Genomic DNA, 72,089 nt, shown 5'->3' with positions numbered 1-72,089 from the left:
TCCAGGGCTTCTTGTTCCTTCCTACTGCTATCTCCAGGAGGTTTGTCAGCCTCTGATAGATGAAAAACATTCCCAAGAGCAAACTAGAAGGCTTAGCACTTGCACTCCCCACCCCTTGTAGAATGAGATGAGCTTTGGCAACTGATCGCTTGAGGATGGATCCCTGAGAGCAGGTGTGCCTGGGAAGTCTAAGACAGTTTTCCTACAATGGGCTCCTTGTTGGTGTGTGAATCCAGACTGGATATGATTAATTGACTCTTTTATCTTTTTTTTTTTTAACTTGTCACTGACTTGCAGCTAATAATTGACTCTTTTAAAATTAGGCTTTCCTCTTATCATGTGACTTCTTCAAAGTTACTTAACATTAGAATTTCTATTTCCCTGTTTGTAAAAAGGAACTTACAGTAGAATGTTAGTGCTAAAGGGAATTTCTAAGGCAACTTAATATGACTCCTTGCATTTTATAGAGAGAAGATTCAGAGAGGTTGAGGGACTTATTCAAGGTCCAAAGAGCTTGTAAGTGGTAGGGCCAGGAATAAAACTTGAATATTTAGTTAATTTTGCAATTGACATAATTGAGGCAGAAATTGGAGAATTACTGAAATTTTTGCTAGAAGGCCAAAAATTTAAGTGCCATTGATATTTTATTTTTGATATTATTTCTCTGACAATCTAGTTAGTGAATAAAAAACACAAAGTGGTCGGGCACAGTGGCTCATGCCTGTAATCCTAGCACTTTGAGAGGCTGAGGCAGGCGGATAGCTTGAGCTCAGGAGTTCGAGACAAGCCTGGGCAACATGGTGAAACCCCATCTTTACCAAAAATACAGAAACTTAGCTGAACATGGTGGCATATGCCTGTGGTCCCAGCTGCTTGGGAGGCTGAGGTGGGAGGATCGTTTGAGCCTGGATCGTTGAGCCGAGATCACATGCTTGTACTCTAGCCTGGGTGACAGATCCAGACCCTGTCTCAAAAAACAAAACAAAACAAAACACAAAAACCCCACAAAGTATAATTCTCTAGTGTTTTATCTAATGAAAGTATAATAGAAGCTTTGCTGTTAAACATAAGATATAGATTAAAGTGCCTGTGAATACGTATTTTTCTTTTTGTTCTTTTTTCCATACATATTCTGCTTATGTAATATTTTTCATAATTACTTTGGATCATAATAATTTTTTGAGATTAAGTCTTACTATTTTGCCGAGGCTAGCCTCAAACTCTTGGGCTGAAGCAATCCTCTCGCAGCCTCCTGAGTACTTAGGACTGCAGGTGGGCACACCAGGCCATCAGGATCATAATAGTTTTACGTGATGTTTTAATGAATCTTGATTCTGTTTTAAAATAATGACTTATGGTATATGAATTATCTATCAATTTAAAAATAATTCTTGTTTTCTGTCACTCATTAAATGTATAATCCACTTGCAGGAACCTTCATTCTAAGTTAAATATAATTTCAGATATACAGAAACATTGCAGGAACCTTACAATGAATTTCTAGATAGTCTTCACATTATAACATTATATACATTTCTTTATAAAGTCTATCTAATTGTAGAAAATCTAACCTATAGATTTTGCATAGGTTAGACTATATATATATGTCTTTTTTTCTGAGCAATTTAAGAGTAAGTTGCAGACATAATGCCCTTCTAACTTTAATTATTTTTATTTTTATTTTTTGAGACGGAGTCTGGCTCTGTCGCCCAGGCTGGAGTGCAGAGGCACGATCTCGGCTCACTGCAAGCTCCGCCTCCCGGGTTCACGCCATTCTCCTGCCTCAGCCTCCCAAGTAGCTGGGACTACAGGCGCCCGCCACCTCGTCCGGCTAGTTTTTTTGTATTTTTTAGTAGAGACGGGATTTCACCGTGTCAGCCAGGATGGTCTCAATCTCCTGACCTCGTGATCCGCCCATCTCGGCCTCCCAAAGTGCTGGGATTACAGGCTTGAGCCACCGCGCCCGGCCCTAACTTTAATTCTTAACTGGAAAAAGTACACCACACCCAGTTAACTATAGAGTAATCTAAGTATCGGTCTTTTCAGCAACACTCACTCACATAATACTCATTGTTGATAGCATCATTTTCACATTGTAGCATCTTCTAACTTGAACAATGGTAGATAAAGTCTAGCTATAAGAGTAATTGATGTAGTCAGCCGAGCGGCGTGGTGGCTCACGGCTGTAATCCCAGCACTGTGGGAGGCCAAGGCGGGTGAATCATGAGGTCAGGAGTTCGAGACCATCCTGGCCAACATGGTGAAACCCCATCTCCACTAAAGATACAAAAAATTAGCCAGGCATGGTGACGTGCGCCTGTAATCTCAGCTACTGAGGCAGGAGAATGGCTTGAACCCAGGAGGTAGAGGTTGCAGTGAGCCAAGATCACGCCACTGCACTCCAGCCTGGGCGACAGGGCGAGACTCCATCTCAAAGAAACAAAAACAAAAACAAAAAACAAAACAAAACAAAACAAAACAAAACAAAAAGAGTAATTGATGTAGTCTTTTAGCTCAATACTTACTAAAGAGTAAGCGTTTTAGCTGAGCACAGTTGACGTGCCTGTAATCCCAACTACTCAGAAGTTCGAGGTAAGAGGATTGCTTGAGCCCAGGAATTTGAGAGCATCCTGGGCAACATAGGGAGACCCCTGTCTCTACAAAAAAAATTGTTTTAAATTAAGTGTGCATGGTGGTGCTCGCTTGTGGTCCCAGTCACTTGGGAAGCTAAGGCAAGAGGATCACTTGAGCCCAGGAGGTTGAGGCTGCAACTGCATTCTAGTCTGGGCAAGAGAGTAAGATCCTCTCTCTAAAAAAATTTGTTTATATTTGTTTTCTCAGGTGTTACACAGCTGTTATTTGTTTTTTTAAAGGAAGGCAGTGCTTGCTTCAGTACCACAGTATCCTATAGTAATTCGTCACATAATTTTCCATATGGAAGTCACTCTGTTAGCTTGGGAGCACAAACAGGCATCATTGGTGGCTTTTCATAAGCCCCTGATAACTTTGTATTGTTTTATTTCTTTTGTTTTTTGTTTGTTTGTTTTTGTTTTTGTTTTTGAGACAAGTCTCGCTCTTGTTGCCCAGGCTGGAGTGCAATGGTGTGATCTCGGCTTACCGCAACATCCGCCGCTTGGGTTCAAGCGATTCTCCTGCCTTAGCTTCCTGAGTAGCTGGGACTACAGGCGTCTGCCACCATGCCGAGCTAATTTTTGTATCTTTTTTTACTAGAGTTGGGGTTTCACCATGTTAGCCAGGCTGGTTTCAAACTCCTGACCTCAAGTGATCTGCCTGCCTCGGCCTCCCAAAGTGCTGGCATTATCAGGCATGAGCCACCGTGCCCAGCCAGCCCCTGATAACTTTGGATACACTTAAGGAAGAAGAAATTTTGTTTTACCTGCATTACCGTAAACTAACAGGATCCATTTGTCTTTCACGAACATTGTGTTCCACGAAACACTGCCCACTATCTGATAAGCAATATGAGAGTACAGAACCAGTCTTCTTATTATGTCCTTTGATGTCAAGCATAAAACAATACGCATTGCAGGAGTTTGATAGATATTTGATGAGTTGGAGCAAAATCCAGTTTGCAGATAAAGATTCAAAACAGGGGCGAAAAAGAATTGACTTGGGGGAAAAAAGCAACTTCAGTTCTTCTAATATTCCTACCATTAAAACCACATATATTTCTATTCAAAAGTATATTACCAAATCCAGTGGGGTATTATTTAAAGTTGAAACTTGGAAAAAATAAAATATACAAAGAAAAAGTAATTTTATATTTCTTATATATTGTTGTGTTTGATAGTATTGATGTTCTCCTGGGAGAAATAATAAAAGTTCTTTTTTAACTGACATGAAAAGAAAGTTTTGGCTGGGTGCGGTGGCCCATGCCTGTAATCCCAGCACTTTGGGAGGCTGAGGTGGGCAGATCACGAGCTCAGGAGTTCAAGACCAGCCTGGCCAACATGGTAAAACCCTGTCTCTACTAAAAATACAAAAATTAGCCGGATGTGGTGGCACACACCTGTAATTCCATCTACTTAGGCAGAGGCAGGAGAATCGCTTGAACCCGAGAGGAGGAGGTTGCAGTGAGCCGAGATCACGTCACTGTACTCTAGCCTGGCAACAGAGCGAGACTCCATCGAAAGAAAGAGAGAGAGAGAGAGAGAGAGAGAGAGAGAGAGAGACAGAGACAGACAGACAGAAAGAAAGAAAGAAAGAAAGAAAGAAAGAAAGAAAGAAAGAAAGAAAGTTAGTTTTATACTACTAATGGGGATGTGGAGATGAGGAGCAGAAATTTCATGGAGTACTCACTTATGTCAGCACTAACTTTCTGTCATAGATGTCACATCCTGGATTAGTCATGAAACAGGAAGTTTAAGAGATGTCTAAAATGACAAGTTGTAATATAAAAGTTAAAAATAAGTGCCTCTCTCACTTTTTTCTTTCTTTTTTTTTTTTTTTGAGATGGAGTCTCACTGAGTCGCTCAGGCTGGAGTGAAGTGGTGGGATCTCAGCTCACTGCAACCTCCGCCTCCTGGGTTCAAGCAATTCTCCTGCCTCAGCCTCTCAAGTAGTTGGGATTACAGGCATCCGCCACCACGCCTGGCTAATTTTTTGTATTTTTAGTACAGGCAGGGTTTTGCCATGTTGGCCAGGCTGGTCTCAAACTCCTGGCCTCAAGCGATCCTCCCACTTCAGCCTCCCAAAGTGCTGGAATTACAGGCGTGAGCCACCACATCTGTTCTATAGGTACCTTTCCTATTAAAGAAATGAATGAAAGAAAAAAAGCCTTATGACCTTAAGCAAATTCCTTAACAGACCTCAGCTGCCCATTTATAAAATGAGAAAATTGGATTCGATAATACTAAGGTCCTTTCCACACATCGTAATGTTTTTGTCAGAAACAAAAAGGTCTCATGTGACAGGAACTGACTGAAACTAGCTACAGGCCAGGCGTGGTGGGTCATGCCTGTAATCTCAGCACTTTGGGAGACCAAGGTGCCTTTGCAGATAGTGGGTACTCAAGCAAACCCCATCTCTCCTAAATACAAAAATTAGCTGGGCTTGGTGGCCCATGCCTGTAAATCCCAGCTACTCAGGAGGTTGAGGCAGGAGAATTGCTTGAACCCGGGAGGCAGAGGTTGCAGTGAGCCGAGATTGCGCCACTGCACTCCAGCCTGACAAACAAGAGTGAAACTCCGTCTCAAACAACAACAACAACAACAACAACAACAACAACTAGCTACAATGAAAATAATGATAAGGATGGGTAGAATAAAACATACCTTAATTCATTCAGTAATGCAAAGCTCAGGTACTCTGTTATTCACCTGCTGTCTCCACAATTATTACATTTGTCAGAATATGCTGTTAAAGGGATTTGTTGTGTTCTAGACTACACAACGCTGTGGCAGTCAGGAAACCTTAATGCTACTCTTGGAGTTCCAGATCTCTGAGCTTCCTTCATTCTGCAAGTTACTAGTCAGCTATTTACATGTTGGTATTCTTTACTATATTGTAATCTCTAGGAGGGCAGGGATCACATCCTATGCATGTCTCTACCGCATTCTACCTTGCCTAATACTTGGCAGACAGTGGGTACTCAATAAATGTCATTTGATGATATCTTTAGTAAATAATTGTGAAACCTGGTTTTTAAATAGCATTTCACATTAAATAATATAACACTTATATAATGTCCATCACCTAAAATATTTGCTTTTCCTCATGCTCATCAAATATTTGATCCTTTCTTCAGGGGTCAGATGAGGTTCATCCTTCTGTATGAAGTACTAATTGACTGTTACAGCACTTAATTATGGCGTTTTCTTATTTATTGTACCATTCAGGTGGCTTAGCATTTTGGGTGAGGTCTCTGTCACCACACTAGATTTTTATTTATTTACTTCTTATTTATTTTATCAGAGACAGTGTCTCCCTATGTTGCCCAGGCTGGACTAGAACTCCTGGGCTCAAGCAATCCTACCACCTCGGCACATTAGATTTTTAGTTCAGCACAGGAAGAAGCATGTCATTTCTCCTTGCATCCTGTAAGCATGGTGCCTTCATAACGAAGTTGCTAAATGAATATTTGATGATGATCCTGATGATCGATAATAAGTGATTTACTGCTGAAGGTTTACCAGTTGCTTTTATCAACCCCCCCAAAATACTTCAGATACAAATTTTCTAAAAGGAATGCATTTTGGGAGTGACAGCTTTGCTCTCACCTCGGGACAGGCTCCCGCAGCCTGTCTCAGACCATACCCAGGCACAGCCTTTTCTGTATTTTATTGCCTTCATTTTCCTGGAAGCCAGAGGATTTGGAGGATGATCAAATGGAAGGAAGGAACGAAGGGAAGGAGGGAGGGAAGGAGGAAATGAAAATATATTTCTGTGCATTGTGAATATAACGTACAGATGTAATAAAATAATAGGCAGATTTTGAAGACATTATAATCTACTGGGATAATCTGAATACACACAACTGAAAATATATCAAAATATATAAATGGTGAAACCCCGTCTCTACTAAAAATACAAAAATTAGCTGGACATGGTAGTGGGCACCTGTAGTCCTAGCTACTCAGGAGGCTGAGGCAGAATAGCTTGAAGTCAGGAGCAGAGGTTTCAGTGAGCCAAGATCACACCATTGCACTCCAGCTTGGGCAACAAGAACAAAACTCCATCTCAAAAAAAAGAAAGAAAGAAAGAAAAAAGAAAAAAACTGGTTGAGTAAATAGGAGGAGGAGCTAAATTGATAAGGAGATTTAGGGCTTAGTGTAAATAAATTATAGTTTCTATGAGGAGCTACTAAAAGCAGTTTAAGGTTTATGAAAAAGGACTTACTATTCAAACAGTGTTTGAGGAAGATTATTCTTGCCATAATAATGACATTTATTGAACACTTCTTACATGCCTTATATGTAAATGCCTTACATATTAGCCCATTTAATCTTACAACTACCCCATGAGGAAGACACTGTCATCGCTGTTGTACAGGCAAGGAAACTGAGGCACAGACCCTGGGTAACTTGCTTCCCCAAGGCCCCATTGCTTCTAAATAGCAGACCTGGAATATGAACTCAGGCTGTCTGAGTCTAAACCTGGTGTCTCTTCTAACCATCACGTGACATGGCTTGTCTTTCCACAGAGCTATGTATCTGTGTGGGAGACAGATAGGAGATTCATCAGGAGGTAGTAGTGGTCTAAGGCATGTATTGATTAGACTGAGTTGGGACTGTGATCACAGAAAAAGCAAGGAAGGGATGAAGCTGAGCAAATTCACATGAGAGAATTAGACTTGCTAGATATATTTGGAAATGGAGGTAAGGAATAGGGAGATAAGGATATTATTTAATTCCAAAAAGATTTATTATTTTTTTGTGACAGCGTCTTGCTCTGTCACCTTGGCTGGAGTACAGTGGCGTGATCACAGCTCACTGCAGCCTCAAACGATCCTCCCTCCTCAGCCTCCCAAGTAGCTGGGAAGACAGGTGCGCACCACCATGTCTGGCTATTTTTTAAATTTTTTGCAGAGATGGGATCTGACTATGTTGCCCAGGCTGGCCTCCAACTCCTGGACTCAAGCAATCTGCCTGCCTCAGCCTTCCAAACTGCTGGAATTACAGGCGTGAGCCACTGCTCCCAGCCCCGCAAAAGATGTATTGAACATTTACTACGTGCCAGGAACTGTGTTAGGTACTGTATTTGGTTAAGAAACAGTGAACCAGATAGACAGAGTCCCTGCATTCATGGAGCAAGATTGTGTTATTAGTGGAAAACAGGCTCTATATGCATAGAAAACACAACAAACTGGAAACACTGGTTGTTTAGGAGAACTAGATGGAAGCCAAAACATAGAAGAGAAACCTGTTGAATTTTACAGTTCTATTAGAATTTGTCTAAAGGTTTTCCCCTCCTGGACAGGGAGGGAACAAAGGAAACATTGAATTTTAACACATGAATATGTTAACTATTTTAAAAATAGGGTTTTTTGATATAATAAGATCTCATGGTATAAAAAAATGTATCTTTTTTTGTTTGCTTTTTTGAGATAGTATCACTCTGTCACCCAGGCTGGAGTGCAATGGCATGATCTTGGCTCGCTGCAACCTCTGCCTCCCAGGTTCAAGAGATTCTCATGCCTCAGCCTCCTGAGTAGCTGGGATTACAGGCCTGCACCACCACACCCAGCTAATTTTTGTATTTTTAGTACAGACGGGGTTTCATCATGTTGGCCAGGCTGGTCTTGAACTCCTGGGCTCAGGTGATCTGCCCCCACCAGCCTCCCAAAGTGCTGGGATCACAAGCGTGGGCCACTGCACCTGGCCTATAGTTTTTTGTTTTTTTAAAAAACTGAGATACTGCCAGGCAAAGTGGCTCACGCCTGTAATCCCAGCACTTTGGGAGGCCGAGGCAGGTGGATCACGAGGTCAGGAATTTGAGACCAGCCTGACCAACATGGAGAAACCCCATCTTTACTAAAAATACAAAAATTAGCCAGGCGTGGTGGCTCATGTGTATAATCCCAGCTACTCTGGAGGCTGAAGCAGGAGAATCACTGGAACCCAGGAGGCAAAGGTTACCATGAGCTGATATTGCGCTATTGCACTCCATCCTGGGCAACAAGAGTGAAACTCCGTCTCAAAAAAAAAGAAACAACTGAGATACTAAGACTACATGCTGTGTACTAACACACATATAGACACACACGCCTGTATACGCATAGAGTTTCTGACAATTCATACAAGAAACTGGCAAAACTGGACACTTTGGGGAAGGGAATTGGGTGGGAATAGAGGTGGGAGAGAGACTTTACCCTTTTGTACCATGTGTGTTTTTATGAATTCAATTATTGAATATACTTTGTACAAGTATTACTTAATAAAAGCAAATGAGTTTTAAAAATAGCTATCAAAAACCTAGGCATTAATAGAGGTTTTATTGAGAAAGAATCCCACAAGTTTGAAATATTTTACATACCAGTGTGCTTTTCTTTAAGTTATAACTTTTACCAAAATTAACATTCAAAGGAAAATGATATGTATGTGCATGTGTGGTAGAAGGAAACCAATTAAAACTTTGGTGTTTGTGAAAATAAGAGAAAGTATTTTGGCATTTGGCTAATGTGGGAAAAACTCCTCGGCTATCAAAATTCTCTAAATAAGTTTTCAAAAAACGCCTAAGGCAGTTTCACTTCTTACAATAGACACTCTGTTGAAACAGGCTCAGGTGGCCAACCTCCACCCATAGGCTGCAGGGGTTTTGTGCTTTCTTGTAGAACTAACTAATCCTGACATGACAGTTTGTACTGTGTTTTACATCGGAATTGATCCCCTGGTTCCAAACAAAATTTGGATGATGAAACCTATTATTGTTTCACGAAATGAGGGCCAATTTGGTTGAACCACGATTCAAAAATTTAGTTTTATTTCTGGAGATATTTTAACTTTCAGGATTTTTTTTTTTTTTTTTTTTTTTTTGAGACAGAGTCTCACTCTGTTGCCGCGGCTGGAGTGCAGTGGCGCGATCTTGGCTCACTGCAACCTCTGTCACATGGATTCAAGCGATTCTCCTGCCTCAGCCTCCCGAGTAGCTGGGATTACAGGTGCCTGCCACCGTGCCAGGCTAATTTTTATTTTCTATTTTTTCGATAATGTCAAGTTTAATCTGCCAAATATACAAGTTGAATTTGTGGAGCATGTTTTGCCTGGGTGCTGCATGGTAAACAGAGGTTTCTTTCTTTCTTTCTTTCTTTCTTTTTTTTTGAGACAGAGTCTTGCTCTGTTGCCCAGGCTGGAGAACAGAGGTTTCTTGAAATGATCAATGGGTAGGGTTAAAAATAGGCACTGGCCCTGGCCAGGTGGGTAGGAACCAGGTGGGGAAGGGCAGAGAGGCGAGGCCTTGGTCAGACAGGACTGACCAGGGGCAAGCCATGACCCTCGAGGACCCAGGGGCACAGGCTCCCAGATGACAGCCCCTCTCTGAATGAGCACCCAGGCAACATAGTCCAGGGCTGGGTGTAGCAAACCCATGAGCAGCTGCCTCCTGGCACGACCACGCCCTTACGTGCTATCTACCAGACAAATGAAAGCTCTTCTTACCTGATCTCCCAGACATCCCCCAGCTGGGGCTCTGAATTCTAAAAACAGCAAAAACATTCAAATGGTTCCATATGAAATGCTGTCCTGCATCTTTCTGTCTCAAAGATAGCAGCTACCCCTCCCCCATCCCCCCCCACATCCCCCAAACAATTTCTGTGCCAAGATGAAGAGGAGGCCCCAGGCTGTGGGGGGCTTCTGGCCGTGAGGGGCTGTTGCAGTGGCACCAGGGCACAGGGTGGACAAGACACAGCAGAGGTCCCGGCAGCACAGCCCAGGTCCCTGGCATTTCCTCCTGCGGGTCACAGTTGCTTATTCAGGGAGAGAGACTGCATTGGTTTTCCTGACAATGTGGCATTGTCTTTTGCTTTCCTTTCCTCTTCCTTCTTCTGGGCAGCGTCCTCCTGCTGTTTCCGGATGATGGCCAGCCGGGCCAGGTCGGCCTTGGTTGCTCTGTCTTCCTGGCCAAGTGCATTTTCATGTAACGCTCTTTTGCCTTCTGCTTCTCAATCTCCTGTTGTTCTCTCCTTGAAAGCTCCTTTGGCCCGTCCAGATCCAGTTGTGTGAGCTTTTTGGTTGTCTATGCCACCCAGTTGGGATTCTTATTATCGATGAGCCCTTCCACACCTTTGTGCCTTTGCTGGTAGTCATCTTCATCGCCACTGTCATCTGAGTCTAGAGATTTCTTCTCCTTTTGGGGTCACCTGCAGCTCCATCTCCACCTTCTTTTTGCTCCTCTTCTTCCCTGGCCTTCTGCTTCTCAGCCTGCAGCTGCACGTCGATCTCCTCAGGGCTCATATACTGCCTTGCCCGGCCTTTGTGGCCTCCCTTTCTCCCTCCTTTAGGTATCGTGGCTCCGGTGTGGCAGCTGCGCCTCAAACTGACACCTGAACCGGAATTTTTGTATTTTTAGTAGAGACAGGGTTTCACCATCTTGGTCAGGCTGGTCTTCAACTCCTGACCTCGTGATCCACTCACCTCGGCCTTCCAAAGTGTTGGGATTACAGGTGTGAGCCACTGCGCCCGGCCAGGATTTTAAAAATTTTTTTCAGACAGGGTCTTGCTCTGTTACCCTCACTGCAGCCTTGAACTCCTGGGCTAAATGGATCCTCCCCACTCAACCTCCCAAGTAGCTGGGACTACAAACATGTGCCACCACTAACCCGGCTAATTTTTAATTGTTTTTGTAGAGATGGGGTCTGCCTATGTTGCCCAGACTGATCTCAAACTCCTGAGCTCAAGCTATCCTCTGACCTCAGCCTCCCAAAGTGCTGGGATTGTGAACCACTGCATGCAGCCACTTTTGGAATATATATATATTCCAAATATATGCATACATATATGCATACTGAGACCAGCTCGATCGTGGAGACCCTAACCCAGTGGCATTAGAGGAATTAAAGACACATATACAGAAATATAGAGTGTGGAGTGGGATCAGGGAGCTGACAGCCTTCAGAGCTGACAGCCCTGAACAGAGTTTGACCCACATATTTATTGACAGCAAGCCAATGATAAGCATTCTTTCTATAGGTTATAGATTAACTAAAAGTACTCCTTACAGGAAACAAAGGGATGGGCCGAAACAAAGCGATGAGCTCTGGCTAGTTATCTGCAGCAGGAACAGGTCCTTAAGGCACAGATCGTTCATGCTATTGTTTGTGGTTTAGGAACACCTTTAAGTGGTTTTCTGCCCTGGATGGGCCAGGTGTTCCTTCCCTCATTCCAGTAAACCCACAACCTTCAGCGTGGGCATCATGGCCAACACGAACATGTCACAGTGCTGCAGAGATTTTGTTTATGGCCAGTTTTGGGGCCAGTTTATGGCCAGATTTGGGGGCTTGTTCCCAACATGTCCCCCTTTTTTAGTTTTACAAAGCGATAAAAGTAGTCACAGTGAGCTACTTCTCACAGGAACTGGGATCTGCATCTGCAGACTATACAAAGACAAACAACACAGATTAAAAGCACAACCATCATTGAAATCACAGAGCATCCAAAAGTGTCTTTATCTTTTTTTTTTTTTCTTGAGATGGAGTCTCGCTCTGTCGTGCAGGCTGGAGTGCAGTGGCACGATCTCAGCTCACTGCAAGCTCCGCCTCCTGGGTTCATGCCATTCTCCTGCCTTAGCCTTCTGAGTAGCTTGGACTACAGGTGCTGGCCACCACACCTGGCTAATATTTTGTATTTTTAGTAGAGATGGGGTTCACCCTGTTAGCCAAGATGGTCTCGATCTCCTGACCTCATGATCTGCCCTCCTCGGCCTCCCAAAGTATTGGGATTACAGGCGTGAGCCACTGCGCCCAGCATCTTTATCTATTTTAATGGGTTACTAGCTGCTAATCTGTCTGCAGCTCCTTCAAGCACTCCAGTTCCTGGCATTAAGGTCAGGTGTGCCTGAGATGCTTTAAATATTCATTCTTTTGATTTTGCAATATCCAAAGACAAGTTTGTAGAGTGTCCTTCTAGATGCTTTTTTATTCTTTTCCAAATTTTGATCTTATTAAGAGCCATTAATAGTTTCCACAAATTCTTACGTTTAGCTCCTACAGCGGGCCATATCATTTGAGGCGGAGGTGCCACTATACCGCCATGTTTCCAGATAATAGGAACTCTTGCCATCTTTCTTACCATTTCTACCATTTGACCATTTTGTTCAGACCAGCTGAACATAGTGTGGCAGGGGCACGCAGACTGAGAGGTGCAATTCAAGCTAAATATCCCCTTAGGGGACCAATCAATAATGATTCCATGGGAATCATTTCACAGCACCTCTTCCTGTTCTGCAGTGCAATCTTCCCAAACAAGTATGTTCATTATTTCTGTCCAGGTTCTATTCTGTTGGCAAATAGGTTTTTGATGGTGGTATACCTCAATTATAGGAGCAGATTTATTATGGTAAATACTGAGATCAGAAAGCATGTGTAACTGTGTCATAGAGTGATTACATCCAGGCATTATTGCCAGCCAAGATTGATAAATATATACCCAGTAAGTATAATTGTTCTCTGTGTCAGCCCTTGTTGAAGGAATACTCATGGCAATGGTGATCACTGCCATTATAGCTATCATTAAATTATTCATTGTGACTGGTTGTCCTGCTTTCCTCTGGTATTCTTCCACCATCTGTGACAGCTTCTTGATCTGGCTGTGTTCAACAGGTGTTGCTCATGACATTTGGGGTCCTCCTCAGCATCAGTCTCAACATGGCTGCAACCAGGGAGTCCTCGGTATCCTCTCGGAATCCCTTCCTCAGCGTCTGGCTAATGATAAGGTTTCAGGTGTCTTGATGGTATCCAAATCAACTGTTGATTCAGTCCTGGAGAAACACAAGCATAACCTCTACCCCAAGTTATTATTTTACCTATTTTACAACTTTTTGTTATCATATCTCTCCACCAAACCAGTTGTTCTGCTTCTGTCTTTGCAGCTGGTTTCTGTAGATGCTGTTCAGCTGCTGAGAGCATCTGGCCTTTAGGCAGCCTCAAAAAATTTAAAGTCAATAATGCAAGATTCAATTGCATACGGGGTATCCCATAGTCCCTGTTTCCCCCCCACCTCTGCTTTTGCAACTGCTGTTTCAGGGAGAGATTCATTCTTTCCACTATGGCTTGTCCTTGAGAATTGTATGGGATTCCAGTAATATGTTTAATATTCCATATAGAGGAAAAATGTAGCTAGAGCTTAGCTGGTATAGCCTGGGGCATTATCTGTTTTAATAGAAGCTGGAATGTCCATCACCACAAAACACTGCAATAGGTGACGTTTAACACAGGCAGAAGACTCTCCTGAGTGGCATGTAGCCCAGACAAAGTAAGAAAAGGTGTCCACACATACATGTACGTAAGCTAGTCTCCCAAACGAGGGAACATGTGTGACATCCATTTGCCAAAGAGAATTAGGTTCCAATCCTCAAGGATTAACTCCTCCTGTAAAAGATGAGGAAGGCACCATTTGGCAAGTTGGTCATCACTGGATAATGGCTTTTGCTTCTTTCCAGGTAATGCTGTATCTGTGTTTGAGACCAGAGGCATTAACATGGGTTAAATTGTGAAAGTGTCTAGCATTAGATATTGCAGTAGCAAGTAGGTGATCAGCCATTTGATTCCCTTCAGTCAAAAGTCCTGGAAGAGGTGTATGAGCCCTAATGTGAGTGATGTAAAAAGGGTGCATTCAGCTCCTAACTGCTGTTTGCAATTGGGTAAATAAAGTCATCTGTTGTTCATCTATATGAAATCATAACTGAGCATTTTCTTTTTCTTTTTTTTTAGCATTTTCAATTAATTGTGTGGAATGAACCACTCATGAAGAATCAGAAATCACATTAGCAGGCATATCAAAAGCAGTCAATATCTCAATTACAGCTACAAGCTCTGCTTTTCAAAAAACTGAAGTATAGGGTGTCTGAAAAATTTTACCTTTCAAGCCAGAATAAGAAGTTTTACCATTACTAGACCCATCTGTAAAAACATTTTCAAGGCCGGGCGCGGTGGCTCAAGCCTGTAATCCCAGCACTTTGGAGGCCGAGACGGGCGGATCACGAGGTCAGGAGATCGAGACCATCCTGGCTAATACGGTGAAACCCCGTCTCTACTAAAAAATACAAAAAAAAAACTAGCCGGGCGACGAGGCGGGCGCCTGTAGTCCAGCTACTCGGGAGGCTGAGACAGGAGAATGGCGTGAACCCGGAGGCGGAGCTTGCAGTGAGCTGAGAGCCGGCCACTGCACTCCAGCCTGGTGGCAGAGCAGACTCCGTCTCAAAAAAAAAACATTTTCAATTGGTTTAAATGTAGTTATTTTAGGGAGAATCCAATTAGTTGATTTCAAAAATGGAAATAATTTTGTTTTAGGGAAATGACTGAGAATACCTACAAAGTCAGCTAAATGGGTTTGCCAAGTAAGACTATTTATAAAAGCTTGCTGTATTTGTGCCTTCGTGAGAGGAACAATAATTTTTCCAGGATCATATCCATGTAATTTAGTAATCCGAGTTCTCCCATTTCCTATCATAGTAGTGATTTGATCCAAGTAAGGAGTTACAGTCTGTGAATTAGTGTGTGGAAGAAAAAGCCACTCTACAAGATCTTCCTCTTGAACAGTAACACCAATAGGTGAATGCTGAGTTGGAAAAATTAGCAAATCTAGAGTCTTCTCTGGATCTATTCTATTTATTTGAGCCTTATGGACTTGCTTTTCGATTAGCTGCAGCTCTGCCTCAACTTCTTTTGTTAATTGCCAAGGGCTAGTGAAACTAGGATCTCCTCTAAGGATAGAAAATAGATTACTCATGGCATAGGTAAGAATGCCTAGAGCAGATCGTATCCAATTAGCATCCCCTAGTAATTTTTTAAAGTCATTAAATGTTTTCAGTTGATCCCTATGTATGGTTACGTTCTGTGACACAATGGTAGTGTCATTTACTAAGGCCCCCAAGTAGGGGTAAGTAGTTGTAGTCTGAATTTTATCAGGAGCTATAATTAAACCAGTGCAAGAAATCAAATTTTGCAAGTGATTATAACTTTGGAGTAATATTTCTTGAGTGGGACAGCAAAAAGTATATTGTCCATATAATGAATAATGTAACACTGCGAAAATTTTTATGAGTAGGTTCAATTGCTTGCCCTACATAAGTCTGGCAAATTGTTGGACTGTTTAACATGCCTTGTGGCAACACTTTGCAATGAAAATGCTTAGCAGGCTGCAGGTTGTTTACTGCAGGAATTGTAAATGCAAACCGTTCACAGTCTTGCTCAGCTAAGGGGATAGTAAAGAGACAGTCTTAAATCTATGACTATTAAAGGCCAATTTTTTGGAATCATAGCAGGAGAAGGCAGTCCTGGCTGCAGTGTCCCCATAGGTTGTATAACTGAATTAATGGCTCTTAAGTCAGTTAACATTCTCCATTTTTCTTAATTTTCTTAAATTTCTTAAATTTTCTTAAATTTTATTAAATTTTCTTAAAAATTATCATAATTAAGATTTTTTCTTAATTATGAAAACTGGAGAATTCCAAGGGGAAAATGTTGGAGCTATTAACTAAGCCCTCTAAAGTCTGCAGTTTCTCTTTACTTAACAGCCATCGTTCTATCCAAATTGGCTTATCTGTTAACCATTTTAAAGGTGTAGGTTCTGGAGGCTTAACAATGGCTGCCATTAAAAATGATATCTTCAACCTTGGCGGGAACTTTTTCTTTCCACTTGAAGTGGTTCCTTCAAACCTTGCAAATTTTTTCCTAGTCCCATACCATGGACATATCCCATTCTTGCATCATATGTTGACTTTGAGGGCTGTATAATGCTCTGGAATTAAAACTTGTTCTCCCAATTGTTGTAATAAATCTATCCCCCATAAATTTATAGACACAGAAGTTATAATTGGCCAGTTTTGGGACCAGTTTATGGCCAGATTTTGGGGCCTCTTCCATATATATATATATATTTTTTTTGAGATGGAGTTGTGCTCTTGTTACCCAGGCTGGAGTGCAGTGGCACAATCTCAGCTCATTGGAACCTCTGCCTCCCGAGTTCAAGCCATTCTCCTGCTTCAGCCTCCCAAGTAGCTGAAATTATAGGCACCCACCACCACGCCTGGCTAATTTTTGTATTTTTAGTAGAGATGGGGTTTCACCATGTTGGCCAGGCTGATCTTGAACTCCTGACCTCAGCCTCCCAAAGTGCAGGGATTACAGGCGTGAGCCATCATGCCTGGCCCAGAATTTTTAAAAACAGCATTATTGAGGTATAACTGACACACAATAAATCACACATATGAAAAAGTGTACAACTTAATAAATTTTATATGTGTACAGCCATCACCACAATCAAGATAATAAACATGTCCATCACCTCCAAAAATTTTCTTCTGCCTTTTTTTCTTTTTTCTTTTCTTTCTTTCTTTCTTTTTTTTTTTTTTTTAATAGAAATGGATTCTTGCTCTATTGCCCAGGCTGGTCTGAAACTTCTGGCTGCACGTGATCCTCCTGGCCTCCCAAAGTGTAGGAATTACAAGTGTGAGCTTCCAAGTCCAGTGGCATACAGGAATCCATGTGATAAAATTGTATAGAACTAAAACACTCAAGAATATAAGATCAAGGCTTGGCACAGTGGCTCACGCCTGTAATCCCAGCACTTTGGGAAGCTAAGGTGGGCAGATCACCTGAGGTCAGGAGTTCGAGACCAGCCTGACCAACATGGAGAAACCCCATCTCTACTAAGAATACAAAATTAGCCAGGCGTGGTGACACATGCCTGTAATCCCAGCTACTTGGGAGGCTGAGACAGGAGAATCGCTTAAATGTGGGAGGTGGAGGTTGCAGTGAGCCGAGATCACACCATTGTACTCCAGCCTGGGCAACAAGAGCGAAACTCCGTCTCAAAAAAAAGAAGAATATAAGATCAAAGGGCCGGATGTGGTGGGCATGGTAGTGGCTCACACCTGTAATCCCAGCACTTTGGAAGGCCGAGATGGGTGGATCATTTGATGTCAGGAGTTAGAGACCATCCTGGCCCACATGGTGAAACCCTGCCTCTACTAAAAATACAAAAAAAATTAGCCAGGTGTAGTGGCAGGTGCCTGTAATCCCAGCTACTTGGGAGGCTGAGGCAGGAGAATGGCTTGAACCCAGGAGGCACAGTGTGCAGTGAGCTGAGATCTCACCACTGCACTCCAGCCTGGGCGACAGAGTGAGACTCTGTCTCAAAAAACAAAAAGAGTATATGATCAGTAGATTGTATCAAGATCAATATCCTGGTTGCGATGTTGTACTCTAGTTTTGTAAGATGTTACCATTGTGGGAAACTGGGTAAATTGTACAGAGTTCTCTGTATTATTATTATTATTATTATTATTTTGAAACAGAGTTTCGTGCTTGTTGCCCAGGCTGGAGTGAAAGGGCGCGATCTTGGCTCAAGGCAACCACCGCCTCCCGCGTTCAAGCAATTCTCCTGCCTCAGCCTCCTGAGTAGCTGAGTTTACAGACATGTGCCTCCATGCCTAGCCAATTTGTGTGTGTGTGTGTGTGTGTGTGTGTGTGAGAGAGAGATGGAGTTTTGCCCTTGTTGCCCAGGCTGGAGTGCAATGGCCCGCCTCCCGGGTTCAAGCAATTCTCCTGCCTCAGCCTCCCGAGTAGCTGGGATTACGGGCATGCACCATCACACCTGGCTAATTTTGCATTTTTAGTAGAGACTGGGTTTCACAATGTTGGTCAGGCTGGTCTTGAACTCCTCACCTCAGGTGATTCGCCCACCTCGGCCTCCCAAAGTGCTGGGATTACAGGTGTGATATTATTATTATTTTGAGACAGGATGTCAGTCGGTCACGCAGGCTAGAGTGCAGTGGTACAGTCACAGCTCCTGAACCCTTGACGTCCTCTTCATATGATAAAGCCATTCTGTATCTTTTTTTTTTTTTTTTGTAGAGCTGGGGTTTCACCATGTTGCCCAGGCTGGTCTCAAACTCCTGGACTCAGGCTATCTGCCTACCTTGGCCTTCCAAAGTGCCTGGGATTACAGGCATGAGCCACCGTGCCTGTGAGACCCCATTTGTAAAAAAAAAAAAAAAAAGACACAGAATGGCTTTGTCATCTTAAGTGTCTCATGTTGCCCTCTTTTAATGTCATCCACCTGCCTCCCACACCGTTTATGTGAGTCTATTTCTTTTTCTCGCTGAGTAGTATTCCATTGTGTGGATTATACCAAGACTTGTTTATTCTTTACCTATTGTTGACAGACTATGGGTTGTTTCCAGAGTTCAACTATTACAAATAAAGCTGCTATAAACATTCATGTGCAAGTCTCTGTATGAACATCTACTTTCATTTCTCTTGGGTAAATATCTAGGACTGGATTGGCTGATTCATATGATACATGTATTTTTAATGTTTTTTTTTTTTCTTTTTTCTTGAGACGGAGTCTCACATTGTCACCCAGGCTAGAGTCCAGCGGCATGATCTTGCCTCACTGCAACCTCCGCCTCCCGTGTTCAAGCTATTCTCCTGCCTCAGCCTCCTGAGTAGCTGGGGTTAGAGGCGCCCACCACCATGCCCAGCTAATTTTTATATTTTTTTTTATTAGAGACGGGGTTTCACCATGTTGGCCAGGCTGGTCTTGAACTCTGACCTCAAGTGATCCGCCCTCTTCAGCCTCCCAAAGTGCTGAGATTACAGGCATGAGCCACCGTGCCCAGCCGTATTTTTAACTTTTTAAGAAACTGACAAACTCAAAGTGGTTTGTACCTACCAGCAGCGTATGAGAGGTCCAGTTCCAGTATATATTCTCTCCAACACGCCAGCCTTTTCTAAAAACATAGTTCCATTGAGATATAATTCACATACCATACAATTTGCACATTTAAAATAAAAAATTGGCTGGGCACGGTGGCTCATGCCGGTAATCCTAGCACTTTGGGAGGCTGAGGCGGGTGGATTGCCTGAGCTCAGGAGTTCAAGAGCAGCCTGGGCAACATGGTAAACAACCCCATCCCTACTGAAATAAAAAAAAATTAGCCAGGTTTGGTGGTGTACGCCTCTAGTCCCAGTTACTTGGAAGGCTGAGGCAGGAGAATTGCTATAACCTGGGAGGCAGAGGTTGCAGTGAGCTGGGATTGTGCCACTGCACTCCAGCCTGGGCAGCAGAGCGAGACTCTGTTTGAAAAAAAAAATAATAATTTTTAAAAAGCCAGGTGTGGTAGCTCACACCTGTAATCCCAGCACTTTGGGAGGCTGAGGCAGGTGGATCACCTGAGGTCAGGAGTTTGAGACCAGCCTGGCCTGACCAATGTGGTGAAACCCCATCTCAACTAAAAATACAAAAAATTAGCTAGGCATGGTGGCGCATGCTGTAATCCCCGCTACTCGGGAGGCTGAGGCAGGAGAATCCCTTGAACCCGGAAGGCGGAGGTTGCGGTGAGCTGAGATCACGCCATTGCACTCCAGCTTGGGCAACAAGAGCGAAACTCCATTTCAAAAAAGTAAAACATTGTTTATTGTATTCACAGAATTGTGCCTCTATCACTACAACCAATTTTAGAACATTTAAGAAAAGAAAACCCCATACTATTTAGTGGTAACACCTCATTCTTCCCCCAGATCTTTTCCCCCTAGTCCTATGCACCCACTAATATACTTTCTCTCTCTGTGGATTTGCCTATTCTATACATTTAGCATTAAATGGAATCATATGATACAAGGTCTTTTGTGACTTTCTTTCACTTAACATATTAGGTTTTCAGGGTTCATCCATGTTGTAACATGTAGCAGCACTTTATTTTTATTGCTGAATAATATTTAATTGTATGGGTATTTTGTTTATCCACTCATTAGTTGATGGACATTTGAGTTGATTCCACACTTCCATCTTTTAAATTGTAGCCCTTCTAATGGGTGTGTAGTGATATCTCTTTTATTTTTTATTTTTTATATTTTTTTTATTATACTTTAAGTTCTAGGGTACATGTGCATAACGTTTATATCATGTATAACTCCCCAATGCAATCCCTCCTCCTCCCCGCTCCCCATGATAGGCCCCAGTGTGTGATGTTCCCCTTCCCGAGTCCAACTGCTCTCATTGTTCAGTTCCCACCTATGAGTGAGAACATGCGGTGTTTGGTTTCTCTTCTTGTGATAGTTTGCTAAGAATGATGGTTTCCAGCTGCATCCATGTCCCTACAAAGGACGCAAACTCATCCTTTTTGATGGCTGCATAGTATTCCATGGTGTATATGTGCCACATTTTCTTAATCCAGTCTGTCACAGATGGACATTTGGGTTGATTCCAAGTCTTTGCTATTGTGAATAGTGCCGCAATAAACATACATGTGCATGTGTCTTTGTAGTAGAGTAGTTTATAATCCTTTGGGTATATACCCAGTACTGGGATGGCTGGGTCATATGGTACATCTAGTTCTAGATCCTTGAGGAATTGCCATACTGTTTTCCATAATGGTTGAACTAGTTTACAATCCCACCAACAGTGTAAAAGTGTTCCTATTTCTCCACATCCTCTCCAACACCTGTTGTTCCTGACTTCTTAATATGCCATTCTAACTGGTGTGAGATGGTATCTCATTGTGGTTTTGATTTGCATTTCTCTGATGGCGAGTGTGATGAGCATTTTTTCATGTGTCTGTTGGCTGTATGGATGTCTTCTTTTGAGAAATGTCTGTTCATATCCTTTCCCCACTTTTTGATGGGGTTGTTTGTTTTTTTCTTGTATATTTGTTTGAGTTCTTTGTAGATTCTGGATATTAGCCCTTTGTCAGATGAGTAGGTTGCAAAAATTTTCTCCCATTCTGTAGGTTGCCTGTTCACTCTGATGGTAGTTTCTTTAGCTGTGCAAAAGCTCTTTAGTTTAATTAGATCCCATTTGTCAATTTTTGCTTTTGCTGCCGTTGCTTTTGGTGTTTTAGACATGAAGTCCTTGCCCATGCCTATGTCCTGAATGGTACTACCTAGATTTTCTTCTAGGGTTTTTATGGTATTAGGTCTAACATTTAAGTCTCTAATCCATCTTGAATTATTTTTCGTATAAGGGTAAGGAAAGGATCCAGTTTCAGCTTTCTACTTATGGCTAGCCAATTTCCCAGCACCATTTATAAATAGGGAATCCTTTCCCCATTTCTTGTTTTTGTCAGGTTTGTGAAAGATCAGATGGCTGTAGATGTGTGGTATTATTTCTGAGGACTCTGTTCTGTTCCATTGGTCTATATCTCTGTTGTGGTACCAGTACCATGCTGTTTTGGTTACTGTAGCCTTGTAGTATAGTTTGAAGTCAGGTAGCGTGACGCCTCCAGCTTTGTCCTTTTGACTTAGGATTGTCTTGGCAATGCGGGCTCTTTTTTGGTTCCATATGAACTTTAAAGCAGTTTTTTCCAATTCTGTGAAGAAAGTCATTGGTAGCTTGATGGGGATGGCATTGAATCTATAAATCACCTTGGGCAGTATGGCCATTTTCACGATATTGATTCTTCCTATCCATGAGTATGGTATGTTCTTCCATTTGTTTGTGTCCTCTTTGATTTCACTGAGCAGTGGTTTGTAGTTCTCCTTGAAGAGGTCCTTTACATCCCTTGTAAGCTGGATTCCTAGGTATTTGATTCTCTTTGAAGCAATTGTGAATGGAAGTTCATTCCTGATTTGGCTCTCTGCTTGTCTGTTACTGGTGTATAAGAATGCTTGTGATTTTTGCACATTAATTTTGTATCCTGAGACTTTGCTGAAGTTGCTTATCAGCTTAAGGAGATTTTGGGCTGAGACCATGGGGTTTTCTAAATATACAATCATGTCATCTGCAAACAGGGACAATTTGACTTCTTCTTTTCCTAACTGGATACCCTTGATTTCTTTCTCTTGCCTGATTGCCCTAGCCAGAACTTCCAACACTATGTTGAATAGGAGTGGTGAGAGAGGGCATCCCTGTCTTGTGCCAGTTTTCAAAGGGAATTTTTCCAGTTTTTGCCCATTCAGTATGATATTGGCTGTGGGTTTGTCATAAATAGCTCTTATTATTTTGAGGTACGTTCCATCAATACCGAATTTATTGAGCGTTTTTAGCATAAAGGGCTGTTGAATTTTGTCAAAAGCCTTTTCTGCATCTATTGAGATAATCATGTGGTTCTTGTCTTTGGTTCTGTTTATATGCTGGATTACGTTTATGGATTTGCGAATGTTGAACCAGCTTGCATCCCAGGGATGAAGCCCACTTGATCATGGTGGATAAGCTTTTTGATGTGCTGCTGAATCCGGTTTGCCAGTATTTTATTGAGAATTTTTGCATCGATGTTCATCAGGGATATTGGTCTAAAATCTCTTTTTTTTGTTGTGTCTCTGCCAGGCTTGGTATCAGGATGATGTCGGCCTCATAAAATGAGTTAGGGAGGATTCCCTCTTTTTCTATTGATTGGAATAGTTTCAGAAGGAATGGTACCAGCTCCTCCTTGTACCTCTGGTAGAATTCAGCTGTGAATCCATCTGGTCCTGGACTTTTTTTGGTGGGTAGGCTATTAATTGTTGCCTCAATTTCAGAGCCTGCTATTGGTCTATTCAGGGATTCAACTTCTTCTGGTTTAGTCTTGGGAGAGTGTAAGTGTCCAGGAATTATCCATTTCTTCTAGATTTTCTAGTTGATTTGCATAGAGGCATTTATAGTATTCTCTGATGGTTGTTTGTATTTCTGTGGGTCGGTGGTGATATCCCCTTTATCATTTTTATTGCGTCTATTTGATTCCTCTCTCTTTTCTTCTTTATTAGTCTAGCTAGCGGTCTGTCAATTTTGTTGATCTTTTCAAAAAACCAACTCCTGGATTCATTGATTTTTTGCAGGTTTTTTGTGTCTCTATCTCCTTCAGTTCTGCTCTGATCTTAGTTATTTCTTGCCTTCTGCTAGCTTTTGAATGTGTTTGCTCTTGCCTCTCTAGTTCTTTTAATTGTGATGTTAGAGTGTCAATTTTAGATCTTTCCTGCTTTCTCTTGTGGGCATTTAGTGCTATAAATTTCCCTCTACACACTGCTTTAAATGTGTCCCAGAGATTCTGGTATGTTGTCTTTGTTCTCATTGGTTTCAAAGAACATCTTTATTTCTGCCTTCATTTCGTTATGTACCCAGTAGTCATTCAGAGCAGGTTGTTCAGTTTCCATGTAGTTGAGCGGTTTGGATTGAGTTTCTTAGTCCTGAGTTCTAGTTTGATTGCACTGTGGTCTGAGAGACAGTTTGTTATAATTTCTGTTCTTGTACATTTGCGGAGGAGTGCTTTACTTCCAATTATGTGGTCAATTTTGGAATAAGTGCGATGTGGTGCTGAGAAGAATGTATATTCTGTTGATTTGGGGTGGAGAGTTCTATAGATGTCTATTAGGTCCGCTTGGTGCAGAGATGAGTTCAATTCCTGGATATCCTTGTTAACTTTCTGTCTCCTTGATCTGTCTAATGTTGACAGTAGAGTGTTGAAGTCTCCCATTATTATTGTATGGGAGTCTAAGTCTCTTTGTAGGTCTCTAAGGACTTGCTTATGAATCTGGGTGCTCCTGTATGGGTGCATATATATTTAGGAGAGTTAGCTCTTCCTGTTGAATTGATCCCTTTACCATTATGTAATGGCCTTCTTTGTCTCTTTTGATCTTTGATGGTTTAAAGTCTGTTTTATCAGAGACTAGGATTGCAACCCCTGCTTTTTTTTTCTCCATTTGCTTGGTAGATCTTCCTCCATCCCTTTATTTTGAGCCTATGTATGTCTCTGCATGTGAGATGGGTCTCCTGAATACAGCAGACTGATGGGTCTTGACTCTTGATCCAGTTTGCCAGTCTGTGTCTTTTATTGGAGCATTTAGTCCATTGACATTTAAGGTTAATATTGTTATGTGTGAACTTGATCCTGTCATTATGATATTAACTGGTTATTTTGCTCGTTAGTTGATGCAGTTTCTTCCTAGCCTCGATGCTTTACATTTTGGCATGTTTTTGCAATGGCTGGTACGCGTTTTTCCTTTCCATGTTTAGGGCTTCCTTCAGGGTCTCTTGTAAGGCAGGCCTGGTGGTGACAAAATCTCTAAGCATTTGCTTATCTGTAAAGGATTTTATTTCTCCTTCACTGATGAAACTTAGTTTGGCTGGATATGAAATTCTCGGTTGAAAATTCTTTTCTTTAAGAACGTCGAATATTGGCCCCCACTCTCTTCTGGCTTGTAGAGTTTCTGCCGAGAGATCTGCTGTTAGTCTGATGGCTTCCCTTTGTGGGTAACCCGACCTTTCTCTCTGGCTGCCCTTAAGATTTTTTCCTTCATTTCAACTTTGGTGAATCTGGCAATTATGTGTCTTGGAGTTGCTCTTCTGGAGGAGTATCTTTGTGGCGTTCTCTGTATTTCCTGAATTTGAATGTTGGCCTGCCCTACTAGGTTGGGGAAGTTCTCCTGGATGATATCCTGAAGAGTGTTTTCCAACTTGGTTCCATTTTCCCCCTCACTTTCAGGCACCCCAATCAGACGTAGATTTGGTCTTTTTACATAATCCCATACTTCTTGCAGGCTTTGTTCATTTCTTTTTCTTCTTTTTTCTTTTGGTTTCTCTTCTCGCTTCATTTCATTCATTTGATCCTCAATCGCTGATATTCTTTCTTCCAGTTGATCGAGTCGGTTACTGAAGCTTGTGCATTTGTCACGTATTTCTCGTGTCATGGTTTTCATCTCTGTCATTTCGTTTATGATCTTCTCTGCATTAATTAGTCTAGCTGTCAATTCTTCCACTCTTTTTTCAGATTTTTAGTTTCTTTGTGCTGGGTACGTAATTCCTCCTTTAGCTCTGAGAGGTTTGATGGACTGAAGCCTTCTTCTCTCATCTCGTCAAAGTCATTCTCTGACCAGCTTTGATCCGTTGCTGGCGATGGGCTGCGCTCCTTTGCACGGGGAGATGTGCTCTTATTGTTTGAATTTCCAGCTTTTCTGCCCTGCTTCTTCCCCATCTTTGTGGTTTTATCTGTCTCTGGTCTTTGATGATGGTGACGTACTGATGGGTTTTGGTATAGGTGTCCTTCCTGTTTGATAGTTTTCATCTGACAGTCAGAAGGACTGTCTCTGTTGGTCTGTTGGAGATTGCTTGAGGTCCACTCCAGACCCTGTTTGCCTGGGTATCAGCAGCAGAGGTTGCCGAAGATAGAATATTGCTGAACAGCGAGTGTACCTGTCTGATTCTTCCTTTGGAAGTTTCCTCTCAGGGGTGACTCCACCCTGTGAGGTGTGGGGTGTCAGACTGCCCCTAGTGGGGGATGTCTCCCAGCTAGGCTACTCAGGGGTCAGGGACCCATCTGAGCAGGCAGTCTGTCAGTTCTCAGATCTCAACCTCCGCGTTAGGAGATCCACGGCTCTCCCCAAAGCTGTCAGACAGAGTCCTTCGCATCTGCACCGGCCCCCGCTGCTTCCCCTATTAGACTGCAGCTGTGCGCTGTCCGCAGAGGTAGAGTCTACAGAGACAGGCAGGCTTCCTTGAGCTGCTGTGAGCTCCACCCAGTTCGAGCTTCCCAGCAGCTTTGTTTACCTACTTAAGCCTCAGCAATGGCGGGCGCCCCTCCCCCAGCCTCGCTGCTGCCTTGCGGATTGATCGCCGCAGACGGCTGTGTTAGCAGTGAGGGAGGCTCCGTGGGCGTGGGACCCTCCCGGCCAGGTGTGGGATATATTCTCCTGGTGTGCCTGTTTCCTTAAAGCGCAGTATTGGGGTGGGAGTTACCCGATTTTCCAGGTGTTGTGTGTCTCAGTTCCCCTGGCTAGGAAAAGGGATTTCCTTCCCCCTTGCGCTTCCAGGTGAGGCGATGCCTCGCCCTGCTTCAGCTCACGCTGGTCAGGCTGCAGCAGCTGACCAGCACCGATTGTCCGGCACTCCCTAGAGAGATGACCCCAGTACCTCAGTTGAAAATGCAGAAATCACCGGTCTTCTGTGTCGCTCGCGCTGGGAGTTGGAGACTGGAGCTGTTCCTATTCGGCCATCTTGCTCCGCCCCCCCAGTGATATCTCATTGTGGTTTAGTTTGTGTTTCCCTAATTATTAATGATGCTATATGTCTGAAAAAACCTTTATCTTACTTAGGTTTTTGAAAGATATTTTTGTTAGGTAGAGAATTCTGTTGATGGCCAGGCTTAGTGGCTCATGCCTGTAATCCCAGCACTTTGAGAGGCCAAGGTGGGAGGATTGGTTGAGCCCAGAAGCTCGAGACCAGCCTGGGCAACATGGCAAGACTCTGTCTCTAAAAAAAAATAAAAATAAAAAATAAATAAAAATTAGCCAGGTGTGGTGGTATGTGCCTGTGGTCCCAGCTACTCAGGAGGCTGAGGTAGGGAGGACTGGTTGAGTCTGGGAGGTTGAGGTTGCAGTGAGCCGTGACTGGGCCTCCGCACTCCAGCCTGGGCAAAGAGCAAGGCTTTGTCTTTTTTTTTTTTTTTGAAAGGGAGTCTCGCTCCGTTGTGCAGGCTGGAGTGCATTCGCACGATCTTGGCTCACTGCGACCTCCACCTCCTGGGTTCAAGTGGTTCTCCTGCTTCAGCCTCCCGAGTAACTGGGACTACAGGCGCGTGCCACCATGCCTGGCTAATTTTTTGTATTTTTAGTGGACGTGAGGTTTCACCATGTTAGCCAGGATGGTCTCAATTTTCTGACCTTGTGATCTGCCCACCTCGGCCTCCCAAAATGCTGGGATTACAGCCACCATGCCCAGTCGACTCTGTCTTTAAAAAAAAAAAAACCAAACCACAAAGAGCCGGTCATAGTGAGGCTCACTTCTGAATCCCAGCACTTTGGGATAGTGAGGCGGGTAGATGACTTGAGCCCTGGAGTTAAACCTTGAAGTGAGCCGTGACCGTGCCAGTGTATTCCAGCCTGGGTTACAGAGAGAGACCCTCTTTTTTTTTTTTTTAAAGATTCTGTCTCTTACATAAAAAAACAGTGTTGGTTAGAAATAAGCCATATCATGTCAGAAAGATATGTTGAAAGCCCTAGTGGTTTTTTTTTTTTAAGCACAATCTCAAAATCAATAAAAGCAATTAAATCTACAAGGAAATGATAGTATTAGCTAATATTTATAAACTACTTATAATCTGCCAACAACTATGTTAAGCACTATACTTGAAATATCGCATTTAATACTCACAGTGTTTAAAGCAGGTGCAGTAAATAGTGCCTCTTCATTTTATCCTTCATACATTTTACACTGCAGAAATCAAGGAAAATGAGGTTTAGTCAGTTTAAGATACTTGCCTAAGGAAACACAGCTAATAATTATCAGAACCATGGATTGATCCAAGCCTATCCCAATAGTTGAGGGATTTTTGGGTTGGTTTTTTTTGTTTTTGTTTTTTGAGACAGAGCCTCGGTTTTTCTCCCAGGCTGGAATGCAGTGGCATGATCTCGGCTCACTGCAACCTCCGCCTCCCAGGTTTAAGCAATTCTCCTGTCTCAGCTTCCCGAATAGTTGGGATTACAGATATGTGCCACCAGGTCTGGCTAATTTTTGTATTTTTAATAGAGACGGAGTTTTGCCATGTTGGCCAGCTGGTCTCCAGCTCCTGGCTTCAAATGATCTGCCCATCTCGGCCTCCCAAAGTTGTGGGGATTACAGGTGTGAGCCACCGAGCCCGGCCACTGAGCTCTTAAATCTGTGTTAAAATGCTATAATGCCTGTCCTGTGTTGTCTTTTTTTTTCTCTTTCTTTTTTTTAATTATACTTTAAGTTCTAGGGTACATGTGCACAACGTGCAGGTTTGTTACATATGTATACATGTGCTATGTTGGTGTGCTGCACCCGTTAACACGTCATTTACATTAGGTATATCTCCTAATGCTATCCTTCCTCCCTCCCCCGACCCCACAACAGGCTCTGGTGTGTGATGTTCCCCTTCCTGTGTCCAAGTGTTCTCATTGTTCAGTTCCCACCTATGAGTGAAAACATGCGTGGCTGATTTTCTGTCCTTGTGATAGTTTGCTCAGAATGATGGTTTCTAGCTTCATCCATGTCCCTACAAATGACATGAACTCATCCTTTTTTATGTGTGCATAGTATTCCATGGTGTATATGTGCCACATTTTCTTTTGTTTTGTTTTTTTTTTTGAAACGAAGTCTTGCTCTGTCACCCAGGCTGGAGTGCAGTGGCGGGATCTCGGCTCACTGCAAGCACCACCTCCCGGGTTCACGCCATTCTCCTGCCTCAGCCTCCCTAGTAGCTGGGACTATTGGTGCCCGCCACCATGCCTGGCTAATTTTTTTTGTATTTTTAGTAGAGACAGGGTTTCACCATGGTCTAGATCTCCTGACCTCGTGATCCGCCCACCTCAGCCTCCCAAAGTGCTGGGATTACAAGCATGAGCCACCGCGCCCAGCCTGTGTGCCACATTTTCTTAATCCAGTCTACCATTGATGGACATTTGGGTTGGTTCCAAGTCTTTGCTATTGTGAATAGTGCCGCAATAAACATACATCTGCATGTGTCTTTATAGCAGCATGATTTATAATCCTTTGGGTATATGCCCAGTAACGGGATGGCTAGGTCAAATGGTATTTCTAGTTCTAGATCCTTGAGGAATCGCTACAGTATCTTCCACAATGGTTGAACTAGTTTACAGTCCCAACAACAGTGTAAAAGCGTTCCTATTTCTCCACATCCTCTCCAGCACCTGTTGTTTCCTGACTTTTTAATGATTGCCATTCTAACTGGTGTGAGATGGTTTTGATTTGCATTTCTCTGATGGCCAGTGATGATGAGCATTTTTTCATGTGACTGTTGGCTGCTTAAATGTCTTCTTTTGGGAAGTGCCTGTTCATATCCTTTGCCCACTTTTTGATGGGGCTATGTGATTTTTTTTCTTGTAAATTTGTTTAAGTTCTTTGTAGATGCTGGATATTAGCCCTTTGTCAGACGGGTAGATTGTAAAAATTTTCTCCCATTCTGTATGTTGCCTGTTCACTCTGATGGTAGTTTCTTTTGCTGCACAAAAGCTCTTTAGTTTAATTAGATCCCATTTGTCAATGTTGGTTTTGTTGCCATTGCTTTTGGTGTTTTAGTCATGAAGTCCTTGCCCATGCCTATGGCCTGAATGGCATTGCCTAGGCTTTCTTCTAGGGTTTTTATGGTTTTAGGTTTAACATTTAAGTCTTTAATCCATCTTGAATTAGTTTTTGTGTAAGGTGTAAGGAAGGGATCCAGTTTTAGCTTTCTACATATAGCTAGCCAGTTTTCCCAGCACCATTTATTAAATAGGGAATCCTTTCCCCATTTCTTGTTTTTGTCAGATTTGTCAAAGATCAGATGGTTGTAGATGTGTGGTATTATTTCTGAGGGCTCTGTTCTGTTCCATTGGTCTATATCTCTGTTTTGGTACCAGTACCATGCTGTTTTGGTTACTGTAGCCTTGTAGTATAGTTTGAAGGCAGGTAGCATGATGCCTCCAGCTTTGTTCTTTTTTTTTTTTTTTTTTTGAGACGGAGTCTCGCTCTGTCACCCAAGCTGGAGTGCACTGGCCAGATCTCAGTTCACTGCAAGCTCCGCCTCCCGGGTTCATGCCATTCTCCTGCCTCAGCCTCCCGAGTAGCTGGGACTACAGGCGCCCGCCACCTCGCCTGCTAGTTTTTGTATTTTTTAGTAGAGACGGCGTTTCACCGTGTTAGCCAGGATGGTCTCGATCTCCTGACCTTGTGATCCGCCCGCCTCGGCCTCCCAAAGTGCTGGGATTGCAGGCTTGAGCCACCGCGCCCGGCCCAGCTTTGTTCTTTTGACTTAGGATTGTCTTGGCCATGCGGGCTCTATTTTGGTTCCATATGAAATTTAAAGTAGTTTTTTCCAATTCTGTGAAGAAAGTCATTGGTAGCTTGATGGGGATGGCATTAAATCTATAAATTACCTTGGGCAGTAGGGCCATTTTTACAATGTTGATTCTTCCTATCCATGAGCATGGAATATTCTTCCATTTGTTTGTGTCCTCTCTTATTTCCTTGAGCAGTGGTTGGTTTGTAGTTCTCCTTGAAGAAGTCCTTCATATCCCTTGTAAGTTGGATTCCTAGGTATTTTATTCTCTTTGAAGCAATTGTGAATGGGAGTTTATTCATGATTTGGCTGTTTGTCTATTATTGGTATATAGGAATGCTTGTGATTTTTGCACGTTGATTTTGTATCCTGAGACTTTGCTGAAGTTGTTTATCAGCTTAAGGACATTTTGGGCTGAGATGATGGGGTTTTCTAAATATACAATCATGTCATCTGCAGAGACAATTTAACTTCCTATTTTCCTAATTTAATACCTTTATTTCTTTCTCTTGCCTCATTGCTCTGGCCAGAACTTCCAACACTATGTTGAATAGGAGTGGTGAGAGAGGGCATCCCTGTCTTGTACCAGTTTTCAAAGGGAATGCTTCCAGTTTTTGCCCATTCAGTATGATATTGGCTGTGGGTTTGTCATAAATAGCTCTTATTATTTTGAGATACGTCCCATCAATACCTAGTTTATTGAGAGATTTTAGCATGATGGGCTGTTGAATTTTGTCAAAGGCCTTTTCTGCATCTATTGAGATAATCATGTGGTTTTTGTCGTTGGTTCTGTTTATATGATGGATTACATTTATTGCGTTTGTTGAACCAGCCTTGCATCCCAGGGATGAAGCCAACTTGATCGTGGTGGATAAGCTTTTTGATGTGCTGCTGGATTCGGTTTGCCAGTATTTTATTGAGGATTTTGCATTGATGTTCATCAGGGATATTGGTCTAAAATTCTCTTTTTTTGTCGTGTCTCTGCCAGTCTTTGGTATCAGGATGACATTGGCCTCATAAAATGAGTTAGGGAGGATTCCCTCTTTTTCTATTGATTGGAATAGTTTCAGAAGGAATGGTACCAGCTCCTCTTTGTACCTCTGGTAGAATTTGGCTGTGAATCCATCTGGTCCTGGACTTTTTTTGGTTGGTAGGCTATTAATTATTGCCTCAATTTCAGAACCTGTTACTGGTCTATTCAGGGATTCAACTTCTTCCTGGTTTAGTCTTGGGAGGGTGTATGTGTCCAGGAATTTATCCATTTCCTCTAGATTTTCTAGTTTAATTGCGTAGAGGTGTTCATAGTATTCTCTGATGGTAGTTTGTATTTCTGTGGCATTGGTGGTGATATTCCCTTTATAATTTTTTATTGCATCTACTTGATTCTTCTCTTCTTATTAGTCTTGCTAGCAGTCTATGAATTTTGTTGATCTTTTCAAAAAACCAGCTCCTGGATTCAGTGACTTTTTGAAGAGTTTTTTGTGTCTCTATCTCCTTCAGTTCTGCTCTGATCTTAGTTATTTCTTACCTTCTGCTAGCTTTTGAATGTGTTTGCTCTTGCTTCTCTAGTTGTTTTAATTGTGATGTTAGAGTGTCAATTTTAGATCTTTCCTGCTTTCTCTTGTGGGCATTTAGTACTATAAATTTCCCTCTACACACTGCTTTAAATGTGTCCCAGAGATTCTGGTATGTTGTGTCTTTATTTTCATTGGTTTCAAAGAACATCTTTATTTCTGCCTTCATTTTGTTATGTACCCAGTAGTCATTCAGGAGCAGGTTGTTCAGTTTCCAAGTAGTTGAGCAGTTTTGAGTGAGTTTCTTAATCCTGAGTTCTAGTTTGATTGCACTGTGGTCTGAGAGATATTATAATTTCTGTTCTTCTACATTTGCTGAGGAGTGCTTTACTTCCAACTATGTGGTCAATTTTGGAATAAGTGCGATGTGGTGCTGAAAAGAATGTATATTCTGTTGATTTGGGGTGGAGAGTTCTGTAGATGTCTATTAGGTCTGCTTGGTGCAGAGCTGAGTTCAATTCCTGGATATCCTTGTTAACTTTCTGTCTCCTTGATCTGTCTAATGTTGACAGTGGGGTGTTAAAGTCTCCCATTATTATTGTGTGGGAGCCTAAATCTCTTTGTAGGTCTCTAAGGACTTGCTTTATGAATCTGGGTGCTCTTGTATTGGGTGCATATATATTTAGGAGAGTTAGCTCTTTTTGTTGAATTGATCCCTTTACCATTATGTAATGGCCCTCTTTGTCTCTTTTGATCTTTGTTGGTTTAAATTCTGTTTTATCAGAGACTAGGATTCCAACCCCTGCTTTTTTTGTTTTCCATTTGTTTGGTAGATCTTCCTTCATCCCTTTATTTTGAGCCTGTGTGTGTCTCTGCACATGAAATGGGTCTTCTGAATACAGCACACTGATGGGTCTTGACTCTTTATTCAATTTGCCAGTCTGTGTCTTTTAATGGGAGCATTTAGCCCATTTACATTTAAGGTTAATATTGTTATGTGTGAATTTGATCCTGTCATTATGATGTTAGCTGGTTATATTGCTCGTTAGTTGATTCAGTTTCTTCCTAGCATTGATGGTCTTTACAATTTGGCATGTTTTTGCAGTGGCTGGTACTGGTTTTCCTTTCTATGTTTAGTACTTCCTTCAGGAGCTCTCGTAAGGCAGGCTTGGTGGTGACAAAATCTCTCAGCATTTTTTTGTCTGTAAAGGATTTTATTTCTCCTTCACTTATGAAGCTTAGTTTGGCTGGATATGAAATTCTGGGTTGAAAAATTCTTGTCTTTAAGAATGTTTAATATTGGCCCCCACTCTCTTCTGGCTTGTAGGGTTTCTGCTGATAGATCCACTGTTAGTCTGATGGGCTTCCCTTTGTGGGTAACCCGACCTTTCTCTCTGGCTGCCTTTAACATCTTTTCCTTCATTTCAACTTTGGTGAATCTGATGATTATGTGTCTTGGAATTGCTCTTCTCGAGGAGTATCTTTGTGGCGTTCTCTGTATTTCCTGAATTTGAATGTTGGCCTGCCTTGCTAGGTTGGGGAAATTCTCCTGGATAATATCCTGAAAAGTGTTTTCCTACTTGGTTCCATTCTCCCTGTCACTTTCAGATACACCAATCAGACGTAGATTTGGTTTTTTCACATAGTCCCATATTTCTTGGAGGCTTTGTTCGTTTCTTTTTACTCTTTTTTCTCTAAACTTCTCTTCTTGCTTCATTTCATTCATTTGATCTTCAATCACTGATACGCTTTCTTCCACTTGATCAAATCGGCTACTGAAGCTTTTGCATGCATCATGTAGTTCTTGTGCCATGGTTTTCAGCTCCATCAGGTCATTTAAAGACTTCTCTACACTGTTTATTCTAGTTAGCCATTCGTCTTTTTTCAAGGTTTTTAGCTTCTTTGCGATGGGTTCGAACATCCTCCTTTAGCTTGGAGAAGTTTGTTATTACTGATTGTCTGAAGCCTTCTTCTCTCAACTCATCAAAGTCATTCTCCATCCAGCTTTGTTCCATTGCTGGCAAGGAGATGCGTTCCTTTGGAGGAGAAGAGGTGCTCTGGTTTTTAGAATTTTCAGCTTTTCTGCTCTGGTTTCTCCCCATCTTTGTGGTTTTATCTACCTTTGGTCTTTGATGATGGTGATGTACAGATGGGGTTTTGGTGTAGATGTCCTTTCCGTTTGCTAGTTTTCCTTCTAACAGTCAGGACCGTCAGCTGCAGGTCTGTTGGAGTTTGCTGGAGGTCCACTCCAGACCCTGTTTGCCTGGGTATCACCAGTGGAGGCTGCAGAACAGCAAATATTGCAGAACGGCAGATGTTGCTGCCTGATCCTTCCTCTGGAAGCTTTGTCTGAGAGGGGCATCTGGCCATATGAGGTGTCAGTTGGCCCCTACTGGGAGGTGCCTCCCAGTTAGGCTACTCAGGGGTCAGGGACCCACTTGAGGAGGCAATCTGTGTGTTCTCAGATCTCAAACTCCATGCTGGGAGAACCACTACTCACTTCAAAGCTGTCAGAGAGGGACGTTTAAGTCTGCAGAAGTTTCTGCTGCCTTTTGTTCAGCTGTGCCCTGCCCCCAGAGGTGGAGTCTACAGAGGCGGGCTGGCCTCCTTGAGCTGTTGTGGGCTCCACCCATTTGAGCTTCTGGCCACTTTGTTTACCTACTGAAGCCTCAGCAATGGCTGATGCCCCTCCCCCAGCCTCGCTGCCACCTTGCAGTTTGATCTCAGACTGCTGTGCTAGCAGTAAGCAAGGCTACATGGGCATGGGACCCTCTGAGCCAGGTGCAGAATATAATATCCTGGTGTGCTGTTTGCTAAGGCTGCTGAAAAAGCGCAGTATTAGGGTGGGAATGTCCCGATTTTCCTGGTACCGTCTGTCATGTCTTCCCTTTTCTAGGAAAGGGAATTCCCTGACCCCTTGTGCTTCCTGGGTGAGGTGATGCCCCACCCTGCTCTGTAGGCTGCACTCACTGTCTGACAAGCCCCAGTGAGATGAACCCAGTACCTCAGTTGGAAATGCAGAAATCCCCTGTCTTCTGTGTCCCTCACGCTGGGAGCTGCAGACTGGAGCTGTTCCTATTTGGCCATCTTGGAACATCCCCTCTGTCCTGTGTTTTTGGAGTCTTACAAATAATTCTGAGGAGGAGGGAGGGACAAATAGATGGAGCACAGTGGATTTTTTGTGCAGTGAAAATACTCTGCATGATAATATAATGGTGGATACATGACATTATACATTTGTCCAAACCCATCAAATGTGCAACAGTAAAAGTGAATTCTAATGTCAACTACAGACCCTTGGTAATAGAATGTGGGCTTATCAATTGTAACAAACGTGCTACTCTAGTGGGGGATGTTGATAGTGAAGGAGGTTATGGATGTGCTGAAGGTGATGTATAGGAAATCTCTGTATCTTCTGCTCAGTTTAGCTGTAAACCTATAATGGCTCTCAGGAAAGAAAAATTAAAGATAATAGGGAAAAAATACTGACTGTTAGTTTTCCTCCTAACAGTCAGGACCCTCAGTGGCAGGTCTGTTGGAGTTTGCTGGAGGTCCACTCCAGATGCTGGGATGTACTGTTTATTATGTGGACATAATATAAGAAACTCTCACGTGTTATCAGTAAACAAAAGGAAACATCCTTTCTATTCAAAAGAGAGTAATTCAGTGGACTAGAGACTTCAAAATTTCTTTGTTTTTAGAGGTGGGGCCTCTGTGTTGCCTAGGCTGGTGTCCAACTCCTGGACCCCAGCAAACCTCTCGCTTTGGCCTCCCAAAGCTCTGGGATTACAGGAGCTAGCCAAAATACAAAGATGGTGGAGAGATCTACAGTCATTTAAAGGCTTGTCTGGGTCTAGAGGACCTATTCCTTGGATGCCTTTTATGACCTATCTTTGGAGTCATATTCCCTGATTTCTGCAACAACCTGCTGGCCACATAAGTCAGCCCTATCAGTGTGGGAAGGGACTACAGAAGGGTGCGAACACAGCACAGTATGTGGCCATTACTAGGACTATCTTGGACCTCCATGCTTGGGAAATAGAAACAAAGCAGATATAAATCCCTGTCCTCAGAAAGCTCACATTCTTGTAGAGGGAGCTAGACAATAAAAGTAAGCATGATGAATACTTAGTATCTAAAAAACACTAATAGAGATGAGGGGGATTAGGACTGTTTGGGGGTCAGTTTGCAATATAAAATAGGATGGTCAGGGTATGGTATGTCTCACTAAGACTTTGAGCAAAGACAGTCTGGTGAGGGAGTGAGCTATGTAGATGTCTAAAGGAAGAGCATTCCAGAATACAGCTAGCACTGAGGTCCTAACACAGGATCACGCCTGGTGTGCTCTAGGAAGAGCAAGAAGCCAGAGTTTCTGGAGAGGACTGAGCAAGGAGGAAGCAGGTCAGGGACAGGAGGAGACAGGACAGCCAAAGGTGGGGAGGATGTTTTGAGGCAGGAAAAGCAGAAAAAGTGTTCAGACAACACTACATAGTTACAAATAATTAAGGAATACCATTAAGATAACTCACAAGTATACTTTGAAAAAATGTGAAGTCCAGGTGAAGTGTGCACCAATATTTTTTAAAAAAGAAAAACTGTGAAGTAATTTAACGCCACACTTTTAGAGCTGGGACTTTTATCTTCATAAACTGCCTCTACTACGTAAAAAGAGAAGTCTAGGCCAGGCGCGGTGGCTAGCTCCTGTAATCCCAGAGCTTTGGGAGGCCAAAGCGAGAGGTTTGCTGGGATCCAGGAGTTGGACACCAGCCTAGGCAACACAGAGGCCCCACCTCTAAAAACAAAGAAATTTTGAAGTCTCTAGTCCACTGAATTACTCTCTTTTGAATAGAAAGGATGTTTCCTTTTGTTTACTGATAACATGTGAGAGTTTCTTATGTCCACATAATAAACAGCACATCACAAATATGTACTCCCATTTCACAATACAGTATTTGTGAAAGAATTCACAATGTTAGCATAGGGCATTTTGATAAGCAGAAATTTATCAAATTTCTTTCCAGAGCATAGAACAGTTAGTTATTAGATTAGGGATTTATCAACCTAAGTGCCTACTGCAAGAAAGGTCAAATTGTGAATTAACTGTTTCAATTAGTTTCTATGGCCTTGAGGAGTCTTGCCCCAATATAGTAACTGTAATGATTTCAAATAGGATGATCTACATTTCAACCCTAAGAAACTAAAACTTGGTTCTACTGTGAATTATACTTTATTTCACATGCATTTGGACATATTTTATGTCTAATACACTTCTAAAAAGTACATAGTATTATTCTGCCTTAACAGAGAGTTCACCTCCTAAGGAGGCAGTACTGGCAGGCAATTCTTTTGAACAACTTTGAATAAGTGAGCTGTGTTGTGGGGGAAGCCTCTGGCCCCAGATGCCATTTGGATTCCTGTTTCATCAGGGTGACATGGCCTGCAGCTGATTGTGTGATCTGTATAGTCATGTCTCCCTCTTCCCGTGTCCCGGCTTCTACACTCTACCACCAACTGTGGTCTTGGACTGGTAGCAATCCCAAACTATATCAGTTTGTTTGTTTTTGTTTATTTATTTAGAGGTGGAGTCTCACTCTGTCACCCATGCTGGAGTGCAGTGGCACAATCTCGGCTTACTGCAATCTCTGTCTCCCAGGTTCAGGCGATTCTCCTGTCTCAGCCTCCTGAGTAGCTGGGACTACAGATGCACACCACCAAACCTGGGTTTTTGTTTTTGTTTTTGTTTTTTGTAGAGATGGAGTTTCACCATGTTGGTCAGGCTGGTCTCCAACTCCTGACCTCAAGTGATCGACCCATCTCGGCCTCCTGAAGTGTTGGGATTACAGGTGTGAGCCACCATGCACAGACTATATCAGTTTGCAGTGAGATAAACACAGGAATTAAAATACATGTTTAGTTTTTATAAATACTTGGCAATTTTGTTTTGACTATATTAATATTCAAAATGGGGTATTTTTGATTTTTAAAAAATTCATTTGAATAGCAATTGACTTTTATTGCCATTTACAAAAGCATCAGTCTGTGGCAGATTGGAAATGAAAACTGGTCCTTCAACAACAAACATTTGGGAAACTCTTCTAAATTACAGCTCAAATTCCTGGGCTCAAGTGATCCTCCCACCTATGCCTCCCAAGTAGCTGGTACTACAGGTGTCTCCCACATTAAATTAGAGATGGGGGTACAGCTATGTTGCCTAGGCTGGAAGCCTTGTCTTTTTGAATGCCTCTATGCCATTGGCCTCTATCTCTGACTCTGCCTGGTCTTACCTTAACCTTGGTCTCCATTCTTTTCCTGCAATCAGGGCAGCTACATACAGTGATATAATTTACACTGCCTAAAGGTTGATTTTCAGGCCAGGGCTGAAACCCAGCACACCCTCAGGTCCACTCTCCATGCCTCCCCTCAGGTCTGTGGCTGCCCCAAGGGAGCTATCTATTTCACAAAATATAGTCTCTGCGTGGGCTAGATTTATGGTAGGTGGCTCAGGGTGGAATGGATGAGCAACAGCAGGAACACGTTTTCGTTAAGATATTCCTATTTGCTACTAAACAGTCCATATAGATTATAGAAATAGATAAGCAAAAGCACACCCACAGTTCCATCACTAGGATACTTTTGATTTCCTGTATCTATTGTTCCACTATTTAAAACGAAAAAGGTGATCATTTACTATTTGCCTGCCTCATACCTGCAGGAATACTTTTTAAAAATTATTATTATTTTCCAGATTGGCAATGGATATTTTTCTCTTTCTTTTTTTCTTTCTTTCTTTTTCTTTCTTTCTCTCTCTCTCTCACTCTTTTTTTCTTTCTCTCTCTCTCTTTCTTTCTTTCTTTCTTCTCTCTCTCCTCTCCTTTTTTTTTTTTAAGTTAATTTTATTCAGAGTCTTTTGTTGTTGCTGAGACAGGGTCTTGTTCTGTTGCCCAGTGCTGGGGTGCAGTGGCGTGATCTTGGCTCACCGCAACCTCTGCCTCCTGGGTTCAAGCAATTCTCATGCTTCAGCCTCCCATATAACTGGGATTACAGGCATGCTCCACCATGCCCAGCTAATTTTTTTGTATTTTTAGTAGAGATGGGGCATCTCACTATGTTGGCCAGGCTGGTCTCCAACTCCTGGTCTCAAGTGATCCGTCTACCTCAGCCTCCCAGTGCTAGGATTACAGGTGTGAGCCACAATGCCTGGCCATTTTTCTATCTTACTTTTCCTCACTTAATGTTATAAAAAATTATGATGCCAACATAAAGCCATATGCAGTCTTCATAGCTTCATATTTCGATGTATAATTATTTAACCAATCTCAATGTAAAATTTAAAAAATTATTTAGAAACTACTTGTTGAGGCCAGGTGCGGTGGCTCACGCCTGCAATCCCAGCACTTTGGGAGGCTGAAATGGGCAGATCACCTGAGGGTCAGGAGTTCAAAACCAACCTGACCAACATGGTGAAACCCTATCTCTACTAAAATATAAAAATTAGCCAGGCATGATGGTGGGTGCCTGTAATCCCAGCTACTCAGGAGGCTGAGACGGGAGAATTACTTGAACCCGGGAGGCGGTGGTTGCAGTGAGCCAAGATCACGCTACTGCACTCCAACCTGGGCAGCTGAGTGAGACTCTGTCTCAAAGCAACAACAACAAAAATTACTTGTTGAAAAGATTAAGCATTCTTTTTGAAAGTGCTCATAACCCCACAATTGTAGCATAACGAATTTGGGTTTCTTTATGCACATTTTGCCTCATTAAACTCAACATATCCTAAAGCAAATCTACCTCCTTTTATCCCCATCCTCCTCCCTGAGTCGTCAGTGGAATGATGCCAGAAACTCTAGGTCTACCCTTTACTTTTCTGTCCCTGCCACTTCCTCATGCCAGCCCTAACATTTCTTACCTCTCTAGTCTAACTGGCCTCCTGGCTTCCAAACTAACTTTCTGCAATCCCATTGTAAGCTGCACCAGCACTACCTTTTTTGGTCTTTTAAATTTTCCCCAAACTACTTGAAATACTTGAAATTTATTCAAGTATTTTTGTTCTTATACAGAAATCTTTTGCTGAGAAGTTTCTAGAGAGGGACCTAGCTGTGAGCTGGTAGTAACCAATACTCCTGTAAAAGAATAAAGTAAAAGAATAAAGAATTATAAGTAAAATTATTATAAGTAAAAGAATTATTATATAAGTAAAAGAATTATTATAAGTAAAGAATTTAAGTCAAAGAATAAAGACCTCAGTCCTTGGGGTGATCTTGGTGTGGCAGCATAGCATCTACCACAATCCTATCTTAACTCATTTCTTGTCCCCACTCCCCACAGCAATCACATGCAGTTTGTAGAGCATGAAATTCACTTCCTTTTTTTTTTTTTTTTCTCCCCAGAAAAAAAGATCTGTGTTAGAACACCACACCCTTACTTATCATTTTGTGGATTTTTTTTTCAGTCATGTCAAAGATGAGCCCTCCTGTAAACCTTTTCTGAACTCCCTGGGCAGAAGCTCTCCTCTGTACATGCTTCTATAACTTCTCATGTTGTTAACACATCTATAACAAAATTCAGCTCATTTCTATTTATATTCTCAGCATCTACCAGTAAGACCAGCATTTAATTCATACTCATCCAGTTATTTTTGACTGAACATTCATGTACTTTTTGTATTTTGAGACAGAGTCTCGCTCTGTCACCAGGCTGGAGTGCAGTGGTGCAATCGCGGCTCACTGCAACCTCCAACTCCCAGGTTCAAGCGATTCTCCTGCCTCAGCCTCCTGAGTAGCTGGGACTACAGGCATGTGCCACCACACCTGGCTAATTTTTGTATTTTTGTAGAAATGGGGTTTCACCATGTTGGCCAGACTGGTCTCGAACTCCTGACCTCAGGTGATCCTCCTGCCTTGGCCTTCCAAAGTGCTGGGATTACAGGTTTGAGCCACCACACCCCAGCCCATGTAATTTTATGTAGTTATATATAATTGCACAGAACTTAAGACCACATTAACTAACCAGCATCCATTCTCCACGTTTTGCATGCTTCATCTCAGTATCTCTTACGCCTAAAATGCTAAAGGTGGCTGGGAACCGTGGCTCGTATCTGAAATCCCAGCACTTTGGGAGTCTGAGGAGGGCAGATCACTTGAGGACAGGAGCTCAAGACCAGCCAGGCCAACATGGTGAAACCCCGTCTCTACTAAAAGTACAAAAATTAGCCAGGCGTGGTGGCTCACACCTATAATGCCAACTACTCAGGAGACTAAGTCAGGAGAATCACTTGAACCCAAGAGCCGGAGGCTGCAGTGAGCCAAGATCACACTACTGCGTTCCAGCCTGAGTGACAGAGCCAAGAGTCTGTCTCTAAATAAATAAATAAAATAAAATGCTAAAGGTGAGGTTGAAGTCACCAGAACCAAACATGCTACCAAGGATGAGGAATTCTTAAACAGTAAAAAATAGGAAATGAAATAATTGAATTCTGAAGCTTTAAGTAGATTAAAAGGTTTAGCTGAGAGATAACAGTGACTAAAACAAACTCTAGCCTGCCAGAGTTTGAATCTGGGCTATATCATTTCTAGTTTCTCTAACCTTGGGCAATTACTTTTATTTTTTAAGGTGGAGTCTCCCTCTGTTGCTCAGGCTGGAGTGCAGTGGCATGACCTCAGCTCACCACAACCTCTGCCTCCCTGGTTCAAGCGATTCTCATGCCTCAGCCTCCTGAGTAGTTGGGACTACAGGCACATGCCACCACACCTGACTAATGTTTGTATTTTTAGTAGAGATGGGGTTTCACCATGTTGGCCAGGCTGGTCTTGAACTCCTGACCTTATGATTCACCCGCCTTGGCTTCCCAAAGTGCTGGGATTATAGGCGTGAGCCACTGCACCCGGCCACAAAGTTACTTTAAACCAGAGAACTACCCAAGTGCCTTTACACTTTTTTTTTTTTAAGTGAAAGCAAGTTTATTAAGAAAGTAAACAAATAAAAGAATGGCTACTCCATACACTTCCCTTCTTGTCTCCAATGGTAGAGGGCCTGTTTCAGTCATAAGGTTCCACTACTAAACTCCTTTCATTCTGAGGACAGAAAGTATCTAAAAAAGCATACAAGGGAGGCCGAGACGGGCGGATCACGAGGTCAGGAGATCGAGACCATCCTGGCTAACACGGTGAAACCCCGTCTCTACTAAAAAAATACAAAAAATTAGCCGGGCGAGATGGCGGGCGCCTGTAGTCCCAGCTACTCGGGAGGCTGAGGCGAGAGAATGGCGTAAACCCGGGAGGCGGAGCTTGCAGTGAGCTGAGATCCAGCCACTGCACTCCAGCCTGGGCGACAGAGCGAGACTCCGTCTCAACAACAACAACAACAACAACAACAAAAAAAGCATACAAACCATTATCATCTCAATGGATGGGAAAAAAGGGGGGTAGGGATGTGCTATCTTCCATTCATGACAACCCAGAAAACTAGAAGAGGACTACCTTAATCTAATAAAAGGCATTGATCTAGACATCTACATAAAACCAGTAGAGGCCAGGTGAGGTAGCTCACTCCTGTAATCCCAGCACCTTGGGAGGCTAAGATGGACAGATTGCTTGAGCCCAGGAGGTGGGGACCAGCCTGAGCAATATTGCAAAACCCTGTCTCTACTAAAACACAAAAATTAGCCAGGTGTGGTGGTGTGCACCTGTAGTCCCAGCTACTCAGGATGCTTAGATGAGATCACTCGAACTGGAGAGGTCGAGGCTGCAGTAAGCCGTGACTGCACCACTGCACTTGAGCCTGGGTGACAGAGCAAGACCCTGTTTCAACAAAACAAAACAAAAACACCACCTACTAGCAAAGTCTTGATGGAATATTTAATGCTTTCTTCCTAAAACTGGGAACAGGGCAAGGATGTAAGCCCATGGGAACAGCACGAGACCAAGCAAGTAAGGTACAAGTGAAAGGAAGGAGCAAGTGCAAGGATGTACTCCCACTCAGATGCCCACTTACGCTTCCACTGCCCTGACAGTGCCTCCTTACATTTTACTATATATCTCACCTTAGTCACAGTCTGCTCTTACCTCTTCTACTCACCATGGAAGTCCTAACCAGTGGAATAAGGGAAGAACCAACCAACCACCCACTATTGGCAAAGTCTCATAAGTCAACATTTTTAAAGTTGCCTTTCTATAAACTAGTACCAGTTGGAGAAAGAAACCAATTCCATTTAGACTAGCATCCAGAAACCAAAAATGCTCAGGAATTCACAAAAAACTAGCCGGGCACGGGGGCTCACACTTGTAATCCCAGCACTTTGGGAGGCCGATGCGGGTGGATCACCTGAGGTCAGGAGTTCAAGACCAGCCTGGCCAACATGGTGAAACCTCGTCTCTACTAAAAATAAAAAAAAAATCAGCCAGGCATGGTGGCAGATGCCTGTAATCCCAGCTATTCAGGACGCTGAGGCAGGAGAATTGCTTGAACCCAGGAATTGGAGGTTGCAGTGAGCTGAGATCGCACCATTGCACTCCAGCCTGGGTCATGGGAGCAAAACTGTATACAAAAACAAAACAAAACAAAACAATTCAACTTAATTCTAATAATCCCACCAGGCTTTTAAAAAAATTGAAACTGACAGGTTTGTTACCGTATTTATATCAACATCTAAAGGACAAAGTAATCTGAAAACAGAACAAAAGAAGACAACTTGACTTCAAGACTTTAAAGCTTAGCAATCTAAGCTTTAAATCAGTATTATATCGGCATACAGACAGATAAAAAGTGGATCAGTGAAAGAGAGTACACTCCAGAAGGCCGGGTGCAGTGGTTCTCACCTGTGAGGCAGGCGGATCACATGAGGCCAAGAGTTCAAGACCGGCCTGGCCAACATGGCCAAACTCTGTCTCTAATAAAAACACAAAAACTAGCCGGGTGTGGTGGTGTACGCCCATAGCCCCAGCTACTTGGGAGGCTGAGGCAGAAGGATCCCTTGAACCCGGGAGGTGGAGGTTGCAGTGAGCCGAGATCGCTTCACGGCACTCCAGCCTGGGCAACAGAGTAAGATTCTGTCTCAAAAAAAAAAAAGCGAGAATACACTCTAGAAACAGATGGAGAAAAGAATCTTTCCCACAGTGTTCTAACTTGATGGGGGTAGAAACATGAACCTCAAGCCCTACCCTACATCACATACAAAAACTTGAGATTGATAATAGACCTAAACATAAAAGCTTAAACATTTTATGAGAAAACAATACCACCATAACAATCTGGAGGTAGGCAGATTTATTTAGAAAAAGTCCACTTAAAAATTGATAAATTAAGACTCCAGTGGAAACTTCTGCTCAAAACACTGTAAAAAAAAAAAAAAAAATCAAGAGTCAAGACACACAATGGGGGAAATATTTGCAAAATAACTGACAAGGAATTTTATTCAAAATACAGAGTTCCTATAACTTGGTAATAAAAAACAACCTAATTTAAAAATACACACTCAAAGACATATTAATGGCCAATAAACACATGAGAACATGTTCATTAGTCAGAGAAATGCAGACTGAAACCACAAGATACCACTACATGGCCAGAAGTCACAATATTGGTGTGCAAATGTTCATAGCAGCTTTACTCACACTTGCCAAAAACTAGAAACCAATAAAATGTTCACTAACAGGAAAACAGATGAACAAATTATAGTATATTCATACAATAGAGTCCTACTCAATAAGGACTGTTGAACTTCAACAATGTTTATGCTGAAAGAATTACAAAGTTCCAGGGAAGGAAAGTAAAAATGAACCCTAGTCTATGATAAAACATTTGAGTGTGGTGGTGGTAGGAGATTGCTTAATTGCCTGGGTAGAGGTAAATGAGCTCCTTTTGTCCTGGTAAGGTGTGGGCGAAGGAGAACCATTTACCAAAATTATAGCTTAGATTTGTGTGTATGTATACATATCTTTTAGATGAAGTCTCACTCTGTCACCCAAGCTGGAGTGCAGTGGCAATCTCAACTCACCGCAACCTCAGCCTCCTGGGTTCAAGTGATTCTTCTGCCTCAGCCTCCTGTGTAGCTTGGTCTACACGCATGTGCCACCACTCATGGCTAGTTTTTGTATTTTTAGCAGAGATGGGGTTTCACCATGTTGGCCAGGCTGGTCTTGAACTCCTGACCTCAGGTAATCCACCCACCTTGGCCTCCCAAAGTGTTAGGATTACAGGCATGAGCCACTGTGCCCGGCCAGATTTATGCATTTCAATTTCAATTTATCTAAAAAGGGCATGCAGTTAGTAGACAGATATGCCTAACTAGAATGGAGTTGTTGAAACTTGTATATGAAGGTTTAGTGTACCATTTTGTTTACTTTGTATGTTTGAAAATTCTCCCTATTAAGACTCTGTATGCGGCCGGGCGCGGTGGCTCAAGCCTGTAATCCCAGCACTTTGGGAGGCCGAGACGGGCGGATCACGAGGTCAGGAGATCAAGACCATCCTGGCGAAGACGGTGAAACCTCATCTCTACTAAAAAATACAAAAAACTATACAAAAAACTAGCCGGGCGAGGTGGCCGGCGCCTGTAGTCCCAGCTCCTCGGAAGGCTGAGGCGGGAGAATGGCGTAAACCCGGGAGGCGGAACTTGCAGTGAGCTGAGATCCGGCCACTGCACTCCAGCCTGGGCGACAGAGCGAGACTCCATCTCAAAAAAAAAAAAAAAAAAAAAAAAAAACTGTATGCTTGAAAATTCTATCATGACTGTAATCCCTGCACTGTGGGAGGCCGAGGCAGGCAGATCATCTGAGGTCGGGAGTTTGATATCAGCCTGGCCAACATGGTGAAACCCCATCTCTACTAAAAATACAGAAAATTGGCCAGGCATGCCTGTTATCCCAGCTACTTAGGAGGCTATCACTTGAACCCGGGAGGTGTGAGTGAGCCAAGATGGCGCCACTGCACTCCAGCCTGGTGACAGAACAAGACTCCATCTCAAAAAAAAAAAAAAGCCCTCCATATTGTTTACAAATCTAAAATCTATTGTCTGGGCCCCTAGGCCATATATCCAACAATTTATCAGATATCCCTTGACAAGGGATACCATCTGTTTGATGGTTTTCTTACCATCTTGAAGTCACATACCTCTAGCTTTGTGTTTCTAATTTCACCATAGGGTTCTGTTGAGAATCCAGGAAAACTGGTGGCTATTGCACAAGTCATGATTTTTGTTTTTGAGACAGGGTTTCACTTTTGCTCAGGCTGGAGTACAGTGGAAAGATCACAGCTCGTTAGTCTCAACCTCCTTTTATTTATTGTAGAGACAGGGTCTTGCTATGTTGCTCAGGCTGGCCTCAAACTCCTGGGCTCAAGCAATCCTACCACCTCAGCCTCCCAAACTTTTGGGATTACAGGTGTCCAGCTATGGCGCCCAGCCCAAAGTTGTTTTGGAATAAGAATTTGGACATTTGACCAGGCACAGTGGCTCACGCCTGTAATTCTAACACTCTGGGAGGCAAAGGTGTGCGTATTGCTTGAGGTCAGGAGTTCAAGACCAGCCTGGCCAACAGGGTAAAGCTTTGTCTCTGCTAAAAACACAAAAATTTGCTGGGTGTGGTGGCACATCCCTGTAATTCCAGTTACTTGGGTGACTGAGGCACGAGAATTACTTGAACCTGGGAGGTGGAGATTGCAGTGAGCCTAGGTCGCACCACTGCACTCCAGCCTGGGTGACAGCGCAAGAACGTCTTAAAAAAAAAAAAAAAGAAATAAAAAAATTTTTTTTGGTCACTTGCCATCATTCAAGGCACTAGCACAGAGGCCTGTGGAGGGCCCTAAGGGAAGAAAATCAGAAAATTCAAACAAACTAATGGAAATGTTTTAGGAAATCACAGGACAGTCTCTGAAAGGAGGAAAGGATGGAATCCAAATTAGGAGCACCTCTTCCATTATGACAAGAGGAAGGGCAAAGTGGATGAGATTATGAAGCCTGAAGCCCAGAACCCAACAAATCCATCATAATTTTCCATCCAGGAGAATAAAATAGTATCACGTTTCCACTTACGTGTCTATGATGGAAACTTGATGACTGCTTACTAACGAACCCCCAAATTCACTCACCTGTTTTTGGCAAATGAATTTTGTGAATTACATATTGCACAGATATGTAATATTTTGCTTTTCTAGGAACACCATCTGTTTTTAATGAAAATTGAGGAAATATTTTCTAACTGAAGCATATTCTGAGAAAGATCAGAATATACATTTTCATAACATTTTCAGCTTATTACATATTTGACTGTAGAACTAAAATGTTGCCAAATAAAGAAAATGACAAAGCCAAGTGTGATGGCAGAAGCCTGCAGTCCCAGCTACTTGGGAAGCTGCAGCAGGACTGCTTGAGCCTAGGAGTTCAAGGAAGCAGTATGCTATGATCGCACCTGTGAACAGCCACCACACTCCAGCCTGGACAACAGAATAAGGCCCTAAGTTAAAAAAGGAAATGATCACGCTTATAAATTTTTTCTACTTAGTAGAAATAACCATGAATGAAATAAGGAAACTTATAGTTTGATCATCCTCAACCAATGTTTTAAGAGTCTAGTCTACAATAAAGATTGGGACCTAACACTTTTAAACTTTTCTCTAACTCCAAACTCATAAATACACAATGTTATATTGATTTTAAACTTTTCTCTAACTCCAAATTCGTAAATACACATTGTTATATTGATTTTAAACTTCAGATATAGAGTATTTGGTCAAGTAGGCTCCTTTAAAAAACAGGGCAACAGAAAAGTTTCTGAATGTCACTAGACAATTAAACTTTTATTGAAGCGTAAATTGTGGTACAGAAATACATTTCAACTGATTTAAGTCCAACACCAGTGAAAGGAGAAATTATGGCACCAAAACTTTCCCTCTTCTATCAAACCATGATTTAGATTATGATTCAATCTACGTTTCTCTTTTCTAGGCTTTGTCCCATACAAATTTGTGCAGTTTTTCAACATTAGAATTCTTAATTCTATTAGGAAAAAAAACAAAACAAAAAAAACCCACAGACCTCAAGTCAACAAATCTATTGGGATACTGTTTACGAACAAAGTCCACCTTAAGCATTGGTCCTTAAAACAGAGCTCCTCAAAATATTAGGTGCTGTGCTCATTACAGAATCAAACTTACACACTGACTGAAAACTTCCTCAATGAAATTTTCAATCAACAACATGCTTCAAATAAAAGTCAAACAGTGTTCCAACCACTTGATTTCAAACCAAGTAGATTTTAGGTTTAGAAACACTAAAAAAAGGTGTTTCATTTATAAATACGGAAGGAACAAAAACATTACTGCATCAATCCAGAAATTATCGAAATATTTAGAGGACAAGAAATATAAAATTTAGTCAACTTTGCTGTTTTCTCAGTTCCTTAAAATCCCAGAGTATCTGCAAATATAGCTAAAAGGTACCAACTCTTGAAAGCCTATATTACTAGTCATTTCTCATTGAGTATTTTGGAATTTTATTTATGTTCTACTTATTTATTCATATATTCTACTTTATGATGTTTATCTGAATAATCTGGACAAATTCTCATTCTGGGCAGTCATTCATTTCATCCTACGAATGCCATGGTGAGGGAAACACCGTAGTTAGAGGAACAGATGAAGTCAGAACACACATGCATCACAGTCACAGAACTTTAAGTCACAAGATGGAAAAGACATTGATTCTGCTTTGGATCAAAGTTTATAGAACACTACTTAATGGAAACTAGTGGAAATGGCCGCTAAAAGAAAAGTTAAGGTGAATGATCCAAGCTGACTTGATTTACTGAATCCAGAACAAAATTTTGCTAAATCTCTCTGGTAATTAACTAAATAAAAAATCATTTTATACTACTACTTAAACTTAGTAGGTTAGTAAAGGCGTGCTACTCATCAGACGCTAATCTCATTTACTGAGGAACACAGAATTGTATGTTTTCCACAGTTCAGCCAGTACACCCTAATCTCAATCTACAACTCTGGGTCTTCCCTGCGAATCAACTATTTTCCAAAAGAGCACATTACAATAAAAGAGAGGTTAAATTCCCATGCCCTTTAAAGAATATTAAGCCCAGGGACCATCTCCTCCATTCCCCATCTGGGGTATAGAATTAGTATATAAACCCACAGTGTTAACAGTGTATTGCTTTATTTGGGGTCTTGGGGGAGACACCAGGGAGAGGGAAGAAATCAAAGGACTATAAATGCAGGGTCCAATAATGTTAAAATAGTAAATATGCAAAATGAGTAACTGGAATCATTTTCTTAAGGACTCAACTCATGGAAGAAAAACTTTAATTGCTGTTTCAAAAAACATCAGTATGAAGTAGAAATTAGTTTCAATAACATTAGTAAAGAATATGTTCTAGAAAGTGGAGGTAACTGGATGTAAAATTCTGGCAGCAATTTAATAGAACAGTCCCAGAGGGTTAGGCTGAGGCCAACACCTAATGAGGACGAAAGCCTTGTCTGTGGGGAATTTTGGATGATACTTGGAGAAATATTACACTGTGCATAAACCAAATTGAGTTGCTTTCACAAGTGTTGTAAAGTTTCATATAGTAAAAGGTTTTTTCTACATGCACTTCAATTTCACAGCAAGAGTGGCAGAGAATACCTAAACACAGAAGAGAGCATTCATGCAAGATATCTAACTCCTTGATATAATAATGCATACAATTCAAAATGATTACACTATCATTACATCTAGGGCTTTCTGCAACTACACAGTGGTGGTTATGGAAAGCACTGCCCCCAGCATCGACATCTAGAAAGCATCCACCACCTTCTACATGTGTTCTCTTTTTGCGTTTTTTCTTCATTTTTTTTAATCAACTCTGCTGTTGTTGCTGCTTCTTAGCAAAACTGGTAAAAACAAAATTGTAATCATTGAACATAGCACTCTGGCAATCAAGACGCTTAAAACCTTCAATCTTCTGAGGCGAAGCAAGCACTGTGCGACATTTAGAACTCTGGGGGAAAAAATTAAATAACCATTAGTGTTTGCAATCCAGAGAAGTATTTTCAACCAAAACAGTTAAGTGACAGACTTTTATCTTAATGAAACTAAGACATTTGAGTTATTTTAGCTGCCTTCTTATGTGCTGGAGGGACCAGGGCTTCTTATGGTTCCTCCCACCAGGCCTGTCAATAGCAAGACAGAAGGAACCCATCAATTTGGCTAGACAGAAAACAAGGACTGATATAGGTCTAATGAATCAAAGCTTCTCAGCTACCAGTAACCTCAAACAGTATTACTTCTGGATATCTGAGTGGCTGGTATATGTGCTATCTTAGAATACATCTTAGGCCTCAGTCTCACTTCCTTTAGATTTTAAAAACCAAATTACCTGATTAATAATAAAATATAAAATTACCTGATTAACAAACAAGGTGGTCACAAATTTTCCTGGCTTGAAGACTTCTACAACTTTCCTGATCAGGTCATCATAGGAGGTCTGACTTAAGTTTGTTTCAAAGCTAACATAAGAAAATTCTGGTTCTGGAGTGATGTGAATAGTCCAATAAGTTCCCTGAGAGAAACAGTTCACAGTGTTAAGAATGGAAAGACTGGCCGGGCGCAGTGGCTCAAGCCTGTAATCCCAGCACTTTGGGAGGCCGAGACGGGTGGATCACGAGGTCAGGAGATCGAGACCATCCTGGCTAACATGGTGACACCCCGTTTCTACTAAAAAAAAAAAAATACAAAAACTAGCCGGGTGAGGTGGCGGGCGCCTGTAGTCCCCCAGCTCCTCGGGAGGCTGAGGCAGGAGAATGGCGTAAACCCAGGAGGTGGAGCTTGCAGTGAGCTGAGATCCGGCCACTGCACTCCAGTCCGGGTAACAGAGCGAGACTCCGCCTCAAAAAAAAAGGAATGGAAAGACTATTACACATTTAAATATTTAAATAATTATTGAAGCAATATATATAACTACTCACATCCGATTTCATTCCATTCATCGAATACCCACAAGGATTGAACATTGTGGCATCAATGACAGAACCTGGTATCAGGTCACGAATTCCACTCTCCTGGGGGGAAAAAAGACCGAGTTTAACAAAGGTTTGACAAACAAACTTCAAATGAGTTCAAAATATAGTCCCAGGATGGGAGGAGGGAGAGGACCAGGAAAAATAACTAACTGGTGCTAGGCTTAATCCTTGGGTGACGAAATACTCTGTATGACAAACCCCCATGACATAAGTTTACTGACATAACAAACTTGCACTTGTAACCCTGAACTTAAAAGTTAAAGAATGAAAAATAAAATTTAGTCCCCATGCAGAAGAATCCAGCAACAATTATTACTAAAAATGCTTACACGAGTGACATCCTTTGCAGTAACACCGTCTTTCATGTAGAACTGGTCCATAACTGCTGGGTCAAGCTCACTCATCAGAATTTCCAAGGTTTGATCTGGCTGACTGATTACCCGACTCTCTGGGAAATCCAGAGTATATAAGTACCTAAATAAAAGTTAAAAATGTTCCTAAAAATGACAATTGGCAGTTTAAACTAAATCTTACATAGGACAACAAAAATCCACAAAATTGCACTAAACATACCAACAGTCAGAATTCATACGTCCCATACAATATGCTGCTCCATCTGTTGAGGGAAGAGAACACAAAATAAACATAACACATCCATTTAATAGGATGGTTTGTTACTACCCTTCCACAATAAGCAGAATGATACTATTTGCCACTTATTAGAAATGTCATCCATGAGTGGACCGGGCATAGTAGCTCATGCCTATAATCCCACCCCTTCTGGGGGAGGTCAAGGTGGGCAAATCACTTGAGGTCAGGAATTCGAGACCAGCCTGGCCAACAAGATGAAACCCCGTTGCTACTAAAAATACAAAAATTAGCTGGGCGCGTTGGCACACGCCTATAATCCCAGCTACTTGGGGGGCTGAGGCAGGAGAACTGCTTGAATCCGGGAGGTGGAGGGTGCAGTGAGCCAAGATCATGCAACTCCACTCCAGCCTGGGCAACAGAGTGACACGCTGTCTCAAGAAAAAAGAAGAAATGTCATCAGTGAAAGGAAAGGAAACAGTAGGTGAATTCCCAGATAAAGAGAATCGACTGACTTGGTGGATATTTGCACTAAACACCCAACACTCTGATTAGCCTGATTTGGTTTCATATTAGTAGATGTGCTAAGTTCGATTTTCATGCTTATAAGCGACTTTGTGCAAGGTTACTAAATTATCTTAGGTTTTCAGCCTTATCTAGGAAGTAAGGATGTTATCAGATAACCTTTAGTTCCCTGACCTCTATAAATAAATCTTAGTAAAAGGATGAAAGAAACCCTTACCAATTTCATTCAGGAAACACTACTTTACACTGTGCAATTTTAAAAAGCCAGGTCAATTGTTATATAAAATGCTGGAGCAGAGCACTAGGTATTTTTCTGGAGGGAATCATATAACTTTGTTCATATTGTCAAAGGACATTATGATCTATAGGTTAAGAACCACTGAGGCTAGAGGACTGCTACAGGCCAGGAGTTTAAGACCAGCCGGGGCAACATAGCCAGACTCCATCTCTACTAAAAATTTAATGAAAATTAGCTGGGTGCTTGAACTCAAGAGTTTGACATTGCAGTGAACTATAATGATGCCAATGCTCTCCAGCCTGGGAGACAGAGTGAGAGTTTGTCTCAAACAAACAAATATGCAAAAAGAACCACTGAGTGAGACACAAAATAGAGGGACTGGCCAGATGAAGATGAACTCTCTATGCTATATGAAAAACCAGAGGTGGCAGGTGATCAATTCTACATTTTAAAATTCCATCCTTTAAACACCACTGATTTATGACACACAATTATTTTTACAAGTGCATGTGTATACATAATTTGTAATAAGCTATCTATTCATCTCTCTTAACTAAAAATATTTTATCTGATATTTTAATGCTCTTTATAAATTCTGCATATTTTGAATTACAGGCTATATAAAGATCACTACTGTACTCCTAAAACATCCAACTCAAAGTAAATACGGATCAGGTGCAGTAACTAACACCTGTAATCCTAGCACTTTGGGGAGGTCAAGGCAGGTGGATCCCTTGAGTCTAGGAGTTCAAGACTGGCTTGGGCAACCAAAACCTTGTCTCTACTAAAAATTAAAAAAAAAAAAAAAAAAAAAAAAAATATATATATATATATATATATACACACACACACATATATATATAGCCAGGTGTGGTGGTGCACACCTGTAGCCCCCCCAGCTACTTGGGAGGACCACTTGAGCCTGGGATGTTGAGGCTGCAGTGAGCTATGATCACACCACTGTACCAGCATGGGTGACAGACTGAGACCCCCATCTAAAACAAACCAAAAAATCCACAAGGAAAGCAATATTAGTGTATGTAGAGTGCTATACCTGCACACATATGCTCTCATATAGAAAGATCTCTGAGAGGTTGCACTTTGTCTTTAAGAAGACAACAGGTTTATATTTTATTTAAACTTACTTGGGAAAATTGCATTAAGAAACTCTATTTCTTCCTGGAAATTCCGGTGTGGGTACCCTTGGTGAGAAGGCTTCATGAAATTCTTACGAGAATAAAAGAAGCTCTTTATTAAAAAAGAAAAAAAAGAAAAAAAAAACATAACTTTTAGCTGTAGAATTCTATCACTTTTCAAAGCTAATCAACTATTTCCCACATATCAAAACTCGGCAAAATCAAAACTCAAATATTTTAGCTGGGCATGGTAGCATATGTCTGTAGGTTCTGCTATCGGGAGGGTGAGGCAGGAGGATGACTTGGTCCAGGAGTCCAGCCTGTACAACATACTGAGGCCTCATCTCTCCCTCCCTCTTTTTTTTTTTTAAAAAAGCCCAGTCTAGGCACGATGGGTCGTTAACAACGATTAACACCAAGTATATTCCTTTCTAGAACGGTAGTTTCTAAACTGGGCTTATTAATAGTCATGTAAGCAAAAATTGGGGGGAAATAACATATTAGTTTTAAGCATCAGTGATCCAAGTTAAGCACACATTGCTTTAGATTTTCTTACAAGGATCAATTCACAACAACAAAAACTGTACTGAGTACTAATGACAATCCATCCTTTCCTTATGAAGTTAAAGATTAAAACTCAGGCCGGGTGCAGTGGCTCACGCCTGCAATCCCAGCACTTTAGGAGGCTGAGGCAGGTGGATCACCTGAGGTCAGGAGTTATGAGACCAGCCTGGCCAACATGGTGAAACACCGTCTCTACTAAAAATACAAAAAAAAATTTAGCCGGGCATGGTGGTGGGCACCTGTAATCCCAGCTACTTGGGAGGCTGAGGCAGGAGAATCGCTTGAACCTGGGAGGTGCAGAATGCAGTGAGCTGAGATTGTGCCATTGCACTCCAGCCTGGGAAACTAAAGCGAAACTCCATCTCAAAAAAATAAAAAATAAAATAAAATGTGACAACCACTACTAATCAGAAAATTATACTCTAGGTAAAAACACCTTAGTTATTGAAGAGTATGAGAATTTAACTCAATACTGACTGTTGCTCTTCGACCTAACTCATTATAAAGACTGGACAATTTCGGTAATGACATTTTGCTTTTCCTTCTTTTCTTACCATTTCTCTATTATTATAAGTACCATGTTAAGAAATTAACTACTGGAAGTGTCTGGCTTCTTCATTTCTTTCTCCCACTTGAATTTTATCCTAACTCATTCTCTGCTTCCTTCATATTTTCTGCTGTTCTTTAGAATCAGATCTCTTTCTAAGATATGAACACCTTACCACGTGTTTACATGCATTGTAACAAAGGCAGTAAGTATATAAATTTATTTACTTTACATATTACAGGATAATAACTCTAACATTTATGCCTGAAAAAATATTTAAAAGTTTGCTACTTACTTGAATTGAGTCAAACCCACTGTAATCCCTAGCAAGCTTCAACAGGGGAACCAGTGCTTTCAGCAAGAGGGTGGTACCACATGTCTTCAAAATGAAACGTCTCTTGGAGACAAACATGCTACTCTCACTGCAGTTGAAAAAAGTCACAATATTATAACAATACTAATGTACTACTGAGGGTGCAATCAACCAATTTAATTACTTACAATTTCGGCTAGTATTTTTAAATATTAGGATCTCAAGGAAGCAAGTTACACACTACAGTGTTCTTTTTTCTAGTATACAAAACGTCCCCAGGGCTTGGCACATGGTAAGCATTTTCATAAACATTAGTATATTCATAATATAAACTTAGTTTAAAAAAAAAAGAGAGAGGCCAGGCACGGTGGTTCACACCTGTAATCCCAGCACTTTAGAAGGTCAAGGTGGGTGGATCACAAGGTCAGGAGTTCAAGACCAGCCTGACCAAGATGGTGAAACCCCTTCTCTACTAAAAATACAAAAATTAGCTAGGCACGGTGGCAGGCGCCTGCAATACCAGCTACTTGGGAGGCTGAGGCAAGAGAATTGCTTGAACCTGGGCGGCAGAGGTTGCAGTGAGATGAGATTGCGCCACTGCACTTCACCCTGGACAGAGTGAGGCTCCGTCTCGGGGGGGGGGGGGGGGGAGGGGAAACACGGGTGGGGGGGCTGTTTAGTCCAGTATCCCCCTGCAAGGTCCATCACAATATATATACAATATATACTATAAGCATTCATTCAAAGTATTTATTGAATAAATTAACTCTGCAACTATAAAAAAGGTGATGAGCTTTTACATACCAATTAGACAACTGTATTTGTATAGCAAAGCTAACTTTTCCCTTTGCCTGAACTTCTGATTAAGAGGTACTTCTTTATTAAGTGGGAGGAAAAGATGGCAACCACCTTGAACTGTCCGGTGAGGCTTCAAAATTTACATCCTAAAAACATCCATGTTACACTAAACATTTCCTTTTATACCATATTCTTAAAAATAATGTAAAAAAAGGCGGAGTGCGGTGGCTCACGTGTATAATCCCAGCACTTTGGGAGGCTGAGGCAGGTGGATCACCTGAGGTCAGCAGTTCAAGACCAGCCTGGCCAACATGGTGAAACCCCGTTTCTACTAAAAATACAAAAATTAGCCATGTGTGATGGAGGGTGCCTGTAATCCCAGCTACTCAGGAGGCTTAGGCAGGAAAATTGCTTGAACCAGGGAGGCGGCGGTTGCAGTGAGCTGAGATCACGCCATTGCACTCCAGCCTGGGTTACTGAGTAAAATTAAGTCTCAAAAAACCAAACAAAACAAAAAAACCCACAACTACAACTGAGAGGAACTTACTGTTTCACATTATGATTAGGACTGAAATGAGCTACCTAACACTTGTTTCACAGGACTTACCTGAGTACATAAGCTTCCTGCTTGTCAGTTTTTGTCACACTTATGATTGAACATTGCACATCCTTCAAAAGTATGTCCCACTCAGATCTATCATTTAACAAAAAAAATTATGATTAATCCACAACAGTACCCACCTACTCATAAAAATTACAAAGCTCACCCTTTTTCCCATGAAGAGACCACATTTTTAATTAATATTGTACACCAACATTTAGTTTCTTTCAAAATAATCTACATTGACATATCCAGATAAATGACAGGTATATTATGCTATATATGAAAAAAAAGGTCATTATACTATGTATTTACAAATTACTAAAAGAAAAATAGGCAAAAAAATGTTCAAAGGTCCATAAACCAAGGTAAACCATTAACTCATCTATGATTATAGGAATTCAGTGGGACACTCTGTTTCTAAAATGTGCAGATTTTTAACCTTAAGAAACACTTAAAAAAAAAAGAGCATAATTTTACCAATCTAATTGGCATAGAGATTTAAAAGCCTGTCTAACTATCTGGACAGTGAGTGATGTTACCCTTATAGCACTTACAAAAAACTGGAATTACTTTGCCAATTATAAGCACACCTAGAAGATTTTGGGAATACTACACAGCTCTCCAAATGCAATGAGAACGCCCATTTAGCAGGAAATGTGCAGTACAAGCAACCATAGCAATGGAGGTCATATGGACATGAAGAAACTAGTCTTAATTTGCCTGAAATAGAATTAGGAAAGTATTGATTCTTTCATCAGTGTGCCCATTATAAAAAGACAATGTAATTCCATGGAACAGCTTAACATGACCAGATATTATTATTTTTTGAGACAGGGTCTGTCGCCCAGGCTGGAGTGCAGTGGCGCAATCACAGCTCACTTCAACCTTGAGCTCCCAAGCTCAAGCAATTTTCTTGCCTCAGTCTCTCAGGTAACCAGAACCACAGGCGTGTGCCACCATGCCCAGTTGTTTGCCAGAAATATTTTCTAGGTCGGGCACGGTGGCTCACACCTGTAATCCCAGCACTTTGGGAGGCCAAGGCAGGTGGATCACTTAAGGTCAGGAGTTTGAGACCAGGTGTGGTGGCGGGTGCTTATAATCTCAGCTACTCAGGAGGCTGAGGCAGGAGAATTGCCTGTAATCCTAGCACTTTGCGATTGGGATGGCTTGAGCTCAGGAGTTTGAAACCAACCTGTGCAATAGAGCAATACCCTAGGTCTTTAAAAAAAAGAAAAAATTTTAAGCCCCATGATATCTGACAGGCCATTGCTCTATACTCACAAAAAAGGCAAATCTTTTTTTTTGGGGGGGGGACTGAGTCTTGCTCTACCACCCAGGCTGGAGTCTAGTGGCAAGATCTCTGTTCACTGCAACCTCCACCTCCCAAGCAGCTGGGATTACAGGCACGCACCACCACGCCTGGCTAATTTTAATTTTTGTATTTTTAGTGGCGACAGGGTTTCACCATGTTGGCCAGGCTGGTCTCGTACTACTGACCTCAGGTGATCCGCCTGCCTCGGCCCCCCAAAGTGCTGGGATTACAGGCGTGAGCCACTGTGCCCAGCCAGCAAATCATTTGTTAACCAGATAAGAACGTCTGAGCGAAATCCAACAGCAAAATGTTTTATTCATTTGTATTAAAAAGCAAGCACAACACCAAAGAAGCCTGGTAGAATTTTGTGTGTGTCTCACCATTTTGCTATAAGAAACTGTTACTGACCCATCTGTGTACCAATACCCATCCAAAAATATTTAATGTGTTAGGCTTGCTAATGATTACAGAGCTGAGTTCCTGTATTTGACTATAACATGACTAAACAACTTTTTAAAAAGAGCTATTAAAAAATTAAGGTTCTTTTAAAAAGGTGCTAACAATTTGTTCATATATGCAAAGAATACATATGCGGGACATATACTGTGACAACCCTTGAAATTACTCCTGGCTTGTGTGGTGGCACACGCCTGTAATCTCAGCTACTCAGGAGGCTGGGGCAGAAGAATCACTTGAAGGTGGAGGGTGCAGTGAGCTGACATCTTGCCACTGCATACCAGCCCGGAAAACAGAGGGAGACTCCATCTCAAAAACAAAAAAACAAACAAAAACAAAAAACAAAAAAAAAACTTGGCCAGTCACAGTGGCTCACACCTGTAATCCCAGCCGAGGCGCGTGGATCACCTGAGGTCAGGAGTTTGAGATCAGCCTGGCCAACGTGTTGAAACCCCGTCTCTACTAAAAACACAAAAATTAGCTGGGCGTGGTGGTGGGCGCCTATAATCCCAGCTACTCCAGAGGCTGAGGCAGGAGACTGAATGCGGAGATGGAGGTTGCAGTGAGCCGAGATCACACCACTGCATTCCAAGCCTGGGCGACAAAAGTGAAACTCCATCTCAAAAAAATAAACAAACTTTACTCGTGGGAATGAAATCCTGCTTCACTTGACTAAGATAAATTTACAAAATCCTTGCAAAAATTATCTACTATTAAGACTCCCATTCCTGAATATGAAGGTAAATAAAAATACCAACTATGATTTAAGTATTTGAAGCATTAAAATTTCAGATCTTTAAAGAGCTTATCTAATTCAGGTCCATCAATAATGCTATCTGCTTAAGTCATCACCTACTGACTTCCCACTGTAACTTACCATTCTTGCACATATTCTTTTTTACCCACTGGATGCACTAACAAATCCCACCCTCCCTTTCTCAGTTATACTCACCATTTTTTTTTTTTGAGACAGAGTCTCGCTCTGTCGCCCGGGCTGGAGTGCAGTGGCCGGATCTCAGCTCACTGCAAGCTCCGCCTCCTGGGTTTACATCATTCTGCCTCAGCCTCCCGAGTAGCTGGGACTACAGGCGCCCACCACCTCACCCGGCTAGTTTTTTTTTTTTTTTTTTTTTTTTTTTTTAGTAGAGACGGGGTTTCACCATATTAGCCAGGATGGTCTCAATCTCCTGACCTCGTGATCAGCCCGTCTCGCCCTCCCAAAGTGCTAGGATTACAGGCTTGAGCCACCGCGCCTGGCTTTACTCACCATTTCTATTAAGACTTTTAACAACAGGGTCCCTGGCTGAACCAAACAATGTAACAATCTTTTCCTTTCTTATTTTTGTTTTCTCTTTTTTTAAAAGGCTGTTGTGGTCAGGCACTGTGGTTCAGAGAGGCCAAGAAGGAAGGATCACAAGGCCAGAAGTTCAACACCAGCCTGGGCAACACAGCAATAGCCAGTCTCTGGCAGCAGGGAGTGGTGGTGTAGGCATGTAGTTCCAGCTACTCAGTAGGCTGATGTGGGAAGTTTGCTTGAGCCCAGGAGGTGGAGGGTGCAATGAACCATGATTACACCACTACACTCCAGCCAGGGCAACAGAGCAAGACCCTCTCTTAAAACAAAAAGTATTCACCCTTACAATTTGTAGCACAGATACTTTAAAATCATGGTCCATGTCACCTTCAGGTTGGTGTCTTCTGTTCTTTCAAGATGTTAAGATTTTCCTGGTTTTGGGTATGTCAACCAATTTAGGATTGCATCCTGTATTTTGACATGTTACATCATTCTAGGTCTTGATTTTTAAAAACGTTTAGCAGACAATCTGGTTTGGTTCAGGCTTCAAGTTTTTACTCAACATTTGTAGGTTGTGTTATGGTTCCAATGTCAGGCTCGTTATGAACTCCTTTGCTATGCTATTTGCATCTGTCCCACTTATTTGCCACCCAATGGCCAGGCTGGCTCTGGGGAGGCAGTTTATCCTGTATTTTAGTTTTCAAACCTCTGATGTGCTGTTTAGGGTCAGATCCATGCAAAACGGCTAAGGAACGTTCATATAAAATTTCATAGGTTTACTTTTCTTCAACTCTCCATAATCTCTCTGACAATGCCTGACTCACATAAGGGATAGGGGAAGGACTCTTCTTCATCCACTATCTATAAAAACAGGGCTTTGGCCAGGCGTGAGGGTTCATGCATGTAATCGCAGCACTTTGGGAGGCCGAGGCGGGCGGATCACGAGGTCAGGAGATGGAGACCATCCTGGCTATGCTGTGAATCCTGTCTCTACCAAAAACACAAAAAATTAGCCGGGCGTGATGGCGGGCACCTGTAGTCCCAGCTACTCGGGAGGCTGAGGCAGGAGAATAGCATGGAGGCAGAAGAATTGTGTGAACCTGGGAGATGGAGCTTGCAAGTGAGCCGAGATCGCACCACTGCACTCCAGCCTGGGCAACAGAACAAGACTCTGTCTCAAAAACAAACAAACAAACAAAAAACGATTCCCTTCTCTTGTTTTAGGTATCTGCCTAACTGCCATAGCTGCTAAAGGCCTACAAGGGGGTTGGGGCAGAACAGAATAAAACAAAAGCAAAAAAGAGATGTCCTCCACTCTGACTCAAAGGGGCCTCTCTTTCTTTCTTTGCAGACCAGAACTAGAGAGCCTTTCTTGGAACTATTTTTGCCTGCCCTTACTGTTCAGTTTTGGGTTTCCGGCAAGCCCAGGAGAAATCAGTGAGGAGATACCAAAGGGGAAAAAAAACAGGAAATTAGTGGTTCAGTGGAATTTAAAGTTCTGGCTTTCTTCTCCATTTCACCTGCTAAAATTTACTTCTCAGAGTCCTTGGATAGCTGCTCAACAAGGCATTCTGTCCAGGGTTTATTAATTGCATTTTAATAAAAGAAGACAGTGTAGCATGCTTCTTCTGTAATGGCAGAAATAAATAACCTTTTGTTTTTTGAACCAGTCTCGCTGTCGCCCAGGCTGGAGAACAATGGCACAATCACAGCTCACTAGAGCTTTGGCCTCCCAGGCTCAAAGAGATCCTCCCATCTCAGCCTCCCAAGTAGCTGGGACCACAGGCATGTATCACTACACCTTACTAATATATTTTTAAATTTTTTGTAGAGATGAGGTCTCCCTATATTGCCCAGGTTTGTCTCAAACTTTTGAGCTTATGAAACCCTCCCACCCCAGCCTCCCAAAGTGCTGGGATTATAGGCACGTGCCAACCCATCTGGCTTCAAAATGCTCTTACAATGAGCGTAAGACAGTTCATAAAATTCTCCATCCAAACCTTTCCTCAACTACTAGTAATGCTCCACTAGTCAGAATTTTTCAATCATAGTATCAGAGAAAGCAATTACTTTAAGCACCCTAGGACAAACAGTTAAACTGCCAATCAATCTAGTGATGATAAAGGCATATCTTACCAGAGCTGCCAGGCTCAAGAAAAATAAATCAGAGGGCAAGACAGATGAAAGAAAAATGAAGAAGTCAATACAATGCTATATGTGTACATAAAAGAGGTGAAAATTTCTGCAACAGCTGAAATTTCAGCACAAATTATTTCTATCATATTTCTGTGGGAAAAAATGGCCTGGTTTTGTAAATAAAGCTCTACTGGAACCTAGCCACACCCATACATTGACTATGGTTATTTTCTCCCTATAAGGACAGAGATGAGTAGTTGCAACAGACTGTCTGCCTTGCAAAATTTAAAATTTACTCTCTAGCCCTTTACAGAAAGTTTGCTGACTCTTGTTTTGGAGAAAAGGTTTTCAGTGGTCTTTCTGATCAAATTAACGATGGAAAAGACAAAGTGCTTTATACAGTCGACAGAGCCATTTTCTAAATCAGGTTGTAGTGAGCCAAGATCACGCCACCGCACTCCAGTCTGGGTGACACAGTGAGACTGTGTCAAAAAAAAAAGATAGCATTAAGCTAGAATGTTTTATCAGGCTCAGCAATGGTGGTGGTCTCATCTCTGCTTCATTCCCAAGCATACTACACACTGAGACTTTGAAACACTAGTCTATTATAAACTGTTTACAAAACTCATCTATATTTGGCAATTCTTACAGAGTTCAATAAATCAAATTGATGGATATAAAGCAGAATCGAGAGAGAGAGAAGCAAGACAGCTAGATAATTTTGGGATTTATTCACATTACAGATGACATAATACTGATCTAGTCATTAGAAATTATTATACAGCTATTCAAGCACACAATTTTTTTTTTTGAGACGGAGTCTTGTTCTGTCACCTAGGCTGGAGTGCAATGGCACGCTATCAGCTCACTGCAAACTCCACCTCCCAGGTTCAAGCAAGTCTCCTGCCCCAGCCTCCTGAGTAGTTGGGATTACAGGCATCTGCTACCATGCACGGCTAATCTATTTTTGTATTTTCAGTAGAGAAGGCGTTTCACCATGTTGGCCAGGCTGGTCTCAAACTCCTGACCTCAAGCGATCCACCCGCCTCGGCCTCCCAAAGTGCTGGAATTTGGGATTACAGGCATGTGCACATAGCTCAAAGCACACAATTCTTAGGTGCTTATAAAACACAAAGACATATGTAGATTGAGTACTTCCTGATTTGAATTCCTTTTTCTCATCTTAAATGCCATCTCTTTGATCTAATTCAGTGGTTCTCAACTTGTGATAATTTTGCCACCCAGGAGACATGTGGCAATATTTGGAGACACTTTTTTTTATCACAAACTGGAGTGGTAGTGGTGTTGCCAGCATGTAGAAGGACAGAGGCCAGGGATGCTGCTACACGCGGTATAATTAACAGGATAGTCACTGACAACAGTGAATTATCTGAACCAAAATGTCAAGAATGCTGAGGTTGAGATACCCTAATTTCACTTAAAGAGTAGGTACTAAAATATTAAATATAATCAGAGATCATGATAAATGATCCCAAAGAAATACATGTTCTATATTAGTAACAGCACATGAATGGTATGTCTGAAAAACAACACTTTAGTGGCATGCCACATTTTATATTTAAAACGTTTTCTTAGAGGCTGAAATCTAATGAAAATAGAACTTAGGAATGTTTACAGGGACAAGACAATTATAACAAGACTTCTCTATGTTGCCTGATTAAATGCATTTTGGGAGCCCAAGGCAGGCGGATCACTTGAGGTCAGGAGTTCAAGACCACCCTGACCAACATAACAAAACCCCATCTCTACTAAAAATACCAAAATTAGCCAGGTGTGGTGGCACATGCCTGTAGTCCCAGCTACTTGGGAGGCTGAGGCAGGAGAATCGCTTGAACCCAGGAGGCGCAGGTTGCAGTGTGCCAAAGTCACACCACTGCACTCTAGCCTGGGAGACAGCAAGACAAGCATGTCTCAAAACAAGAAGCAAATGACTGAGGTCGAGTATCTTGAACAAGAGTCCCAAGACTACGTAACAGGGAAAAGCAGTCTCTTCCACAAATGGTGCTGGGAAAAATGGATGTCCACATGCAAACAAAATTAAGCTGGACTCTTACATCATAAATAAAAATTAACTCAAAATGGATCAAGGAACTAAACATTAAGAGGAAATAAAACTCCTAGAAGAATACATAGGGTAAATGCTTCAGGCATTACATTTGACAATGATTTCTTGGATATGACATACAACAAAAATCAAAAACAGACAAATGGGGCTTGAAAACCTAAAATGTAAAAATTTCTATACATCAAAAGAAACGAGTGAAAAGACAACCTACAGAATAAAATACTTGCAAGTCAACTCATAAGGGGTCAATATCTAAAGAAACATCTACACACAACTCAACAACAACAAAAAAAGTGATTAAAAAATGGACAAAGGGACCAGGGGCGATGGCTCAATCACTTGGAGGTCAGGAGTTTGAGACCAGCCTGGTCAACATGGCGAAACCCTGTCTTTTACTGAAAATACAAAAACCTAGCCAGGCATGGTGGCGCATACCTGTAGTACCAGCTATTAGGGAGGCTGAGACAGTAGAATGGCTTGAACCTGGGAGGAGGAGGTTACAGTGAGCTGAGATGTGACCACTGCACTCCAGCCTGGGTGACTGAGACTGTCAAAAAAAAAAAAAAAAAAAGACAAAGGACTTAAATATAGACGGAACCCATTAGTGCAGGGTTATGCTCTAATCACCTGAAAAATGACTACATAGATCCTATTCCCATATCCAGTTAGGTCAGACACTTTCTGAGGATGATGCCTGGAAATTTTTATTTGAAAAGCTTCCAGGTCATTAGATTACTCATTACTTCCTAATGTAAAACCAGCTAGTTTCAGAGTTCATGTAATTTATCCAAAGTCACTGCAGCTTCCCAATTCTGAGCTTACCTCATATTTTTAGGTCTGTTTTAGAGACTCTCACTACAGTACATTCATCAGGGTGCCTCTACCCCAGGTAGTAAGCAGTCTTTAGGTCAAAGGCATCCTAAAACCAGATTATTCTTGAGTAAAGCTAGACTGACCAGAAGTTAGATTCTGAGGATGCCTTCCTGGGGCAGTGAATTCAGATACCCTGAGAAATAAGCCGCCTCCTTTTGTTCAAAGATATGAACCTAGAATGCAGCCACACTATTATAATCACAATATTGTTTCTCCGTCTCAAATTTTTACCCCAAATCGGGATACTCCTCTCAGTTTTCTGCTACTTTCAACATGTGCTTCTTAAAGATACATGGTTTGTAAACAACAGTTGAAATCTTTTTGTTGTTGTTGAGACAGGGTTTCACTCTGTCACCCAGATGGAACGCACTGGTGCAATCTCATTTTGCTGCAGCCTCGATCCCCCAATGGCTCAAAAAATCCTCCAACCTCAGCCTCCCGGGTGGCTGGGACTGCAGACACGCACCAGGATGGACCAGCATGCCCAGATACTTTTTCAATTTTTTTTTTGTAGAGTCAGGATTTCACTATGTTGCCCAGACTGGTCTCAAACTCCTTGGCCTCTCAGAGTGCTGGGATTAGACAGGAACCACCAAGCCCAGCCCCGAAACCTTTTTGAAACTGCTGGGAGGAATGTAATGAGAAGCTTAATTCTTTAGTAGGAAGCATTTTTACTCTGAAACATTGCACTAAAAGGTTTTTTGGCAATGGGCTGTAAATTCCTTCAATGTAAATTATTGATAGTGTGATAATACTGCATAATGACGTAGTCAAAGAAGGCATGAGTTTGGGGAAAGTTAAACTGAGGTATGACTATCTTTGTAACTGCCCCAATCCTTTACTAAAAATTATGTTTTAGTTTATAAAATCTGAGTAAAGCACAGAATAGGATTTCCAGTTCTGAAAAATCACCCTTTTCTCAGCAAAATTTTCTATTTTCTAACAGATTTCCTCCTTACTACTCTCACCCTCCCTAAAGCTGCCATTTTTTTTTTTTTTTGAGACGGAGTCTCGCTCTGCCGCCCAGGCTGGAGTGCAGTGGCCGGATCTCAGATCACTGCAAGCTCCGACTCCCGGGTTCACGCCATTCTCTTGCCTCAGCCTCCCGAGTAGCTGGGACTACAGGCGCCCGCCACCGCACCCGGCTAATTTTTTCTATTTTTAGTAGAGACGGGGTTTCATCATGTTAGCCAGGAAGGTCTCGATCTCCTGACCTCGTGATCCGCCCGTCTCGGCCTCCCAAAGTGCTGGGATTACAGGCTTGAGCCACCGCGCCCGGCCTAAAGTTGCCATTTCTTATAAAAGGCTTTTGTTTGTTATAGCACTGTGATCCAATAACTAAACCATTTTTAAATGGTCACTGATTTTTATTCAACATCCCTAAAATTTGAAAAATTAAAGAAAACTGCAGGTTACCCCTAAGAAACTGTCTCTCCCTTAATTGTCCTTTATTCATCTGGGTATACCTGGTCTGCTGCTTTTCTCCAACAGTAGTGTTTAACCCAAGCTATATCATACAAGATTTTTCTTTGTTAAATTTCTCAGTATTACATAATTTGTTCACTTATTAAGATAAATTATCTTAAATGGTCTACAAGAGGAAAGCAGTGTTTAGTAAAAAGGTGTATATTCAGAAAGGATTCCAGCTTAACTTGGCATTAAAACTTGGACTGATGAGCCAAGTTTGTTTAAAGTGAATTCTATTCCCTCACACCACACACAAAATCAACTCCAGATGGATTGCAGATCTAAATATGAAAGGTAAATATTGTGTAGGAGAAAAAAATATTTCAGACTTTGGGATGAGCAAACTGAGGGAAGTATGTCGTTTCCTAGAAGAATGTGTTGAAAAAGGTTGGATATTTTCTCCCTTGAATTATGTAGAACACTCCAATGAAACCATCTGGGCCTAGATGATTGACTGATTCAAGTTATTTAGGTGTTGTTCTAGGACTATTTTAGGTTCTCTATTTCTTCTTGCGTTAGTTTTGGAAAGCTATTTTTCCAGGAATTTTTTCTCCCTAATATCTTTATCTTGTTATCCTTGTCTTTAGCATCAACACTAATGCTCTCTTTGGACATTTAAGCCTCTCACTCTCTTAATCCTTTCTATGTCCATATGTTTATTATGCTTTATAAACAAATTTGTTTAATTCAGCCTGTTCGTCTTTTAACCCACTTTTATTCATATCTTAATGGAGCCCAGGAAGTCAAGGCTGCAGTGAGCCATGATCGTGCCACTGCACTCCAGCCTGGGCTATAGATGGATCCTCTCTTTAGTACTGCATATAAAATATTAACCTATTTATTCTTCACAACTTTCATGAGCTATATACCATTATTGTCTCCATTTTAAAGATGAGGAAACAGCTCACACAGCTATTAAATGCTGTTTGAATTCAAATCTTGTTATTCCAGAGGCTGTGCATTTAATCATGTCATTTGAGTAAAACGCGTCATGCTTTATTCTTCTAGATGACCTATTATCCTTCCCTGGGGTCTCTAGGACTGGCTCCATGTCCCCACAGACCAGACTCCATCGACGATACTCTTTGCTAGGCTGTTGATTTTAGGTGATTCAAGGAACACCTACTATTTCAGGCTTTTTTTTAACATCCCGATAAATAACCTAACCACTTGAGTGGTCGCTGAAAAATGTTCCTACGAAGGTTACCAGGGGACCTTAGTTAAATCAATAGATTTTTCCGTTCTTGCTTAACTTGCTTTATCTACAACAGTTACAATGTGGCAGTATACTACCAGTAGTTGTTCAATGAATGTTACATACCCACAAAATGGATGGCACTAAATCATGAACTCTACAGGGAATATTTTGTCCTTCAAAGTTCAACTTTGGCCATGATTTTAAGAGCCACACTGGAGCAGTAAAACAATTTGGGCTGATCAAAGTACAAAGTAAAAAGGGTTCTTAAACATTTAAAGAAAGCAGGCTGCTTTGTTAAAAGCCTCTTCCCCCTCTCCACTTTGACTCAGGAAGCTCTAAACAGCCAAACCGCCAAGAACTTGGGGAGAACAAAACCTTCTTCCCTTTATTAACAACATGTACTTACTACTATTTAAGGGCTCAAACACTTAAAAAGCCAAAGTGCCCATTAGTTCTTCCTTGCCAAGATTTTCTAGGTTAATTATCCTGATCACAATCGTTTTTACCAAACACCTATCACAAATACCAGCCTTCTCATTTGTGAAATGAAGGAAATACTAAGCTTCTCCATGACCAAAGTCCGCTTCCTATAATCTGCACGTGAGCCTGGCACGTAGTAAGCGCTACAGACATTTTAAGTGTCACATGAAGCTTGAAAAATGAGACGTGTGACATATTAGCTATCACTAGTAGTTTTTTTCTACAACGGAATCGTTCAAGATACACTGCTAGAAACTGGATTTCCCATCGTGCCTTAAAGTCTCGGTAGCACGTGTCTGCCTGGATTCCCTTTTCCAGTTGCTTTTTGTCAAGGGACAGCTCCGAGATTAGCTAACATTCCTAAAACGCCCATTGGCCCACACCCTGGGGCCAGGCTCTGAGTCGGGCCCAGGAGCCCATTGGTCGCCGCCTCTCAATGAAGCTGGCCACGCCGGTTACTCCGCAGCACGGTCACTCTAGCTGCACTTGTGCGCAGAGGAGCCGGGGATCCGGTGGCAGGGCCTAGGAAGGCCATGGGTGGCCACCGGTGCGACCGCAGCCGGGAACAAGGCCCAAGCATCCACGGGATCTCCGGGCTTTTATTTAAGCATGGATTTCCACAGCAATACCAACTAAAACGCCTCTTCGGCGCGGTCAGCCCAAGTATGTCTCGCGTGACGGCCGGCAGTAGGACTGGGCCCCAAATTCCTTTGCTCAAGCTTAAGGCTTTAGAGGCATTATGTCCTGGGGCAGGCGGGCCTCCCTCCACCCGCACCTCTCCCGCCGGCTCCGTAGCAGGTTACACAATCCAAGGTCAAGAGACTGGGGAGCAGCCCTCGGTGGGCTCAGCGGCCGTGTCGAGGGCGGCCCCGGGGACTGCACCGTTTGCCCAGCCGCCCCGAAAAGGCTCTGGCGCAGAGCACGTTAGGGCAGCGGTGGGGCCCCGCCACTGCGACACAACTGCTCCCGCCCAATCCCCGCCGCCCGAGCGCCACATGCTGCCCGCGGCCACCGCGGGTGGGAAGCCTGTTCGCCAGCCCCTCAGACAAGGCCGGGAGGGCCCCTCCTGTCCGCGCCCGCGGCAAGAACGAGCGCCGCTCCCGCCCTCCATTCCCCGAAGCGGGCACGCCCGAATTAGCGCCTGACTAAGCCCGCCGAGCCACACCTGCCGGAGGCAACCCGCGCAGGCGCCCCCGACCCCCACCTGAGGCCCCTGCCGCCAACTACTATGGAGGGGAACCTCGGGAGGCGCGGGCCGCAAAACCACCCCGGGCCGCGCCTCCCGCCGCCCAGCGCGGGACTTTACCTGAGCACGCGGCCGCGCCGGCCTCCTCCCCTCCCCCAGGACAGTGCCAGGCGCGGCAACCACCGCGGGAGAAGCCGGCTCCGGCCCGCGTGGACACGGCCGCTCCCCCCCAAATCGCGAACCTTCCAAGGCCGCCGAAGCGACCCCCGGCCGCAGACCTGCCCCCACCTGAAGGCTGAGGGAACTCGGGCCCCGCCCGTGGCTGGTGCCTCGGCGGCGGCGACAGTCCCCAGGCCCGGATGTCAGCGAGAGCCCCGGGGACCCACCTTGGGATAGTGCGAAGATCCCCAGATCCTTGGTTTGCCTCGGGCTGCTGCCGGGAGAACCAAACCTCCAGCAGCTTCTCGGTCCCTTCGAAAAAATGTGCAGCTTCCATCACCGTGAGACTAGCGAACAACCAACAACCACAGAAAATCAACTAAATTAAACCTCTTCTCCCGCCGCTGCCGCCGCCGCTGCGGATTGTTCCAGCTGTGTTACTAAAGTTCAGGTTCCTTTTTTTTTTTTGCTATAATTTTATATTAACTTTTTTTAAAAAAAGGACTAATAAAATTTTCCCGGCTTTGTGTGAGCGAAAGTTGAACGTAAGTCTTTTGGAAATAGAGGCAGATACAGTTCAGTCTCTTGTAGTCCGCTGCTTTCCCGTTAGAGAGAGTAGAGCGAGCGCTAGCTAATGTCGCCGGCCATACTGTGTAAGCGAGAGCGCTGCGTGAGCACCGCCCTTATATATCCCGGCTCCCCCAAAAGACCAGGAAGTGACGTATCGTCCCACCTCCACGGCCCATAGCTGCCGTCGCCTGTCAATCACTAGCGGCCGAGTGGCGGCTGGCTGGCTGAGGGCCTGGCGGGGAGCGCAGGGAGCTGCCCCCTGCGCTGCGGCTCGGGCTCTGGCCGGCTCTTGAGTGGTAGTCCATGCTGTGATGTCCAGCTGGGGACTGGAAACCTCGGATCGAATGCAGAGTGGGTGGGGAGAGCGGGAACCGAATGAGGAAAGGCTGTGCAGAGCTGTTTAGAAAAAAAAATGATTAGCAGAAAACATGGGTGGGTCCTTAGGGGTGTTGGCGGGGTTCAGCGGGGACGGTGGCCAGCGCTGGGTTGGCGTGGTGCTTTCGATCTTGTACAGTTCACCGCGACTGCTGAGGTAGTTGGCCATTCTTTAAAGTGTGTTTTCCCAAGGCGAACGCAGCCAGGCGTTAAAACTAAACATTTGTCCGTGACGCGCACGTTGCCAGGGGTCGAATTAGAAGGCGCTTTAATTCTGCTCACGCCTTGGCTGATGTGCGAATGAATGCAGTCCTCGGCTGGTTTATACAATAGCCAGAAGCATTGTCTTCTCATTTCAAAAGAGAAAAGCAACGTGGCGCCCAGCCTTGGAGGGCTCCGGCTCTACCCACCTCCCACCATGTGGCTCGCCGTGCCTCCGAATTGACTGAGCACAGCAGCCGCCGGGAAGCACTGGCAACTCCGTTGCTCCATTAGCTCAACTGGTGGGAATTTATTCAGCAAAACTACTTCTAGAAACTGAATGTGTTAAATATAATCTGAAATTTGATCATGTTTTTCTTTGAATTTTATCAAGCTGATGTATTAATTGATGGAGGTTCTCCTTACCCCCCAAAATTTACAGTGCTATCTTCTCATGTGCTTAAGGATTTACCTGGAAATTAATATAACAGGGATTCCAGAGCTATCACTGGTGGTAATTTAACGAACTATCAGTCTAATATTGTAAGTATAAAATAGTCGTCAAGCCACGGTCAAACAGTTTAACCTCAGATGGCAAAATTGTGGTAACAAAGTTATGACTTTTACTTGGAAATATGGGAGGAAAAAAACCAAGCTGACATAAAAATTGCTATTGTCGCAAGACAAAAAGACTTTTCACTATTATCCTTAGAAAAAAACTTTCCCTAAAGTGAAGTAAGATGATGTCAGCATGAAAAATCCATTGAGGGCCGGGCGCGGTGGCTCAAGCCTGTAATCCCAGCACTTTGGGAGGCCGAGACGGGCGGATCACGAGGTCAGGAGATCGAGACCATCCTGGCTAACACAGTGAAACCCCGTCTCTACTAAAAAATACAAAAAACTAGCCGGGCGTGGTGGCGGGCGCCTGTAGTCCCAGCTACTTGGGAGGCTGAGGCAGGAGAATGGCGTAAACCCGGGAGGCGGAGCTTGCAGTGAGCTGAGATCCGGCCACTGCACTCCAGCCTGGGCGACAGAGCGAGACTCCGTCTCAAAAAAAAAAAAAAGACATGGTTTGGGTTTCCACTCTAGATACCCTGCAGAATAATAGCACTTGTCTTACAGGAACATGGATTCACGTGTCTCCGTGAAACCTGTTGAAAGAAGCTATGTTGTGAGCTAGGTACATACACTACTCTTGCCATGTTTTGTTTGTTTGTTTGTTTGAGACGGAGTCTCACTCTGTCGCCCACGCTGGAGTTCAGTGGCGTGATCTCGGCTCACTGCAACCTCTACCTCCTAGGTTCAGGCGATTCTCCTGCCTCAGCCTCCTGAGTAGCTGGGATTACAGGTGCATGCCACCACGCCCGACCAATTTTTGTGTTTTAGTAGAGAGGAGGTTTCACCATGTTTGCCGGGCTGGTCTCGAACTCCTGACCTCAGGTGATCTGGCCACCTCGGCCTCCCAAAGTGCTGGGAGGCCACGGCGCCCAGCCCTCTTGCCATGTTTTATAAGCATCCAACTCAAACTGCGGATTGGGACAAAAGATAATAAATGTTGCTTATTTTATAATGATAAAAGAATGTGGTTACTCTACTTGGAATAAAGATAAAAGAAGTATTTCTGTGTTTTACAAGCTGTTCAATTATTTGATGGTTGCTTATTGAAGAATCTGCCTACTAAACCACCTCAAACACTAATTGTGGTATAAACATAATTTGGCTTATAATTGCTTATAATTAGTTGCTTCTCAACTACTATTATGCTTTTTTCCCAGTGCAATTTAAGTTAATATAAAAGTGCCAAGAATCTTGGCAAAGTAAATCCTTGTTAATTTGATACAGGATAATTTAAATAGAGTCTACCAACTGGATTCATCCTTTGTCAAATATATCATTTTTCTTGTTATCTTGAAGCTCAAAATTCCTTGTATACTCTGGTTTCTCTTCGGATCATAGAAATAATAAAAATAAAAATCCCTTGTACTAAGTTGGTTAATCTTTGCTTAAATATTTTCCTGAACTCAATATGTCAAAAATACATTTATCATTATTTCTAAAATGATTTCCTTTCTCAGCCCCATTTCTG

At 42.5% G+C, this 72,089-nt stretch overlaps 1 protein-coding gene and 1 pseudogene across 1 annotated transcript; both read right to left on the bottom strand.

Moving 5' to 3' along the window:
- Positions 1-9,662: 9,662 nt before the first annotated feature.
- On the bottom strand, positions 9,663-17,158 carry LOC117097377 (annotated as a pseudogene).
- Positions 17,159-47,655: 30,497 nt separating this feature from the next.
- Positions 47,656-69,538, bottom strand: AMD1 (adenosylmethionine decarboxylase 1). Its single transcript, XM_033234894.1, has 9 exons — positions 69,085-69,538; positions 56,214-56,300; positions 54,791-54,917; positions 53,394-53,496; positions 51,471-51,513; positions 51,227-51,371; positions 50,844-50,936; positions 50,282-50,437; positions 47,656-49,876 (listed from the first exon to the last, which is right to left on the bottom strand). The coding sequence occupies exons 1-9, from the start codon at positions 69,192-69,194 to the stop codon at positions 49,736-49,738; spliced, it is 1,005 nt and encodes a 334-aa protein (XP_033090785.1). The 5' UTR covers positions 69,195-69,538; the 3' UTR covers positions 47,656-49,735.
- Between the last annotated feature and the right edge of the window lie 2,551 nt (positions 69,539-72,089).

The sequence above is a fragment of the Trachypithecus francoisi genome, unplaced genomic scaffold (assembly GCF_009764315.1).
Source record: "Trachypithecus francoisi isolate TF-2019V2 unplaced genomic scaffold, Tfra_2.0 Lachesis_group15, whole genome shotgun sequence".
Taxonomy (NCBI): Eukaryota; Metazoa; Chordata; class Mammalia; order Primates; family Cercopithecidae; genus Trachypithecus; species Trachypithecus francoisi.
This window is presented reverse-complemented; position numbering and strand designations above follow the sequence as displayed.

Excerpts from the sequence above, each read along its gene's own strand:
- AMD1 (XM_033234894.1), bottom strand. The coding sequence starts at position 69,194 with ATGGAAGCTGCACATTTTTTCGAAGGGACCGAGAAGCTGCTGGAGGTT. Across the intron at positions 50,937-51,226 it reads CTGCAAAGGATGTCACTCGT|GAGAGTGGAATTCGTGACCT; the intron begins GTAAGCATTTTT and ends TTTTCCCCCCAG. Across the intron at positions 50,438-50,843 it reads TGAATGGAATGAAATCGGAT|GGAACTTATTGGACTATTCA; the intron begins GTGAGTAGTTAT and ends TGTTTCTCTCAG.